Below are 67508 nucleotides of genomic sequence, written 5' to 3'. Positions count from 1 at the left end.
GGAAAGGGGGAACGTGTAGGTCAAGGAGTGGAAAAGGGGATCTCATACTCAAAGGTCCTGTGGCTATCATGCCCTTCATACCTCTGGCTTCAGGTCACGATTGAGCAAGTTTAATTCCTTTTTCAGTGAGCTTCTGAAGAAAGACTGTCTTTGGGGACTTGCCTTATTCCTGAAATGCCAGTATGTCTGAAACTTAAAGTGGGCGGGTGTAGGGGTGCCTAGGGGGCTCAGTCGGTTGAATGTTCTGACTCTTAAGGGTTTGGGCTCGGGCCACGATCTCAGGGTGGTGAGATCAAGCCTGGCATTGGGCTCCACACTCAGCAGGGAGAGGGGGTCTGCTTCTCTCTCTCCCTCTCCCTCTTCCCCTCTCCCTGTCCATGCACACATATCAATCAATCAATCAATCAATCATTCAATCTTTTAAAAAGAAGTGTGAGCTTGTAGGTCACAGAGACTCATGAAAAGAGAAAACGAGAGGCCAGCTTACTTGTCTATGGCGCACATATGGCCAAGAATCACCGGTTCTTCATCTTATTGTTATTTTTAACAAAATGCTTTCCCACTCCTCAGATCTAATGTTCACTCTTTTCAATAATCCATGTTTTATAGGCTTGGAGAGATGAAGTGGATTGCCCCATGGTCCTGGGAGGAAGGGCCAGGGTTTGTGCTGGCTGCCTCCTTCTTTATACAGGCCTGGCACTGGCCATCCGAGAATGGCTCAGGACCTGAGACCTGGGGTATCCGGGTCACCGAGACTTCTGACTTATGACCTTGACTTCTGCAGCTCTTTTAAAAAAATGGACATAATGACATTCGATGCCAATGTTGTTTTTTTTAAAGGAGTAACCCAAATAAATATACACCATACCATGCCTGATACTGCATTGATCTAGAACTCTCTGAAGGTGACAGTGGACAACCAGGCTATCTCCTGTTCCCACTGCTATTAACTGGAGGGGAGGGATTTAAGTGACAATAAGAGGCTATGGGATAGATCCAAGGGGGAGTTTCCTGATTGTAGGGGGTTGTAAGAGCCACCGAAGGGTGGAAGTGACTCCTCTCCAGTTCCTGAGCCTCCAGCACCTGTCAGTGTTTGCCAAATATCACCACCTCCCTCCTCTTGCTGGTGTCAATATTCATCCTTCCAGGGGCACCTGGGTGGCTCAGTGGGTTAAGCCTCTGTCTTCGGCTCAGGTCATGATCCCAGGGTGCTAGGATTGAGCCCCTCATCGGGCTCTCTGCTCAGCGGGGAACCTGCTTCTCCCTCTTTCTCTGCCTACCTCTCTGCCTACTTGTGATTTCTGTCAAGTAAATAAATAAAATATTTAAAAAAAAAAAATTCATCCTCTGGAGCCAGCTCAAATGCCCCCCCCCACGCCAGATTTCCCAGCATCCCCATGAAGAACTAGGATCTGTTCTTCCCTGCTCCGCAGTGTAACTCTGGTACTTCTATTTAGCACGCATGTTGTTTGCCGTCCACTGAAAGCCAACCCCTTGAACTCCTCCCCACCCTGAGTGCTTGGAGGGCAAGAATGTGTTGCCTTCATCCCGATGACCAATATCTTAGGCGGTGCCTGGCACACGGTCCTCCCCAAAGGAATGCCGGACTTCACTGTGAGTTGCCTGTCGGTGGTTTTTAATTTTTTAAAAACTTGGTTAAATTTGAAAACTCAATCCCCAATGCCAGCATGCACATAAAAATAAGGACTCTCATGCTCTCTTGGTAGGAATGTAAGCAGGTTTGATTTTTCTGGACAGTGATTTGAATTACTTTAAATGTATATGCCTTTTGACCATATAATTTTCTTCTATTTTCTCTTCCCTTCCCTCCCCGCCCCCCACCTACCGTCTTCCTAAGGGGTTGGTGAAGGCCTTTTCATAAAGATATTGTTTAAGTTCCTAGTGATTTTTTTAAGCAATAGCGAAAATGAGACCAGTGTTAATATGGATTTGGATAAATAATTGTGGTTTATACCTATGAGAGAATACTATGTAGCCACAGCGATCGATGGTACACGTGTGTGTATCAATCAAGTAAGCAAAGTGACAAAAACGCATCACAAAATGGGAAGCATGGTATGGTCCCAGTTTTGAAGAAAACATAAGGATTGGTCCATGGGGAAGTGTTTGGGAGGGTTTACATCCAACTGTCTTAGCCCTTTTTGGGGGTGGTGGGACTTTAGGGGATTTTAATTATCTTCTTTTTGTTTCTCTGAATTTTCCTTCGTTTCCAACAATGAATGTGGATTACCTTCAGCAACACACCCTCATGTGTCTTGAGTTGATCCTCTAAATAAACTCCTTGGTCCTCAAATTCTGAAAACCCCAGAAATGAAATCAAAATGTAGTTTGGGGGCGCTGTTGGAAGTTCTCTGGGCCCAGAGGTTAGCAGACTTGGTTACACGTTCGAGGTACCCAGGGAGCCTTCAAAACTCTGCAGCTTGGTCCACACCCCATGCCAACAAATCAGAATCTCCACTGGGTGGATCCGGGCACCAGAGCATGTTCCCTCTGCCCAGGTGATTTTCATGCGCAGCCAACTCTGACAACCACGGCGGCTGAGTTGCACAGTTCAACCCAGTCGCCACTACCCACGTGTAGCTATTTACATTTAATTAAAATTAAGTAAAACTAAATAAAAGTTAAAAATTAGTGCCCGAGTTACACTACATTTTAAGTGCTCAGTAGCCAACATGTGGTTAGTGGCTACCGTACTGGACAGTGTAGCTGGAGGGCTACCCCTTAATTTTCAGGGAGACCAGAAGGGCCTCCTTCTAGCAAGACCTGATGCTCATTAGAGAAGATTCCTATTCTTGCCTGCTCCACAGTTGCAGAACAGATCTGCCTGGGCCATCAATCATCATGTGCCTAGAAAGTTCCTTCTGCTTTCTTGTGTCTACCCCATCCTCCACCTCGAGCACTGGAAATTTTTATGCCACATGTTTATTTTCAAGGGCTCGACAGGCCCAGGCCCTTCTGATCTGTTCAGCCTGGTCAGGCCAGCAGCCAAGCTGTTTACCTGGAATCCAAGTGCTCAGCGGAGAGTAGAACAGGGCTGTGTTTTCCACGGCTGCTGAGAAAGGTGAGTGAGCCGAGGCAGAATAACAAAAAGCCACTTCAAAAACACATCAGAAAAAGTCAGAAAGCAGAGACAATCAGAGGTTTGAGAGACACACGCCCCCCCCAAAAACCCTGACAAAAAAAGCAAAAACAAGTCACAGGGGAGCCTGTCGGCCTGATGGTTTCGAGACTGTCGCGGTTGCTGACTTGAGAATGGGCCTGTCCCCGTGGTTCTGCGAGGGGCCGGGAGCTAAGGCTGTGGGGGCTCAGAAACTCTACCTGAGTTCTGAGAATCTTGCGGCCTTGGAGGTGGGACAGTCCCTGAGTGTTTGAGGCTCTGGGAAGACAGGGGCGTGTGGGAATGGCCAGGCTGGCTGGGGAAGAGTGTTTTAGCCCAGAGACTGGCCACCTGTTAGGAAGCAGAATCTCACCTGGTCCTGGGCTCTACAGACCTACTGCCCGAGAGGGAGAGGCCTGCATGGACATAGTTCATCATGGAATTCAGGGCCAAAGGCCACCCATGTCTAGGAGGCCCTCCTTCGGGACCCAAGGTGCTAAACACAGAGATGTCAAGCCAGAAAGGGAAACCTTAGTTGGTGCTCCCCTCCCCGCCCCATTTCCTGAAGTATATAGTGAAGAGAGCCTTGGAGTTGGAGAACTTGGGTTTCAGTCCCAGGCAATGTGACTCACTTCCTGTGTGATTTCAGGTGGGTCAGTTTACCTCTTGGTCCTTAGTTCATTGACCTATAAATTGTAGTGTTGGCATAGACCAATGGATCTCAAGCTGGGCTGCATATTGGAATAACCTGATGAGCTGTAAGAAGAAATGAGGTTCTGGGCTGCCTGGGTGGCTCACTTGGTTAAGCAACTGCCTTTGGCTCGGGTCATGATCCTGGAGTCCCAGGATCGAGTCCTGCGCTGGGTTCCCTACTCGGCGGGGAGTCTGCTTCTCCTTCTGACCTCTCCCTTCTCACACTCTCTCTCTTTCTCTCTCTCTCGAATAAATAAGTAAAATCTTTTACTTACTTATTTTTTTTAATAAATAAAAATATTTTATTTACTTACTCATTTCTTTAAAAAAGAAATGAGATTCTGTTCTGGCATATAGCCTGCCCTCAGGAATTTCTAGAGTTCCTTGGAGGATTCCAGCGTGTAGCCAAGGTTGAGAACCACTGGTCTATTCAGCACATCTCAAGTATAGCACAAGAGAATGTAGAGGAGAGTGTAGGAGCCATCTGGTTAAAATTCAGATCCTAATTCTATAGGCCTGGCATACGGTACGAGAGTCTGCATTTCTAACAAGCTCACACGGGATGCCCATGGGCCACACTTGGAGTAGTAGCAAGTCTATCTTTAATGTCCACTTCTCTCTGACTAGCTGCAACTCAGTCTGGGTTTTATTTTTGGAGCTGGCATGGGTAGCGCCTTTCCACCAATAGACACCATAGCTTCTAAGTTCTTTCTTTTCCCTCCTTACAAGAATCACTTAAATTCTCACTTGTCATTTGAATTCTGAGAGATTTGAGTCAAATTTCCCTTCAAGGGCAGAAAATGAAAGATAAAGCCAGACTTTGATGTGAGTTCCAGGTGGGGCTGGGACTGTTTTACTGGGGGGAGGGGTGGAAAGCTTCCACGCAGCTGATCATAACAGGTATTGTGCCCCCACTTCTGCTGGGCACTGTTCAAGTGCTTTATACAAGTGGTCTCATTTATGACTCACAACAACTTCATGATAAGTACTGATGATGCCCCTGTTTACACATGAGGAAGCCGCAGCTAAAAGAGAATCGGACTTTTCCAAGCAAGGAGCAGTCTGGGACTTGAACTCAGGTATCTGTGTTGACTACTAGTCCATGTAGGGCAGGGTAGTATCTGAGCTATATGCCTGGCCAGACCCAATCAGACCCAACCAGACCCAACCAGATCCAACTAGACCCAACCAGACTCCAATAGACCCAAGCAGGCCTGACCAGATCTGGCCAGACCTGACCAGAACTGACCAGATCTGGTCAGACCTGACCAGATCCACTAGACCCAACCAGACTCAACCAGACCTGACCAGATCCACCAGACCTGACCAGACCTGACCAGATCCACCAGACCCAGCCAGACTCAACCAGACTTGACCAGACCTGGCCAGACCTGACTAGATCTACCAGACCTAGCCAGACTCAACCAGACCTGATCAGACCTGACGAGACCTGGTCAGACCTGACCGGATCCAACCAGACCCAGCCTCTTGACACCAAGTTGTTGGCCAGGAGAAAGGTGGGATGAGGTTTGCCTGAGTTTAGTCTAGTCAAGCAACCTCTCCACTCACCAACCAGAAAAAGGGAAGGGGTAACAGCTTTCCACCCCCAGCTGCTGAGGCCAGGCCTGAGGGCTCTTACATGGAGTTTGGCTTGTGGATTCACACTCTTCTCCTCTTGGCTGCCTGTCTTTGCGAAAGTCTCTGCTGCCTGCATCTTTTTCTACTTGTATCATTTTCTTTTCCCCAGGGGAACAGGCGGTGTGTCCAGCTTTGAGACTGTTTTGTCTTCCTTTTGTAGGCTTGTCTAGCCTTGTCTAGGCTTGTCTACCTCATCTCCCAAATAGTGCCACACAGAAGCTCGTCCGAGGCTACCAAGATTGCTACAAACTCTAAACATCTCAGATTCTACTAGGTTCTTAGCCAAAATGATAGTCAACACTCTAACCCAATTGTTTTCCAACTTGACTCAACCCAGCTTGTCTTACTTCCTTATATAAGGGATGTGGGCTTGGAATGGGAGTAAGGGGGTAAGAAAGAAAGAATGAAGATGTTCTCATTCCCTTCCTAGATCTTGAGATCCTGGAGGCAAGGACTTTGCCTTTTCATTTTTGTATCCCTGGTACAGAATATGGTATTTGGCCGACAGACACATGTTTGTCAGATGAGTGAATGAAGGGGAATAGGGCACCTTTTCTTTATGCTTCAAATGACTGGCAGCACTGATAGCTTGTCCTGGTTGGCAGGAGAATCAGCACAGACTGAGCTTGCAAGGTCCCCGGAACCCTGTGGGCACCGGTACCGGGAAATCTTTCTCTTTCACCACATCTGTTTGGGTTCTGCAGCAGCTCAGGAAGGTGAGGTTTCCTTACAGAGCCCCAGCCTCTCGATAAGCTGGGTACGTTGTAGAATGCTAACATTGAGAGAGATCAGGAGAGACCTGGCTGGCATGACCTAGGCAGCCCCAGGACTATAGAATGTGGGAATGAGGGGACCCCTCTCTTCTTTACCTTCCAAGAAGGAGGGTCATCTTATTCTCAAGATCTGGTTTGGAGTATCTAACCTTGGAAGCTGGGATGAAAAATGTAGAGGGTTCAGTCCACATGGAAGAATTTTCCTCTGCAGATAGTTTCTCTCCCATTATGAAGGAAGGAAGGCAGGAAGGAAGAAAGAAATCAAATATATGCCTTACCTACACCTATGCCAGGGGCTTAATGTGCTTTAGAATCTAAAGTGACTGCATTGGTCATTTGGGTCCCAGTCAGGGAAATGTTCCCATTTCTTCAATTGGTGTAAGAAAATATTCTTGAGCTTACTCCTTAAGACTCTGTCTTGTGTCTTGAGTCTTAAAAGGAATAAGCCAGTGAGAAGTATGCTGCCACGGCTGAGGTCCTGTTCTGGTGAGATTGGGTTCAGCAAGAAGGGCACAAGTTAGGAGAGGCCCTCAAACAAGACCTCTGGATTCAGATGGGGGATACTCTTGGGGTCCCATGATTGCCACAGACCAGCTCTCTTCTCTGCCTTTTCCGGGGGCCTGGGAGATTAATGTACTTACACCACCTCCTCTGAAGGCAGCAGCTGGTCCAGGGAAATGAACACCAGTGATTGGTACTATTTCTATCCCCTCCTTCCATAAATAGCTGCTTTTCTTAATTTTAATTGCCGGGGTGAGAGCTTTTGATTGTGTGGAACCGTGAGATGGGTCCGGGAGAGTGGACTAATTAATCTTTCATTTAGCAAACATCTCTCCCGGAGTATTCATCGGCTCCATGACTTTTATCTATGTGCTGCTGACATTTAAACCTGTTTCTTTGTTTTGATCTCTCTCCTTAACAGGAGATGTACATTTCTAACAAAAGAAAAAAAAGAGAGAGAGAAAGAAAGAGACAAAGCATGGAAATTGCATGTAAATGATGGCTGTCAGCTTACGGAAGTCATTCTGTAATACACAGTCAGTGACTTCGTTTCCAGGCACAGAAGCTGAGGCCACAAGATGGGCTAGATTTGGCTAAAATCTCAACAGAAAATTCATGGCAGTGCCACCATCCTGAGAGTCACCTGTATCAGAAATAAACCAAGTATTCGAAAGGAAACAAACAAACAAAAAAAAACCCACAAAAAAACAAGCTATTGGAGTTGATGCTTGTCCTCTTGGGTTCCTCTTGTTAAGCACAGTCTGCCTTCACCAATGGAGCAAGGTCTTCTCCATTCTCATCTCCCAGCCCAGGGGATGGCACAGACCAGGGGCTCAAGAGGGATGGAGGCGGGGGTTTGAATCCAGTGATTCAAGCTGACTTGTGAAACTCTTGGTCGTAAACAGCATTAAGTGAGACCACCTGGTCCCTCCCATCCTCTCCACTCAACTATGTCCAAAAGGCTTGGCTCAGATCTCAGCATTTTCAAGAAGACTTTCCAGACGTATGCAGTCTCTGATATTTGAACAATTCCTATCTGTTCCCCTCATTCGGCACCCTCTCTCTCTACTAATTGATGTGTGCAAGGGGGCACCGTGGCATGTGGGTTGCAAGAGTGGGTGATGGATACGAACCCCATGTTTAAGCCCCACCTCCAGCATTCTCTAGCTGTGTGATCTCAGCAACTCCTCTGAGCCTCAGTTTCCTTATCCGTAAAGTAGGTCGAGTCATAACCCCTCTCTTAGAGGCTCGTCTTGGGGATCCGTTGGGACCAGCCCTGCAGAGTGTTTGGTGCGTTGCCAGGCACTCAAGACATTCTAGCAATTATTGTTGTGAGTTTTCACAACGGAATGTTTTGTTTCCCCACCTCTTGGAGAATGGTTACCTCACCTGAGAACCGGAGGAAATAATACGCAATCTTAGGGGATCGCCATGACAACGAACCCAGAGGATACATGTGAAAATGCTCTGCGAACCTTTTAGGTTTGGGTGTGAAGTGTGACTGCCAGCGAGATTACACAGCTGGGACGGAGCAGCGCCCTTGTGGAACGGCCACACCCGCCCCCAGCGCAGACACACACGGCCACACAGACACAAACAGGCACACCGCACCGCCGCCTCCCCGGGAGCCTCTGGGCTGTCTGACCCCTGCTGGTGTCCTCGGGAAGTGGTGCTTCCCTCCAGGCCATCTGAGCGGGTTCTCCAGGGCTGGGCAAGGAGGTGAGTGAGGCCTGGGCCTCGCCCTCAGGAGCTTCCAACCCAGCAGGGGAGAGGTGTGAACCAGACGTATTCTGTGTGAGGCCGGATGACAGGAACATGGAGGCACCAGGAAGACGAGGGAAGGAGGGCAAGTTTGGGAGTAAGAGGAGAATTCACGGCAGGGCAGGCTTTTGAGCAGGTCTCTGAGAGACGGGTCCTGTGTTAGGTTGCTTGGGCTGCCATTACGCACCACCACAGACCAGGTGGTTCACAACAGGACATGACACAACGCGACACAACACAACACAACACAACACAACACAACACAATTTTGTTTTCTCAAACAAAACTGAAGTCTGGACATCTGAGACCAAGGTGTTGGCAGCGTTGTTTGCCTCCTCGACCTCCCTCTTTGGCTCTTTGGCTCGCAGATGGCTGCCTTCTCCCTGTGTCCTCACACGGTCGTCCCTCTGTCTGTGTTGCCCATGTTCTGACTGCCTCATTGTGTCAGGATGCCAGTCATATCTTTGGATTTGGGCCTGCGTGACCCATGCGACCCAATCTGACCTCTGTAAAGGTCCTGTCCTCAGATACATTCTGAGGTACTACGGTTTGGGACTTAACCCATATTAATTTGGGGGCAGGGGAAACGTCAGCCTCTAGGAGTAGGATATTTTCTCCTTATATTTGTTCAGTTACAGAAGTAAAATGTTGTGAAGCGTTGAGAAGCACGGGAAGGAAATAAACCACTAAGGATGACCATATCTGTCCAATCTTTTTTCAAAAAGGAAAGAATGTAGCTTTCAAAATGCATATACGGCACCTGATGTTTTATGCCACTATTTTCACTTGACAAACACATTGTGAACTTTCCTTCTTGTAACTAACTCTCCTTCCACAACATCATTTTCAATGACTGTGTATGGCGGCGCCTGGGTGGCTCAGTCGGTTAAGCACCTGCCTTTGGCTCAGGTCATGGTCCTGGGGTCCTGGGTTGGAGCCCCGCGTCAGGCTCCCTGCTCAGCGAGGAGCCTGCTTTTCCCTCTCCCTCTGCTGCTCCCCCTGCTTGTGCTCTCTCCTTCTCTCCCTCTCTGTGTCAAATAAATAAAATCTTGAAAAAAATAAATGGCTGTATATGGGTTCATTCTAAGGATGGATTCGCTGTATTCAGTCAGTGGGTGGTAGGATTTTGATTAGCCAAGACTGGGGTAGAGAAGAAGATCTTTGGGAAGGAAGGATACAAGCTTCACGAACACAGTGCTGGTTACACTTCAGCAATCAGCCAGTAGAGTTCCCAGAATTAGGTAGATTACACTCACATGTATGTGTAATTTTTTTTTTTTCAGGGCTATACTGTGGATGTGACAGTGCCATTTCTTCTGAGAAGTCCTAATGGGTCCCAAGAACCGAGCCAGCTGTACATTTATGTCTGACTAATTGGGATCTCAGTGACACCCCACAGGCAACTGAAATTCAATATTTGACTCTACAGGGTGAGATGGAACTTAAACATGTGCTAGTTTTAATTGAGATGTTGCTTTTTTTTTTTTAATGGGTAGACATTTTGTGCTTGGTGACAATTGTTTTTCCCATCCCTCCTTCCCCTCTTTGTCTCCTAACAGTTCATCCCCGGTAAGAAGTCTGGTAACACAAAGCAAAGTGACTGGGACTTAACCATAAAGAAGACTGAAGAATCCTAAAGGGAAGTTCAGATTGGACTAGGAGGGCTTCCTGGGGAGAGAGGAGGCAGGGAGCATATCTCCAGGATGGTCTGCCCATGGTGGGTGTTGAACAACCCAAAGGGCCATTTAATAGAAAATGCTTACCCCCGTTAATTTCAGTAACTTAGCCTTTCAAATTAGGTTATAAAGCCCACAGAGTCTTAGGTTTCATTTGTTTTGTCATGCAAGCGGGAGAAGAGGAAATGGGAACAGCTTTGTATGTGATTTGATAGAGAAACCCACAGAATAGCATCAAAATACAGAGGTGTCAGTTTCTAGATAACAGCCCATTCTTAATGGAGAAATGGGTCAGAATTATAGGTGTCTTTGGGTTTGTTTTTTGTTTTGATTTGTCTTTTACAGAACATGGCAACCACTTCTATAGCCTTAAGAATCTTACCAGACCCTATTTAAAAAGAAAACAAAGATTTATTTATTTCTTTTAGAAAGAGAGAGCGTGTGTGCACATGCATGTGGGGAGGGGCAGAGAAAAGCCTTCAGGAGTCTCCGCTGCACATGACACTGGAGCCCACCACCCACGAGATGGTGACCTGACCTGAAACCAAGAGTTAGATGCTTAACGAACAGAGCCACCCAGGCGCCCCCTTACCAGACCATTTTGTGGAGTGAATGCTTGCAGGGATAGATTTAGTCTAACCAAGTCCAGCCAAGAACAGCGATGGATATTCACGGGTGTCCACACACTGCCCTGGAGAACAGGATTTATATTCTTGGAGAAATCTTCATCCTACCCCCTTATCAGATCTGATTCCTTGAACTGGTTTTCTGATGGAGATGCTTCTCTCCTTCCTCAGCTGCGGAGAGAGAGACCATCTTTGGCAGTTCTTTCTTGAGAACTTAGGTTCATGGTGATGGCTTGCATTTTGAGGGCATTAGAAGGAAATCCCATCAGTTGACATTAGAAGGAAAAAGCAGGCCTGCTGGGCTCAGTCAGTTTTACTAGCAGAAATGGGAAAAGAATGAAGAGGATTGACTTGCTAACTGTGAACTGGGGAGCAGAAATTGTTTTTGTTTGCGACATGTCCTTTGGATTCCCTTTAATGGTGGAAATTCTGACTTTAGGTGAGGGGATTAGGTTTACGCCTCTCTGGAGGCTGTGAGTATGATATGGGTTGTGTAAATGATGGCCTTCTTCGGCGCTATTTGCCCCTGGGCTTCAGGGAACACATAGGAAAAGGGACTCCGGAAGGATGCAGTTCACTTCAAACCTTGAACAAATCCACATCACGAGAACCCAATTAAGATGACTTGCTATAAAAAAGGATTTACCACTTTGCAGCAACTTCACCACGTGATTACTTTAAATAGTTCTTCTTCATTTTGTATCCTTTTTTTCCCCCCAAAATGAAATTTTTTTTTTTTTTTTTTGAGACTGCTCTGTGTGCCTAGATCTGCAGGAAAACCACACAGGCCAGATCTCTAAAACGAACGATGCCCCCTCATTCTGTGCAAGTGAATTTTGGGGTGTCTTGGAGCACCCCCTCCAGTGCCTGGTGAAACAGTCGTGCCATCCAGGAAAGCGGGAAATGCTTCCGAAGAACAGCACCCACATCCCAGCGGTCCTGTGGGGGGCTGGCCACCCCTCTCCAAATGCCGGCAAGATAACATGTGCAAGGGCTCATAGACCCCCTGCCGAAAGCCAGGCAGCCTGGGGAGCAAAGCTGGGAAGATGACGTGCCAATGGCCCAATGACGGCAAGGCGCCCAGGGCGAGGGCGGCCATGGGGACAGCTCTGCGTCACTCGATTATAATAGCTGGTTCTATTTAATTCACTTTAATTAAAATAGGAGGGCCAGTTTTACCCTAAGGCAGAAGACACCGTGGAGGCAGACAGAGAGTTGAGATCCAGGAAGCAAAGGTGTCGCCTCCCTTGCCTCTGTCCTGGAGGACTGACATGGCACTGTGTTACTCTTGTAGTCGCCCTTCCAGAGTCACCAGACTGTTCTCCAGTCTGAAGAATGCAGATTCTCCTACAAGGATGCAGGCATCTCTACTACCTTGAAGGGCTAAAGCCCAAGGTCTCGGATGAGCCAGGAGAAGGCATGAAGGGAAATGATGAGTATGTATGTGACACGGAAGACAGAGGTTTTTTGGGGTTTAGCTTTTTATTTGAGAGAGAGAGGGAGAGAGAGAAAGAGAGAGAGAGAGAGAGAGAAGGCATGCACATGGGCGGGCAGAGGGAGAGGGAGAGAGAATCTCAAGCAGGATCCCCAATGAGTGCAGAGCCTGATGCAGGGATCAATATCACCACCCTGAGATCACGACCTAAGCTGAAATCGAGTCGGGTGCTTAACCGACTGAGCCACCCAGGTGCCACCGGAAAACAGTTTGTCTCATTCCCTACTGAAAATAAACTCCTGAGGGCAGAAGTTCTTGTGTTTTGCTCATTGATGAATCCCCCAGCACCAAGGACCAAGTCTGGGGCATCGTAGGATCTCAGTAAATATTTATTCAGTGAGCGTTTCTGAAGTGTTGAATGAGGGAGTCCTTCCAATGAAGGGGCTGCTTCACCGTGAAGCCGTATGGGAACAAAAGTGGTGTGAGGCAGGGTGCCTGTCCTAAAGTCTGGCCATATGCTAGCCCGATAACAGTTGGCATTCATTCATTCATTCATTCAAGGAGTATTTACCCAACCTCCCTTGTGTAATATCCTACCCAACATGAGCCGGGCTCTGAGGTTACCATGGTGACACAGGTTGAGACCACAACTTTCCGGGGACATTCACCGGGCTGGGGTGGGGCTCAGGGGAGCAGTGGGGCAGCTCGTGTCAAAGCCTACAGTCCCACAAAGGCAAGCTGGGGCCACCTACCAGCCACACCCCATCACTCTGCACTTCTCCACTACAGAACACACTGAACATAACCTTCCCTCTGGCTAGTCCTTCATGGTTCTTCCTGGCTTTGTTCACCACAGGGCCCAGCACCATAGTAAATGTACAGCACAGATAGGGGTGCTGTTGATCCCGGCAAATGTAAGAACAGTTCTCAGTGCTTTGTGACTTTACTGGGGCTGATGTCACTGGTGGCTAGGGGATGGTGACTCCCATTTAGCTTCTGTTCCTTAGTCCGAAGCACCTGTTCCTTGGTGGAGCAGGCTGGGGAGGACTGGGCATTCCTGGGTTCTCTGCGTCATTGTAATACCACCTGGCCCCCACTGGGGACCAGCGGGTCACAGCGCCCATGGACTCTAGCATATCACAGAGACAATGTCTTCCACGGGACTGCCTGAAGATGGTAACAGTTGTCTGGTAACAGATAACTGGTAACAGTTATCCAGGTCCAGGCTGGAAGGGCTTTGACAGGGCAATATGGTGTTAGTATGTCGGGCCAGGGGGGCCTCACCACCCACACATTTGTTCTGATCTCATGATTCTTTCAGGCTTTGAATTTGGAACGTCAGAACCCAGTCACGTGGCTGCCACCAAAAGATACTGTTAAAATGCAACTAGAATTTTGTTTTGGTATTTTTTACACGTCACCTGCAAATCTTTGTAGGATTTTCCCCTTCCCAGGGTAAAGAGAGAGAAGAGGAAGTGAAAACAGGAGGGGAGAATTTTCTTATGGTGCCTCTTGCCCTGCAGATAACAACCAAAAACCCCCTTGGGGTTAAGCCTAGACTTGTACTTTTGCGTAGCTTGAGCCCATTCCCAGATGGCCTCATTGGGTTCTGAAAGCTCCCCTAGGTGGGAGGCGGAATTCTGAGCTGCCCCACTTTTCCTCTCATTTGCAGACAGGACTCACTCCTGGGGCTAGAGGCAAGGGCTGGGCACTGGCTATTTCGGGAAAGGAGGTAATTCTTCAGAGCTGTTCAGGAGAGGCGCTGGGGGTTTCTGAGTTTCCTCAGGACAGCACACACGCCAGGGCTGGAGGACGCTGCCCGGGTGGAGAAAGGTCTGCAGAAACAGGGATCCTCACCTCCTGTCCTCTGGGTGGAGCCCTTTGGCTGCAGAAGACAGAAGAGCTGTGCTCCCCCCACCAAGGCAACATCCGTTCATTGCTCCTAGCTGTGGGACTCTCCTGGATGCTGGGGATCTCCTACCCCAAAGCCCAGGGACTTTGAGTGCACCTGACTGTAGTATCGGCCTCCGAGAGAGGAGTGACCGGCAGAGTCTAGTAGACATGTCTCCAAACTTTCCTGTTGCTTTAGCAGGCTTCATGGACGACCTGGTATATGGACCAGTTTGGCGGGGAGGGTGGGAAGAACATGGAGGCCAGTGGATGACGCCCTGGTCTCCTGATGCAGACAGACACGGACACAAACATGACACAAGGGCTAAATAGAAGGGTTGGGGTCGGGGATGGAGGGAGTGCTAGAATCCGCTGAGGCAGCAGCCGACTATTGGAATCCCAATGGCAAGTGCCAGGGAGGAGTCTCCGGGCCCAGTGCCCTCTGCTCTGGGGACCATGTACTCTGCGCTGAAGATCAGGAGTGCACGATGCGGGCGAGGGACAAGTTCCAAGGTCGCTGGAGTGTTTGTTGTTCCAAAGGCACCTTTCCTGGGGCCCTTTGGGGAGACTCCATTGTGTGGCTTAGTTGAACTGAGAATGTTTGACAGATATCAAATGCAGGGCTACAGGGGACCCCTGCTGGGGGTACCAAAGTGCCCAATAGAGAAGTGGCAGGATGGTTGTGCAGGAAGGTTCCCCCCTGCCCCCCGAGGTTCTCAGTCTCCCTCTTCTGAGCTCCTCTGGCTCAGGGGACCAAGCAAGTGACCCCTGCTGGAGGCATTCAGTCCATCTCTCTCCTCTGTCTCCAAGGTTCCAGCTCCTTGGGCCTGTGCCTGGGCCCCCCTCATCTCGGATTATGCCCCATCACCTCGCTGTCGAGTAAGCTGTCAGGAAGTATGGAATGAACACGTGACAAAGATCCATCCCTCACTCCCTGGCCTCTGCCTACCATCTTCTTTTCTGGAGAAGAGGCAGCTTGCTTTTGTCTATGTCTGAGAAAGAGGCTAGGGACAGAGCTGGGAAGAAAATTTCACAGCAAATTCTCCCCAGATCTGGGAGAGCTGAAATCTTGTCAGGGTCAGGTCCAGGCTCCAGGGTCACCCAGCCAGGGCCACTGAGAATAACAGAGCCGTTTGCTGGTCTGAGACAGGAGGAAGAGGACAGAAATGTTTGCACACCGGGCCCCCGGCATTGTAGGAATTGGCCTGGCCTGTGGGCTTGGGCCTGGTCAGCTGGATTTCAGCTGAGGCCAGGAAGGTTCTATCCAGGAAGATTCCAGCTTCTTCTGTCTTCCTAGGGTACAGCGAATAGGATGAATGACAAGGAGCAAAGGTGCTGGGCATCCTCTCAGGGTGGCCACCTTGGACCGACCCCAGAACCGTGTTTGCAAATGGGTAAAACTCTGGTACAGAGCTGACTCAATAATGATTCAAATTTCCTACAAGCTAATACTTAGTTCCTAGTCCGCAATTCAGGCCAGGCCTTGGGGGTGGGGGTGGGGGAGGCCTTGGGTCCTGGGATAAGCGCTGGGTGGAGAACATAATGGGATGGAGCCTCACTGGTTTCCCTGGAGCCTTGAAACTGGGTGAACAGGACGCATCCTGTTTAAAACTTACACAAACAACCCTAAGCCTTTTCTGAAGTTCCATGGAGAGGGGGCTGGGCGGGGGGCAGGGAGCCTGGGGTGCGTGTGAGGGGCTGAGGAAGGGAGAGGCCGCTGGACGGCTGTCTCCCGTTGGCACTAGACCCACCTCTGAGCCCCAGAGCTGGCCCTCAGCAGCTGGGAACCTGTCCTGGTGGCCTCTGGGCCACCTTTGTCATCCGCACACACGCCAGGGCTGGAGGACGCCACTCGGCCCGGCCTGGCTGTTGAGTCAGACTCATGTCTTCATTTTGATGGCAGCTTGAATTTATTATCCTTCAAAGATCATCTGTTGGAAGGACACCCGCCTCTTGTTCCATCTCCTGGCCTGCCTGCGGGCAGCTCTGCAAAGCCAGTGTCTCTACCTGGGGCCTGGGTGTTCCGACGCCAGCTCTGGCACCGGCAGGTTGGGGAGATGAACAAAATAATTAAGCCCCATAAGTTGAAAGGAGAATTAATTCCCTTCTGCCAACGTTGGTCCCTTCTCTTCCTGGGTAACTTCAAATGTATTGATCTAGGACTGTCCTTTGTTTTGGAACAGGTCTCATTCATAGCCATCATGGAGGGGTTTTTTGCTTTATTTTTCAGTGGCGTGTGGCACATGAGAACTTTATATAAATACAAACTGAGTTTTGAAAAGAGAAGAATTGGAGGCGCCTGGGTGGCTCAGTGGGTTGAAGCCTCTGCCTTCAGTTCAGGTCATGATTCCACGGTCCTGGGATCAAGCCCTACATCAGGCTCTCTGCTCAGCATGGAACCTGCTTCCCTCTCTCTCTCTCTCTCTGCCTGCCTCTCTGCCTACTTGTAATCTCTGTATGTCAAATAAATAAATAAAATCTTTAAAAAAAATGTCCTTTGAAAAGAGAAGAATTAAAGAATCACCCCCTCATCTGACCACAAACTCCCTGGATCTAGTTTCTGTCTGGACCCAGTTTCCCTTCCAGTCCTCGTCCAGATGCATTTTTAATTATACATGATATGATCTCCAAAGACATTTGCTTTCTGAAACAACCTACTCAGCATATGCATATGTCCCATGTGGCTCCATCATTAGCCCCCCAAAAATACCTCTAGTCTCATTACTTACTTAATCAGCCTCCTGTGGTTGGAAATGTGATTGCTTCTTCTTTCATACTCTGAACCTAAGTGTTCACCTATCTTTTCTGGGCTCTGTCCATCCCTGGGGGCCAGGCAGATGAGGTGGTCTAGCTCCTGCCCCTCTCTCAGAATTCTGCTCTCTCCTCTCCGTTCTCTGATTTCAACCACAAAGTGATGATGGTCTAATAATGCAGGGTCTCAGGGCGCCTGGGTGGCTCAGTGGGTTAAGCAGTTGCCTTCAGCTCAGGTCATGATCGCAGGGTCCCAGGATCAAGCCCCAAGTTGGGCTCACTGCTCAGCAGGGAGTCTGCTTCTCCCTCTGCCTGCTTCTCCCCCTGATCATGTGCTCTCTCTCTCTCTCTCTCTCAAATAAATAAGATCTTTTTAAAAATTCAGGGTCCCCACTCCACCACCTACAACCAGCTTTAGATCCCCTTTTAGTCAACAGGGTGGCCAGCTTGTCTCAGCTTGCCCAGGACTTTCCCAGTTTTAGCACTGAAAGTCCCCACTCAGTCCCAGTGAAATCGGTCAACCAGAGGGTTTTGTCCCCCCAGCTCCCTGCGTCCGGTTCTTAACAGTGTCCTATAGAGGGCGCTGGAGGCACAGCCCGGGACAGGCGCCCAGGTGGAGGGAGCATTTGTTGGCCCTCTCGGGTGTGAGGCAATACCACAGGGACACCATCACACTAGCATTTTTGTCTCTGGCCAGAAGCAGTCAGAAATTGGCCCATCTCCTCCCCCTCCCGCAGGAAGCTGACACCTGTTGCAGAAGAGGGCGTGACCTCGTCAGACAAGCCTGGTGCTCGGAGCCCTCTCTGTTTCTTGGCCGCAAGAAGGCAAATCATGTATAAATATATTGCTCTTCATCTCGGGCTCTCAGACTACCCAGTGTGTTCTAGCCGATGACAGCTCCGATGACCCTGCCAGCCAGACACTCCAGCTGTGCTGACCTAGACTGTCTCGGGCCATAGCAGAACAAACCGGCTTGCTTCTTTCTAAGCATGTCTATCAAGAACTCACCTGTCCCTGGTTTACGGACCTACCTTGGGAAGTGGGAGATCATAAAACTCACGTTCACAAATGGGGGGCGCTAATGGGAAGATAATCTTGCTACAAGAGAGGAGACCCTTGCAGATCCTGCTCTGGCCGTTAGCCTGGCTGTGGCCAACAGCGAGTCAGCTATTTCGATAAGCACAGATTTCCTGGTGCTCCACGCTTTCGTGCGTGACCCTGACTGCTGAAGCATAGAGGTGCTCAGTGGGGTTGCAAAGCGCTTAGAAACAGATGCTATCGTGGTGGAGTCGTTACCTATTCTTGTATTTGCTCTCTCTTTGTTATGAAGCTTCGTATTTTGGTGATAATTCCTGTTCAACGGGTATTCCGTGAGATCTGTTTTGTAAGGAGGGCCTGGCTGAAAACACTAACATAATGGTGTAAAAACACGGAGCTTCCATTCGTGACTTGACATGTCGTCAGCGTGGGTCTTTCTACCTGCGCAAGTATCTGGGAACTGCCAATTAGGCTACGAGGCTTTGTTAATGCTCTTGAAAGAGAAGGTGTTGGTTTTTAAGCCCGCCTCCCTCATAAAAAAAATCATTTCAAGAACTGGGGGGTTTATGAGAAAGCAGTGGTACTTTGAAAGAGTTGCAGAAGAGAGAAGGCCAGGGTCAACGGGCAGTCTGAGTCCATATGTCACCGCTGGAGGTATCCATTCTCCCTAGCGCCGGACTCCCGTGGGTCTGGGATGGGAGAGGGAGGCATCCTGTCTCGACCAGGAATTGTGTGATCTTCGACAAGTTATTTCACTTCTCTGAACCTCAGTCTGTCCATCTTTAAAGCTGATCTCCTCGGGTTGTTATGAGGGTTAAATGAGATGGTGCCTGTGAAGCACTGAACTCTGAGCCTGGACCACCTGTGGGCCGGGGTTCCACAACACTTGGTTGAAGAATAGAGGGGCTCCCTTTACCGGCCCTCCAAGCTGACTGCCTACTGGTTCAATACTGCTCAATACTGCATCAGCTAGAATATGGCAGTTAAGTAAGGCTTTCTTTGTATTTTGATACACTTGTTTAGTGGGTTTGACTGTTTCCCATGCTTTCCCAGGCTGGTACTCGGTCACTCGGTCTTGAGACACTGTCATCGTCCTCAACCCCCCCAACGCACTGCGTGCGTCCCATGTACCAGACATCGGGCAAGGTACTTTCATCTGCCTCTCGTTTGCTTCTCCCAATCACCCCGGGAAGTTGATAGTGCAGGAACTTGTACCCCATTGTGCAGATGGTGTCCTGGCACATGAACCCAGAACTGCACTAAAGCCTGTGTTCTTGACCCCACTCTTCACTGCCTGTCTTCAAGGGGCGGATCTCACCCTTTACAGGTTGGATTTCACGGCTTTGGCTTTTGCAGAGTCCATCCAACTCTGCTGCTGGATACTGGTCACAACTGGTTTTGGGTGTCCAGGGACAACACAAGCGGCTGTCAGCTGCTTGGAGGATTTCATTGCAAGGAAAGTGATCCTGATCTAAATAAACTGGCATGGTGGGAAACATTCAAGAACGACATCAAACATTTGGCAAAGTTCAGTTTGGTTAGGCTGGAGCAGGGTTTTTTGTTAGTTTCTTTCTTAAGTAGGCTCCATGCCAACGTGGAGCTTGATGTGGAGCGTGAACTCACAACCCTGAGATCAAGACCTGAGCTGGGAGCAAGACTTGGAGGCTCAACCTACTGAGCCACCCAGGTACTCCTTGAGCAGGATTTTGAGGGTCTGATCTCCCCAGAAGAGGCTGTAAAAGAACAATTCTAGGACTGGATCCTACGGCTGGTTCCTAGATGAGTCACTCAGTTCTCTTCCTTGGACATCAGTTTCCCCTTTTGGAAAAGGAGGGGATTAAACCAAATTGGTGGTTCTCAAAGCTTTGATATCCTAGATTCCTGGGCTCCAATCAGTAGGGTTTGGTGGGGCCCTGGGCAGGCTCCCTGGGGAAATTCTGATGCTCATTAATTTCAGAATTGTCCGCCTGGACCATGACTGACATTTGATTTGAAAGCTGATGTTTCAGGATACGTGGAGTGTTTTTTGAGGAGGAGGAAGACCCATCCAGAGCGCACACACAGGAAGAAGTGGTGGGTAAAGTTTAGAGATGCCTGACAGCCATTTGATATTGGTACTTCCTGAAATTTCTGAGACTCAAGTCTCTCAAGTCTTGTAAAAGGTTCCCCAAAGCTCACAGACTGACAGGAAACCACAACAGGGGTAAAATGCAAACATAACACACCCTATCAGACATGCAGGCCGTTCTCCATGCAGCATGGTAACTAGTAGCATTGAGGTTTAGAAGTCATTTGTTTTAAATCTGTGCATTTTTCTTTTTTTTTTTTTTTGGTGGTATGGAGAACTCTGAAGGAAAGGAGATGAGGATTCAAAAGGGAATTAATTTTTACACATTTATCTCCCAGTATAAGAACACTGATCTCCAGGTAGTTTCTTTTGTCTTTAAGTCTTTCAGGTTATTGATCCACAGTGATGAAATTCTAGGACACATATGCAATCTCCATTTCATTTTATTCTCTTGGGCTACAGACTTTTTTTTTCCCCTCCAACAAACTGGTTTGTAGGGGTTGATTAACTCTGGCCCAAGATTACAAAGACAGATTTCACTGGTAAAGTGATCTACTCTAATATTAACTTTAGGAAATTAGAAAATAATACTCAGAGGTATGAAAAAACACATGGGTATATAGTAAGTGCTCAAAAAATGTTGGCCTTTAATATTAGGTCGTCACAGGATCAGCTTTCACTAATTTGACCTCGAGTTACAAACTGCTATTGACTCAGGGGTCATTTCTAAGGAGACAAAGGCTCCCGAACCTCCAGGTAGTAGGAAATATCCTTCCCTTCTAGTGCAGCTTTCTCCAAGGACCTTTATCCAAACTACTCTGCGAGATCCTTCGTATGATTTTGGATAATGTGCAGATCTTCTAAATAATGTTCTTTAGAATAGTACTTACTTAAGTATAAACATCATTAGTAAAATATCTGTATTCAAGGGTATTTTGTTTTTGGGGCTTCTTGGTGGCTCAGTAATCGTGTCTGTCTTCAGCTCTGGTCATGGCCTCAGGGGCCCAGGATGGAGCCCCGAGTCAGTCTCCTGGCTCAGTGCAGAGCCTGCTTCTCCTCTACATCTTTCCCCCTGGCCCCTGCTCATGTTCTCTCTCTTGCTCTCTCTCTCTAGCTCAAATAAATAAATAAAGTCCTTTTTTTTTTTTTTTAAAAAAAAAGAGTGTTTTCTTTTTATGAAAAAGACCATGGTTTCACATTTATGCTGATATAAAGTTTCCTTCTAAATTGAATGATTCAAGTGGAATAAGTAAGTTGATTCAGAGAAAGCTGTTAAGTAGTAATTGTACAGATGGTACCCAGAAATGGTAGAAATTGGGGCTGTCTGTGCAAATGACTGAGTTTTTAGAAGTAGTGTGTTAGTGAATTAAACCCATTTGCTCCCAGTTTTGCTCCATATGGAACTATTAATCAACACTCATTTTATGGAGTTTGCATCTGTACTATGTTTTTAAAAGATTTTATTTATTTATTTATTTGTCAGCTAGAGATAGAAAGTGAGTGCACAAACAGGCAGAGTGGCAGGCAGAGGCGGAGAGAGAAGCAGGCTCCCTGCTGAGCCAGGAGCCCGATGAGGGACTCGATCCCAGGACCCCGGAATCATGATCTGAGCTGAAGGCAGCAGCCCAACTGACTGAGCCACCCAGACATCCCTGCATCTGTACTATTATAAACATTTTGTGTTGGACAGGACCTTAAGGTCATCAAAGAACAACCCCTTCTTATTTTAGACAGGTGATTTCTGAGGTCTCGGGATGTTTCTTGACTAATGGCAGTACATGGTGAAGGAACTATGATTTTCCTCCATTAGAGAAAACATGAATGTTTTCTAGTAGTCCAGACCTCAAGGGTAGAAAAAGGCATAGTCTTTTACCCCCAGTTCATTAAGAGACACTGAAAGAGAGAAACTGTAGTATCTTATGGCAAGATCTCAAGGTGCGCTTGTCTTGAAATACCTGAAGGTCTTTTATTTGGGAGAGGATTACATTTATTCTATTTGATTTCAAGGTGTGGAAGAAGGACAAGGGGGTTGACAGGAAGATAGATTTTAGCTCAGTGAGAAGCACTTCAACTAAACAACAAATGAGCTGTGTTCAGAGAGGATGGGCTCCCCAAGACTAGAGGTGTTTATTTCAGCAGCGCATGACAACCCTAGGGGACACAGGGAAGGGGATGCTCTCTATCCAAGGACCTGATAGGACCTAAGGTCTTTGCCACTCTTCAATGTCAAGGAGTCTGAGGTAGCTTTTTCTTCCTTTCAGATGGCTTATCATAGGAAACCATTATCTGCAATTGTCTCAGTTTTGTGTAAAAAACAATTAAATCATTTGGGGATTTCCCCTCCCGACATAACACTTGATTTAAAAAATTATGCAAAAAAATTATTAGAACCTTTTTGGTGCTAAATGAGAAAACATGTGAACATAAGCCCGCTGGTTTAACTATTTCCTGCAATGTATTTTCAAAATCAGGTGGGGATTTGCATTTTAATCAGGACTTTGTTTAACAATATGCAGTAATTATTAGAGAGGTATGTAGATCAGTCTGGTAATCAAAAGTTCCATCATTTTATACTCAGAAAGTTGCCCTTAAGAGCTTATACTTGGACTGTAAAATGCAGAATTATTAGGTTGAATCAGGTGAACTCGTCATTTTGTAGACAAAAACCTACACTGGCAATCTCTTATAGTTCAACCTGATACTGAAGACATTTATAAAAACAGTTTTATAACTTTTGATGCATTTGGATATCGTTTTCTACTAAATTCAGAATTTTCCTTTGCATACTGATCAAAGAAACATTATCACAGTAAGCCGAATTATAATTCAGCATGATTTCTTCTAAAAAGGCTCTGAGTTCCTTTTGACTTGTTATTGCACAGCGGAGTTTTCATTTGCAAAGACGGTAAGCCCTCTAATGTGCAAACCATTAAGAAGCCAATTGTTCCAGCAAGGTTTGCCCAGTGGTGAGAAACAAGATAAAACTCTTGTGCGTGCTGAAACCAGGTGGAGAGCCTGTGTGTGGTAGTGCTTGGGGGTAGAGGAGATCTATTCATGAAATGAGGATTGAACAAAGCATAATCCCAGCATCCTTGCCTGTTCACATGAGAAACCAAAGCTTCAAATTTAACTGCAGGCGGTGGGAGTTTCACACTGTCAGCACCAACTGTCTGAAACTCCAAACTGGTATCTAAATGTGATGGATCAAAACTAAAAAATTTAGAGTGACTTAGTTAAATGTCAGATTCTCTTTTCAAATATACTGAACTGTTTTATCTTTTCCATAGGACGTTCATACTGTGTTAAAATGGGATAGCTCCTACTAACTTTCCCTCCAATTTCTGTTTTGTCAGAGTAATATCCACGTACTGCAGCAGAGCCATTTAAAAATACATGCTTGTTGACAGGGAAAGACAGGAAATTTGAAGCTCTGGTGAGAAAACTAGGGGGCTGTGGGGGATTTCCCCCTCCCATTTTATTGTTAAAAATTAATGAGAATAGAAGCCTTTAAATTCTATGCATTCGTATGCAAAATAAATGCACTCCAAGTCATGGTTTTTTGGAACAGTAAGGGCATGAGACAAAGCAGCTCCATCCATTTTGAAGTTGAAACAGGCTCTGAGTTTAAGTGACTTGCCCAATGCCTACAGGGATATGGGAAGAGGAAAAAAAAAAAAAAAAATCAAAGACCTCTATTATATCCCGCATTCTCAAAGAAACTAAGGAACATCTCCAACGTTGGTGATTTCTGCAAAGATTACTCTGACACAGGGGAATATTAATTCAATCTTCCTTGCCCTGTGGTTAAAAGCGGTCAAATCGTATCTGATTAAATTCATTCTCCAGCCGGTTGCCCTAGCATGCTTGTGGGCAGGCTGAGCAGATGTGCGTTCCCCAGTGCCCTCTCTGGCCTGGCAAAGGCGCTACTTCATCGTCTCAGGGACTTCAATACCGCAGAAAACAACCCGATCCTGCTCTGGTACTCTCTCCACACATGTACTCAACAACCTCTCTGCCCCATTTTGAGGGGGAATGCACCAACGGAGCTATCTAATCTGTTGGGTAGATGGCTAAATTCTCAGCCCTACAACATCCGACACCCAGAAGCTCATCTATTTGACTGGTTAGTTCTTCAACTCACAAACAAGAGAAAGATCCTCTGTGTTGTTTAGAAAAACAGAGATGGAGGGTTGTTTCCACCCAGTCTGAAGCTTCCTTTCCTCCTCTCATTCTCAAGGGGCTGAACAAGTGCAGTCAGCCATAGGCATTGGGTGCTGTGAGCTCAAGTTCAACAGTGGTGAATCTCAAAAGTCACTATAAATGAAGTCATGCCCTTGTGGTTTTCTGCATGTAAGCAGAGGGCTTACATTTGTTTATTTACCTACTTCTTAAAAGGTAATTTTAATGTAGAAACGTATTTCCTTTTACTTTTGGAGTTAAAGGCCAACCTTGATACGTGATGTGACTATAAGGAAACTGATTTTCCCGAATGTCTTGAACTTGAATGCTCCCTCCATCAGTTTATAGACGTTGTTGGGTGAGCCAAGGGCCCTACCTGAGGATGCAAATCTGTAATGGCTGTGGGAACCCGCTCCCTGCTGTCCCTGTGTTATAGTAACAAAATAAATACACTTGCTTTGCATAAAAATAGTGATAAAAACACAGAGACTTTTTTCCACTTATTTATTACATTTGGACCTTTAAGAAACATTTATCACCAGATACACCAATATTCAGTAAAAATCTATTCTAGGTTTTGAGAAGCATACGGGTCGCAAACTACCTTGCTTCTAATCTCCAAGACTTTACTAAGAGTTTATCAAAAAGGTAGGCTCTGATCTATGGGATGCTGAGCCTTGAGGTTTTGAGTTTCGATTATTGTAGAACAGTTTCAAAGGGACGAACTGAATTCCTGCTGCTTTCCATCTGGAATGGGCTAATAGTTTTGAAGTTGTCTAGTCCACTGCGAGAATATTCAACTCCTTATGCTTTGTGACCTATTCTGTCTTTGGAAAACTTGGTAAAAAAGTAATTCTTTTTTCCTGTACAGTAAGGATGAATTTATCACAACACACCCAATACAAATTATAACAAAGAGCAGTGTACATAATGTGTATACGCCATGTTCATTTTAATGACTACTTTGTAAGTTGGTAACTATTTGAACTAGAGTTGAACTATGGAGACTATCTCTGGATCAGTACGATCCAAGCTTAGTTGCAGTCAACTCCTTAACACAACTCTTGGTATGCGACACTGATTAAACATAAAAAAGGTAAGTGAACAAATACATACTCATACATGATTATGTTTTCAAGAAGCTACTCTTTGTGGAAGTATAGAGGAATGACGGGAACTGGGAGGTTTAAAGCTATGGCTCTGGTAAGCACCCCAGTGAGCTGTAGGAAGGCATTTGTAAGAGTAGATTGTGCAGCATCAAAGGATCACTCTCTAAAAGAGGTGGGCATTTTCTCAATTAATTTAAATTCTGAGGCTTTCAGTAGTTGAGGGCTAGAAATAAGACCCAAAGAAAAGAACCATCTTCACAATGGCTCAGGAAAGGAGACTGTGCCATTTGGCTTGTGATGCTAAATGGTCCAAAAGCCTTTGGTGGTGCGATATGGACAAGAAAAATATTAATACACAAACCACATAACACCATTAAAACTCAAAAAACATTTTTTTTTTCATTTAAAAAAGTATTTAGAACACATAAAACAAGGCAACATTTATTCTTTCTTCTCGTCTTCCGGGACGGGGTCTGTTGGCGGCTCCTCCACCGTGGCGCTGTTGCTCTCCGAGCCAGTGTTACTATCGCTGGTCCCTTCCTCAGCCATACTGTCCACCCCCTCCTGCCCGCTCTCCTTGTCCTCAGGAGTAGATGTGCCTTCTTCACCATTCTGTTGGCTTTCCGTCGCTTCTTCAAGGTGTGTCTCCTCTGTAATCACACAGGTGTCACTGTCAGTTCCAAGACAAAAGTTTATTCTTCTAATTATGCCGACAGTCTCGAGCTATGCTGTCTAATGTGGTTGCCACTCACCGCACATGATATTAAGCACCGGAACGAGCTAGGGGGACTGAGGAACTGTTAGCACCTTTGAAACAATTCAGGTTTGAAAATGTACTTCTCAGCTATAAATTTACAAAAGCTAAATACAGACCAAGTATTTCTGATGAAAATTTAGCTTCTAAATTTAGATGTGCTACAGGTAAAAAACACACATCAGATTTTGAAGATTTAGTATGAAAATGAATGGAAAAGTTAATCCTTAAAAATGTTGATTACATGTTGAGATATTGCTTAAGACATACTGGGTTAAATAAATATATTATTATTTTTTAAGATTTTATTTATTTGACTCATAGAGAGACAGGGGGAGTGGGAGAGAAGCAGGCTCTCTGCTGAGAAGGGAGCCTGATGTGGGGCTCGACCCCAGGGCCCTGGGACCATGACCTGAGCTGAAGGCAGACACTTAACTGACTGAGTCACCCAGGCGCTGCTAAATATATTATTATTAATTCATTTGTTCTCCTTTACTTTAAAAAATGTTAGAAATTTTACAATTACACAGGGACTTACATTTTCTTTCTATTGGACATAATGTTGTTCTGTGCTTTGGATTTAATTAGTGAGAAAGCAGGTATGGAAATGATATAAGGGCAATATTTTAGGTACATTGTTCAATGTTATGCTGGGTTGTTTTCTGTAAGAAATTAAGAACCTGAGGGTTTCTGCTCTAATAGTCTCAATTTTGCTTTTTCCTTTAGCTAAAAGGATAAAATCTGAGTGAAGACCCATAGGCATGCTCTACTCATAAATGACAGAACAGAGGCAAAGGACAGAGTGTTCTGTCTAGTTGCAAAATGAGCAAAGAATCATGCTTCATACCCTAATTCTCAAACTCCTGCTTTAACCACAAAAATATACTAATGCTCCAAATTTGTTAAGATAAAAATATGTTCACAAAAAAACCAGAAAAAGGCTCAGATAATGAAACTTAAAATCTGACTATGTGAAATGCTAATCTGCTGAATGAAATACTGTAGTAACATCTGGTAAAGTGACCTATATTCCATTAAATGTTTTCCTGATGTCAAACCGGAAGTTGTCAGTTGAATGTCAAGTATGACTACTGTCCCTCCCCTTGCTTGCAGTGATGGTCCAGGGAGCCTTTGGCTGTACTTCCTAGAATACTTTTAACTTACTCCTGCTTACACAGGGCACTGGGCATGGTCAAAATAGTGCCAGAAGGTGATGTAATCTCAAAATTTCAAATAATCGGTTTAATTGGTATTTTATGAAAGTTTTACATGTTATTTTGTGTCTTGAGAAATGCTTTTAACCAGGAAAATCAGTCTGCCTGGAAGTAAGAACTTCTCTTGGATGGTATCAACCAACCTTCCCCATAAAGGCTAGATAGTAAAGATTTTTTTTTTTTTTTTTTTTTTTTAAGATTTTGGGTTTTGTGGGCCAGGCATCTCTGCACCGACTCAACTACAATACGGTAGCCCCATAGTAGCCACAGATAATACGTAAACACACTGGTAAGGCTGTGTTCCAACCAAACTTTCTTTACGAAAGCAGGTGGCAGGACAGGATTTGGCCTGCAGGTTTTACTTGCCCAACCCTGTCCTAGGACACCAAAAATGCTTGATCCTAAAAGCAACAACCATATATTACATTTTAGCAATAAAGGTTAAAACACTGAGTGCCAATATCACGTGAAATCCAGTCCAAAGTGGTTTTATAAATCCAAAATCACATCCAAGTGATTTTATGTACATTTCCTCATTTTTCCTCTGGAACTCTCCGAGGCTGGTACTAGAGCACCTAAAAGTGAGGAAACAGATTAAGTAATTTATCTACTCCTCTGCTAGCAAGTTGTGAAAGAGTATTAGAGCCAGATATGACTGACTCCAGGGCCCATATTCTCAACCATTCCTATCACTATACTTTATACACCTAACCCGGAAAATGACATGACTCAACCTGGACAAATAACCAAGACCTCAAATAGCCAGACTAAAGACCAATGCCTCACTGCTGTTTGTACGGACATTAACATTTTACGTTAGGATTTGGAAGATGCGTAGATCAGATAGAGGATAGCCCTTGACACTGACTTTGCGGTCAGCGGGCAGGTTACCTGTCTCCATCGGGATGCTCTCGTCGTCCTTCTTCTCTTCGGTCTTACTCGCAGCTTGCTCTTCCTCAGGAACCATGCTGCTCTGACTGCGTTCAGCTTGCTCTGCTGCCTCTTTCTCTCTTTCCTCCTGCCTTTTTCGAGCCTGCTCCTCTGCCTGTGCAATTTCAGCAGCAATTTTTTCCATATCCACTTCTACTTTTAAACCGCACAACTAGTAGTCAGAAAGACAGAAAACTCTCTTAGTACTGTTCTTTTCTTACGACCTCTGAACCAGAGAAATTATTTCACGAGTGGGTTTTCTTGGTTATGGACTATATACATATATATGGGGTGGGGGGAGCGATTCTAGGTCTTCTCGTAAACTCCTGTGTCTACAGAAGAGAAAGTTGCTGTAGTGGCCATGTACCAGCAAGTGGCAGGAATGGTTGGTGAGGCAATGCTGAAAGCACTGGATTTACACAGAAAGCGTCCAGTTCCTATTCAAGCTACCAAACACAGGATCTACTTGTTTTAACACAAACTGTACACTATAAGCTACATTTAATGAATAAAATGAAACAACTCACGACTGCATGCATTTAAATTAAAACACCCAGGGATTCTAGGGACTACAGGCTAGTTAGTACATGTGTGGATACTATATGATATCTTAAACCTACTGAAATTTTGCCAGAAAATGGGAATAATTTCACAAAGCAAAGGCCTTACCATTAGAGCAAAGTTCACCCTATTTGAAAGTGAACAACATTCAATAAAAACACTATTTTGGAGAAAGGAACAAGAACTAAGGAACAAGAACAAAGTCACAGTGACAAGAAGTACAGTGAACACATTGAATTAATACCCTTTTAAGTTCATTGTTAAATGAATCTGTGCTTTCCAGGAATTTCCTCTTCTTTTCCTGGTGTCGCTCCTCTATTTGAAGAAGTTCAGCTTCTAGCTTTCGCTGAAAGACATATGATTAGGCTTTATTACTACTGAATTATTTTCTTGAAAGCAAAATATATTTTTTAAATGGGCATTTCTTAATGGTCCATGCTTTCTCACAGTGTGACAAAGGTTTTTGAATTTTTAAATTAAATCACTTATTGCACAATGTGTCTAGCTAAGATTTTAAAAACACAAAATGCAGCATAGAGGAGTGACTACAATTAACAAGTATATGTCAAAGAACACTCCTTCAGGCCTGAGCAATTTCTTCAGGAAAAAACATTTAGTTAAGCAATAAAGGTTGAGAAGAGATCTTAAAATTCTTAATGTGCAAACTTTCTATCACAAGAGTCTGTATTACAGTTTTAATTAAACTTATTAAATCTCCAGGAAACCTCTACTACTTCAAGCCTCTGCCCTGAATCAGGAACAGGTTAGACTGAACACAGAACTATTTAGCTCACAGGCTGATACACAGTATAGATGCATGCCACTGGGGCTCTGTGACATAGGCCCCAATTTATTATAACAAATGCTTTGTGATTTTACCTGATGAACCATTAAGGACTGGACCTGTCGTTTGAGGACCTGCATTCTAGCTGTTGTGACAACTGACCGAACATCCGGCACCACACTCTCACTGAGGATTTCACTGATGAGGCGGTGGTTTCTCTGGAAACGGGCGGTGGCTGTATGCTTCATTGAAAAGCCATCATCATAATCTGGCATAAACAAGATGTTTGGAAATGAAGTTGCCAGCAACCATAAACAGGAGACAGTGACAATGTTAACACCCGAACACCAAGGAGCCTTGGTCCTCACTGGTCTAATAAGCCAGCCCTTCCCTGCTCAGGGAGGAGTCTGCTTCTCCCTCTCCCTCTGTACCCCGCCAATGCTCTCTCTCAAAGAAATCAACCAACCAATCAATCAATCAACCAAATCTTTAAAACAAAAACAATCACAAGGGGGCCTTAAGGGCATCATGGGAGCACTGGGGAAATCATTTGATAAAAATCTCGAGGAGGACATAATGTGTTCATTGGCCAGGGTACTGGTTATTCTCATTCTGTCTGAGAAGGTCTTGAATGGAACACAAATGTGATAAAAACCATATATCTTCTGGCCTGGAAATCCATCAATGGGAAGACTGCATGTTACAGCAATACTGCAATGCTGCTGAAAGGTTCACTCTCTTGGTGGTAATTTAAGGCATTACACCTGATGACTACACAGGAACTGAGCAGTGTCTTTGTCACTGTATTACTTTAATACTAAAGTTATACAATAAAAATGCCCACTGTGGAGAAAACATTATCTCTAGCAATACTGTGTCCCAGACCACCACATACATTTTATTTGATTAAAAAGAAAACCCATTAAAGGGCGCCTGGGTGGCTCAGGGGGTTAAAGCCTCTGCCTTCGGCTCAGGTCGTGATCTCAGGGTCCTGGGATGGAGCCCCGCATTGGGCTCTCTGCTCGGCAGGGAGCCTGCTTCCTCCTCTCTCTCTGTCTGCCTCTCTGCCTACTTGTGATCTCTGTCAAATAAATAAATAAAATCTTCAAAAAGAAAGAAAAAAGTGTTGAACTTGTGATTAAGTCTAAAAAAAACCCCATTAAAGACCTAATGCAATTTTATAGAAAAAAAATATTTACTACCAAATTTTACTTTCAATTTTTGTCAATCTATACATGTACATAGTTTTCAGTGCATAAAGATACTATATTGTTTTCACTCCCCCAAGTTCATATACATACGGCATGGATGGTTTATATGCTTATTTTTATTTATTTTTTATTTTTTTATTATTATTATTTTTTTAAAAGATTTTATTTATTTGACAGACAGAGATCACAAGTAGGCAGAAAGGCAGGCAGGGGCAGGGGGTAACAGGCTTCCTGCTGAGCAGAGAGCCTGATGTGGGGCTCGATCCCAGGACCCTGAGATCATGACCTGAGCCGAAGGCAGAGGCTTTAACCCACTGAGCCACCCAGGAGCCCCTATATGCTTATTTTTAATAGCTATGCAATAGCATTTCCTTCATTTCAACCTCTGCTTTATCACCTCCACAGTTTTGGACATATCTGCTAAAAAGCCATACTATCATTTATTTAACACAGTCACTTAAATTAACTCACTTTTTAAATAAAGCTTCCTCTTAAACAATACACATTAAAATAAAAGTTCCTGGGTACCCAGGTGGCTCAGTCGTTAAGTGTCTGCGTTTGGCTTGGGTCATGATCCCAGGATCCTGGGATCAAGTCCCACATCAGGCTCCTTGCTCAGTGGGGAGCTCCTTCTCCCTCTCCCTCTGCTCCTCTGCCCCCACTGGTGTTCCCTCTCGCTTGCTCTCTCAAATAATAAAAAAATCTTTAAAAAATTAAAAAAAAAATTTTTTTTTTTTAAAGATTTTATTTATTCATTTGACAGAGAGAGAGATCACACAACTAGGCAGGAGGGCAGGCAGAGAGAGAAGAGGAAGCAGGCCCTCCGCGGAGCAGAGGGCCTGAAGCAGGGCTCGATCCGAAGACCCTGGGATCATGACCCACTCAGCCACTCAGGCGCCCTAAAAAATAAAAATTTTTAAAAATTTATAAAATTAAAAAAAGAAAAAGTTCCTCTCTGAACCACCTAATCATCTTAGTGTCCCACCAGAGGTGGAGGGACCACACTTTAGGAAACTTTGCTTGAGGCCCAAATTGTACTGCTGTGTCCCAGTTTAGCACCTTCCTTATTATTTGGTAATTACGTAGTTCCCAAAATGCTCATCATCATAAACACCACAGCTACAAACTGTTGTACAAACTACTTTTTGTCTCCTTTCAAGTAATTTCTTTAATGTACTTCTGAAATTAAAATTACTGGAATATAGGATACCATTAAAAAAAATTCTGGGGGGGGCGCCTGGGTGGCTCAGTGGGTTAAAGCCTCTGCCTTCAGCTCAGGTCATGATCCCAGGGTCCTGGGATCGAGCCCCGCATCGGGCTCTCTGCTCTGCAGAGAGCCTGCTTTCTCCTCTCTCTCTGCCTACTTGTGATCTGTGAAATAAATAAATAAAATCTTAAAAAAACAACAAAAAAAGGGCGCCCGGGTGGCTCAGTGGGTTGAGCCACTGCCTTCGGCTCAGGTCATGATCTCAGGGTCCTGGGATCGGGTCCCGCATCGGGCTCTCTGCTCAGCAGGGAGCCTGCTTCCTCCTCTCTCTCTGCCTACTTGTGATCTCTCTCTGTCAAATAAATGAATAAAATCTTTAAAAAAAAAAAAAAAATTCTGGGGGTGCCTGGGTGGCTCCAGCTCAGGTCATGATCTCAGGGTCCTAGGATTGAGCCCTATATTGGGCTCTCTGCTCAGCAGGGAGCCTGCTTCCTCCTCTCTCTCTGCCTGCCTCTTTGCCTACTTGTGATCTCTCTCTCTCTGTCAAACAAATACAATAATCTTTAATAAAAAAAAATTGTGACCTTATTTTTTTAAGTTTTTCATATTCACACTTAAGATTACATATGGTATATTCATGCTATCTCTATCTGAACTGTATATACTTTTTTGTTTTTTTGCTTTCTTCTTTCATTTATGTTTCCAGTGTTGAACTCTGGTAGGGGAAAAAAGTCTTAGCAATCTGGGTTTGTCTTTCCTTACCCTTAGAATTCTGACTTTTGGGGGGTAGGCTTCTATTTTCTAGTTATTTTCAAATTCACCAGCTCTTCATTTTACCTCATTTTCTAAAATGTCCTTTAAAAAAACCTTTCGTTGTCTTATGTGGAAGCTGCATAAGCCTTTTCTAGAATAGCAGCAGGCAGCCACTATGCTCACAGTCCTTCTCTTGGACTGATGCTAATTCCCCCCTCGCAAACTTCCTCTTCTGCTATTTCCGAGGCGTAAAGTCCAAGGTTTGAAGTCACTCTTATCCTGGCATCTTCATTTTCACCTGTCCTTTCTTACCAGCAGCTTTCAGTTCTTATCTTAAACTTTCTAAAACATAATGGGCTGAAGTCTGAGGAACAAATAGGATCTTTTTCTGAAAACTGTTCCTGAGTCAATCTCTGAAGTCCTGCTCAGTTCAATGTCCTCTCTCACCTAAAGAAAACTTTTAACTGCTTCTACTTGTGGCTTCCGTGTTGCTAATCTTTGTTGATACTCTTCTACTCATCTCTCATCCTTCCAGTTTTTCGTAGACTGGATCTTCTTTTTCTATTTGCTAGTTCTGTATGTTTTTCTTGCATTAATCATCCAATCTGAGTAATTCTGGCCTGTTTGCTAGCATGTCCTTAACACTCAGTATGGTTTCTAATTCATATTCTATTAGTATTTACATTATTCTATTCTCTTCTGTATTTATGAGAGTATTTGTCAATATCCTAGTCCATTCTTTTTAAAAATGTACCTCCCTCTCCTATGGGGTACATGTTTATTCATGTTTTTAGTGGCATTATTGCTTCCTTTCTCCACAGTATCTTTCAAGTTCTTACAAGCCTTCTCTTTATACCCCTACTCTGAAATGGGGTCTTATTTTCTTAATGTTTTGTTGCTTGTAGCTGGAGCCTCTAGCCTTTTCCACATCATAGCAGCACATGAGAAAATGTGATTTATACAGCAGGCGTGACTCGTAGAGGAGTATGGCCCCTGATGCAGGGGGCTAGTTCTGAGGCTCCTTGCAGCTTCAGACCCTGTCTGGCTGCAGAGACCAAGGATGTAATCCGTATACCTGCAAACGAGTCATGGAAAGCCAATCAGGAAGCTCTGCTGTTTGTGTGTACATTTATTTGTGTGTGTGTATAAAGTGTGCATGTGGAGAGCCTTTAATTCAAGAAGTTTAAAGAATCAATAGGAAAACAGGATGTAACCAGAAAGCATGAACTTTTTAAAAGCAGTTGAGCAAAATTCTGATTGTGACTCAAAAACCTTTCCTGCATTCTGAGCATAAAGATTCTGATAAACAATAAATAGGTTTTGCTATTTTCTACACCAACAAGGATGTATCTTTTTTTTAATGGAAACTTCACATGCAGATCTTAAGATTAAGTAATCAAAATATTGAAATGGCACTTATATGCTTTGTTTTCCATTTAGGGTAGGACATTAACTTGGTGATTGCCTGTATTTTAAGTTCTTGGAGAACGCATAAACCAAACCCCATTTTTGTTTTTTTTTTACCGTCTGGATCTTCAGCAGGCTGGATGCTCATGTATGGCTCTCCTTTCTCCATGCGAGACTGTCTCTGTCGACTTTCTTCCTCTAAAGCAGCTTCTGCACGACTTTTTGCATTTATGTAAGCAAGGTATGCGGGGGAGTTATGATAGGCCTTCATAGATTCATTGTACTCTATCTGAAATTCAAATATTTTTCGGTTTTGTAATTAACATATTACAGGTTATATGGATAGCTTTATCTCATTAGAATATCAAAAGGCAGAATTATCTCCTTTATACAGACAAAGAATCTGAAGCCTAGAGAAAGTGACTTGACCCAGCAGAGATAGTACAGCCTCAGCTGATTAGATCTTTTGTTTCTTTCACAAAGAACAAGTGAATGTTTATGCATTTTATATCGTCTCCACCCCACTGAGGTCCCCATTCTACCTTTTCTGCTTCGTATTCGTTTAAATATTCTTGTTTTTCTTCATCAGTGAGATCTCGCCACATGCCACCAATAATCTTGCCAATCTCCCACAACTTTAGGTCAGGGTTGGAAGCTTTTACTTGGTCCCAGACCTTAAAAATGAAACATGAAATTTCAGTATGGATGCCTAAAAATACAGAATTTTAAAAATACTTTTAATAGAGAAACTTTTAAACATAAACAAAGGCAGAAGGAATAGCATCAAATCCCCATGTTCTCATCAGCCCACTGCAACAATTATCAATAGCTGGCCAATCTCATTTCTTTTGCTGGATTAATCCATGGCAGATCTCAAGACATCTCCAATCACTGGGGGGTTAAGATGAGATAACCCAATAACACAGTCTCTGTCTCTCTAAAAGTTCACAGAATTTAGAAGGAAAGTGGTTAATCTGCATAACACAACAGACCATATCATCAAATACATGTATAATAAGTGTGATCCCAAATTTCTAAATAGTGGTGAAAACAGCTCAAAGCCCTTACTATTAATAAAGATATTGGCTCTCTTTGTTACTTTAAGAGAATATAGGTTCATCACCAAACCAAACCACAAGGGAAAATTCAAAAGTGTAAAGAAAATGAAAATCACCATGAGCTTACTCTGTAGAGATAACCACTGCTTTCTAGGCTTTTTTCTTCTTCAAACTAACACACTGTTTCTATTGTTTTTATACAAAATAAGATAATATATGTAGTTCTATATGCCTTTTTTCACTTCACATTTTTCTCATGTCACTGAATTTCTCCCAAGGGCTATGTAACACTGTCTAATGGACTTAAATGTTTTTTAAATCATGTTCTTCTTGCTGGATTTTAGCTTCAGAATTCTGAAATCAGAACCAAGTTCTTTAAAAACTGCAATTCCTCATCCTTTCCTCTGACTATACACAGAAACCCTGGCTATGCCATTATGAAATCTGATGTAAAGCAAAGCAGCAAAGAGAACAGTCCTTCCTCCCTCTGGCTCCTGGCACCTACCTTTCTGCTGTACCTCATGTAGGGCATCAGCGGCTTATCTGGTGGCTTTGGGGGTTTTGGAATCGTAATACCAGAGGATGCCTACAAAAGAGTTAAATACATTCATTATTCAACTGCAAGTACTTCACCAGCAAAACGAAAAGAGAGTCCCTTAAAAATTTCTAATGCGCCTTTCTTCTACTCGTCCATGGATACAAGATTCTTATATTTTCTCCACTGAAAATAGCTATCACTGCAAATTCAGAAATGTTCACATCAAAAGAAAATAAAGAAAATGACTTTAGGTACATTATTTTAAAATATTTTACTTGGCAGATTTTTGCTACTGCTTTGACAACCTGGCTGTAAGAACAAATAAAGTATTACATAATAATCCATGCACTGAAAATATATGGTTACATATCACATGTCCCATGTTTAGGACATAACCTAGCACCCTTTAATTGTGCTTAATTTACCATTACACATACAGTCAACACTTGATTATCTGCTGGAGTCTAGGCTCCTTCAGCACTTACCACTCTCACACTGTCTGCAGGGATTTGTATCTACTTGTACTACTCCAGGAATACACGACACCCCTACATAAACAACACCCCTACAAAAACTACCTTCTAGGTTCAAAACAGAAAACAAAATACCTTATTTCCTTTATCAGGACTAGAGATTTTATTTTTCTTAAGGTTCTAGGTCCGTTTCTAGTGGCTTTCTATAAAGGGGATCAAGAATTATAAACTGAAGTCATGCCTTTTCTTGTCCTCAGTCCTAATAATAAAGTGGGAGTGGATGAGTTTACCCAGGGGCAGAGAAATCGCAGACACAGGGCCCAACTGGGTTATTTTTGAGGCCTTATACTGATTAAAAATTTTGGTTTAGTGGGGAGAAAAAAAATGAAAACACAAGGAGGAGGGAAGACTAAAAATATTTTTTAAAAAGGTAAAGAAAAAAGTGGAATAGAGGGAAAACAAAGGCGAAGAAAAAGATGAGAGACCGGTTCTTTCTGTGGGTTAACAGCTAGGTAAAAGAGAGCAGGCAGCGTCTAGTGGGCGCCCCAGATAACTGCGATCCACAAGCGTCTATTTCTGAACTTAGTTTCAGCTTAACATATATGACTACTTTTGATCAAGGACCCAGAATAAATTCATCATGGCTGAATCACATTTATTTCCCCCCAGTTTCTAGGAGACAATGGATATTGATTCTTCTTGCCAGGCTAGAGGGAAGAGGTGCTGGCTTCGCTCTAATTATCAAAGGACAGGGACTGGCAAATCCTCATAAGGAGACTAAGAGATATTTGGATCCCCTGCCCTTCAGTTGCTGCTGTGGTAAAACTCTGGACAAACTCCTCCTTTCTGGGTTGGGACACCAATTATAACCTTATTTTTTAATCCACACTAATCTCTGAGATTAGTGTGTCTGCCCAATTCCACTGCTTTCAAACAATGCTTCCCCCTCCTAGGATGAGGGTCTTTCTCCATCCCTACATACTTTAACTCTGCTTCTTCTTACATGAGATTGTTAGAAAGCATATCACCTTTGAAGCAGTATTTCCTCTCGTCTTTCCACTCCTCCCATACATTCATGCCATACCTCATGCTGGTGCCCATGCAGACAGACCCTGTTTTTTTTTTTTTTTTAAGCCAGCATTGGGCAATGGCGTGAGGTAAGCCAGAAGGGATAGACACTGTCAACAGCAATCATATGAACCTCCAATAAGACAAGACAAGTTCGGTCTCCAGGTCTGTAGCTCTTTCAAGGAGGGGTAAGGGAACTCCTACGAGGCTAACTTTTCATCATGGGTTCAGAGCAAGATACACAAAGGTCTGATTTTTCATATGTAAAGCTACTAGAAAGCATTTCCAATTTATATCCAACACAAACCTTCAGAATTCCATGAAGTGGGTTACAAATAAAGTTGGAATTGTGCCAATAATTGAAGTTGGTATATCACCACTAACAAATTTTCTTTAAAGAGATAAAGAACTCTAAAATGTCTATGTTTTAAATATATTGACTTAAAACACTTCGAAAACAAATCATAGTAATATAAGCTCTACTTTTCAAAGAACCACATTTGGTAACATTAATAGATTTGCTTATTCTTTCTTCCAAAGGTAGGTACCCAAAATGTCTACATATTGAGGTTATATTTTCATTTGAATGAAACAAGGCTCTATTTCATTGATTAGGCAAGTTATAAATACAAACCAAACCAAACCAAACCCAAACATTAACCGCAAAGTTAAAATCTAGCTGGTTTTCAGGACACTAAAGATTTATATGACTAAACATTCCTAATTTTTTATCATCTCAGCAGACATCTTTCTACCATGTTTTAAACATTACTCTTTACAAAAAAAAAAAAAAAAAGGCAATTTGCCCTCAAGACACTTTAACCTTATTTTGATAAGAGTCCATCAGAAACAACCCCTGCTTTCCTGTACTCCTCTGACTTGAGGAGTGAGAGCTGCTGGGCCCCTGACTAAATGGCCACATGGTTACACCTTTGGAGGGAATGTTTCCTTTCTTAGCAGTTTCTTTCCTTGTTTCTATCAGGAAAGCTACCTCTAGCAGCAAATGTCCCTCTTTATAATTTTCTGCTTCTAACTGGCAATGAGTTGGGGGAACGTAAAAACTATGCTTAGCTAAGTTAAAACTGTGCTTATATAACAGTAATTCCTGGAATCGCCTATGCATAAAGATCATGATTCTGTGAAATTTATTTTGGCCACTCAAGAGATTTTGTTGTTGTTTCTTCTAATTCTTCCTTTTCTCTGGTAGAGTTTTCTTCTAGAATGGACTTTCCAATTAGCACAAAAATAAGCCATTTTTAACATCTCAAACTGTTTTCACACCTGTACTTAGGAGAATGTTAACCATCATCTGAAAGGACTAGGAATGAATTCCATCTCATGGCTATCACAGGCACTCCAAAAGTTTCAACACACTGTAAAGTCTCACAACTCTTCCAGTGTACTAGAGTCATGAGGGAAACCAGATGTTCTACAGAGCCTATCGGAAGCTACCAGATAGGGTTTCAGACTCATTCTTTCAAATCGCTGACTTAAGGCTATTTGCAAACAGTGATACCATATAGGAGCCTAAAAGAATAAAAAAAGGTAACACATTATCGGGGTCATCTTAAAATAAAATACTTCTATAATGGTCAAAATCATATCCATTCAGTCCTAACAAAGCTTCAGTTAGATATATTAAAAAAAAGTTGTGTAAAACTTTAGGCATAACTAATTTTCTTAGACAGCAATTCAGTGACCCAGAAGTTGAAGGGGCTGGGATTAAGAGAGGCTAAAAGCCTTCAGTTTCTAGGTCCCTTCAGGTTAAGTCTAAACAGCAGTTTGATTACACTTCAGTCTGGTGCTGAGGACAATAATACCAAAAAAACTAACACAAAGAACCCAAACGCCAAATATTCCATGCCCAACAACCCTCCTGTACTAATCCATCCCAAAACTAGAGCCAACTCCAAAAGCTAGATTCGAACATCCCCCAGAGGAAATGAGGAGGAACAGGTAATTGACTCTAGCCCTGAGACAGTGGATGACCTTTCCTTTTCCTACTGAATGATCTCTATTAACAGAGAATTCCCACAGATACATCCAAGTTAGGAACAAAATGCTTATACAAACGGAAACACAAATGATTCTAATAGTACAGTTATCACCATTTCTGTTCCATTCATGTAGATAATCAAGAGCTGACTGTATAGAGCTATTAAAATGTAATCATTCTCTTGTTCACTCCTCATGAATAATTTTCTACATTAACATGAATGATCCAAAATTGATTCTGCTCCTTGTTTAAATTAAAATGTTCTTTATCATTGGATAACCTTGCCCCCCATAACACTTGTGAAACACATTTAGGCCAGGGAAAACACATACCGATGTACATAAAAATTGTATGCATTGTGAAATGCATACATACACACAATTTGTCAAAATTCTTTTCAGATACCATGAAATATGCATGGCACATAAAACTTGATATGCTTATGAAGTACAAATTATGCAGAAACAATGAAAAATTTAGACAAACAAAACCTATCAAGCTAAGCAATATGCTTACCAAGATAGACATATAGTTTGATAGTTACAAGCTTTTTGCTCTAGCTTGACTACAGGGTGAGAGGGCTCTTTTGAAGTCACATTAATTATTTATGAATATAGCAAACAAAAACCAAGTATTAAAAAGTTTACAGCCATTCTGGGTTGTATAAATTCTCACCAATGCCACATTCCAACATATGTAGGTATTTGGCTTTTGGATTTATTTTTATTTACTTTTGGTAAATCATTTTTACATTTATTTCTTAGCTACTTAAGCTTCCTTGAATGCAGTTTAAGATGATTCTAAAATAAATATCTGAAATATATCACCCAATTTTGGGTGTCTTAGGTTGATCATTTAAATGAAACATCCTTAGTTTCAGAAATCATACCCCTCTCCTACAGATTATAAGTACACTTTTAGTTGTTGGTATCTAGTCTGACATGTCAAATTAATTTCATTCAACTTGCATTCTGCAATTCTTTGAAGTTACATTAAATCTCTTTTTAACTGGAGAGAAATGAATCTCAGGAAGTCAAATATTAAATCCAAAAGACAAATAATTATGTGTAGCAGTTCAAACTGGTAGGCCAGCCAAAGAAAGCCCAGGTCCGTAAGCCGGGCTTTTACTCAGAAACTAAGTTCTTGAGCCTGATGCCAATTACCTTAAATGAAAGATACTCTTTATCTCAAAAAGGGTATTTTAACCATAAGAAACTCTAGGTTTATCTACATATAGTATAAGCAGTAAGTGCTCAGGGCTTTAGCTCACCAACCACCAAACAGAATGGATTCTTCTTTTCTTCTACATACATATCCAGATTTCACTGTTCTTTTGTTTTTTGTTTTTGTTTTTTTTCCCCCAGTTTAAGATCGTACAATGAATGTTTAAAATAGTCAAAAAGCCAGGTTAAAAATTTTTTTTTTTAAATGGCTGTGCTGCTGATTCAAAAGGACCTAACTCTGGAGGCATTTCTGGTCAAATCCAGTTGTTTGCCGGATGCTGTAATAGTTGATTCTCCTACCGTGACCCGGCTGTTGGTGCCCGGGTTCCCTCCCAGCCTGTAGTTGTTGTAGGCGAGATGACTGTATGGATTGTATCCCACAAACCCTGGTGTGCTGGGCATTTGCTGATGGAAACAAATGAGACAAAAACACGAATGAGAAATGAGCTCAAACGAGGAAAACACAGAAATGAAAAATGATCTGCATATGGCATGCAAAAGCAACCTGAATTTAAACAAGCAATGATGTGTTGTAACTGTTCTTTATCTTTCATTGGGAAACCAGTCTGCAAGTGGTTTTTTGTTTTTTTTTTTTTTCCCTTTCTTCCCTTTCTTTCTCTTTGCAGGGGCAAGTCGTGTTTATCGTCAGCGTGAGTGTGTGTGGTTGTTTTTTCGGAATAAGCAATATACCGAAGTGTCTCAAACACTCCGGATTACTTTATGGTCAATAATATGATATAACAACTTAGCAACAGGTGTCTGAGATAGGAAGGCCTGACATGTGATAAACTAAAGTCTGAAACACTTTACATGCAAAACAAAATGTGATTTACTTGACAGTTATGCAGATGCTGCCAATGTATTTATCTACTAAGAACAAATAAAAACAAGAAATGGATCGTGTCAGAGACAATTTTAAATCCTTCTATATAATGTGAAAAATGAAAATGTACTCAAATCAGGAAGCCAGAGTAGTCAGTAGAAAAGAACATATGTGGGATTCAATGGGTGTCACATACATGATTTCAAAACAAAGACTTGTAAGAAATGCATGGATTTCATTCAGGGGTGCTATCTGATCTTTTAAACCCAGTCATTCTTTTTTTTTAGGCTTTCTCTTCCATCTCTTCTTTGATCCATCTTCCATAGGTCAATCATGAACACTTTCTGCCATTTAATTTTAATGTGAACTACTTTCCTAGTTTACAGACTTGAACTTCCTTTTTTCATCTAGTTTCAATACCTTTGATCCTTTCAAAACACAACTGCTCATTGCAGCAATGGAATTACTGGTTTCATGAATTATGTGTTGATGTAATCACAAATGGGCTCTTAATATAGCAGTGCCCTCATGGTTAATACAATGACATCCAATGTTCATGAGAATAAAGGTATAATGCATAAAAAGGATATAGCGAAGAGAAACCAAAAGTAGGGAATTTTATCTAATGAAACTCAACCAAAACAACTAATTTAATTTTAACATGCAGTTAACAATATGAGCCCTCAATTGTAGAATGTAAAATACACTTAACTTATCCCAACTAAGCTGTGGCTGTTATGAACACAATTTTCTACAACATGCCGCTGCACATATCCTTAGTGTCCAAAAGAAAGATACTCAAGCTGATATTACATTTGAAACTCTTTAGGAGAAGTGAACAACTGATCAATTCTAGTCTGTATAGTTATAAAAGACGCAAATTAGGCATATTTAAGTAGGCAAAACACAGATGAAGTATCAAAGCACAAGAGAAGTGTATATTACTTGCAGTGGTACATTGGGTGGTGGTGGTAGTGGTGGTAGTGGTGGTGGTGGTGGTGATGGGAGAATGGAAAAAAAAAAAAAGGAAGGAAGATAATTCATTTGATATCCATTCTGTTGGCTGTCCTAATCCCTAGTCTTCTTTATTTTATGTGTCAATGTGAAATTACAATAGTACAGAAATAGGACTAAAGAAAGGCCAAAAAAAAAAAAAAAATCCCTTTCTACATTTGAGAAGTCATAAGGGGACACTTGGTTTTTGAGCTATTTTTATTATCCCAAAAAATCAAGTTTGTCTTCCAGAGATTATACACTGTCAGAGGCAGTATATACGTCAAAATGACATCTTCAAAGGTTGCATAAAGAATGAAAATCACTGTTCAACATTATGAGGCAATAATGTAATAAAATTATGGGAATTAAAAAAAAATCAAAACTAAAACATTACAATTATACCATTTCCAAAATTGAAGTACATGGTTAGCTCTTTGAGGTCAGGAATCTCAACTGTTCAACTCCACCTGTATAGCCACTAGCAGAGGGCCAAGGAGATGGTCATTAAGAAATGTTCTTTAATTTAAGAAAGAAAACAAACCAAACACAGGACTTTAAGATCTACTGGAAGTAACTTTAAAAACTGTATGTTACTATGTTACATAAGTTGAAATGAGAACATGAGATACAGTATCTCTTTTAAGAAGTATCTTACTAAGAGAAACAAATTGTTGATAAAGGTAACTAAAGCATACATCTGAGGATTAGTAAGTAAGAGCAGTCATCTAGTGGAGAAAAAAAATTACACAAGGACCTAATTAGTAAGCTAGCCTGCAATTTTGGGGATAAGGGGTCAGGAAGGAGGGCTAACAGCTATTAAAGAACTGCTTTTGTAGGCCATGGTCAATGTTAACAGTGTTTTTTTAAAGACAAAAAAAAAGAAAACCCAAAAAAAAACAAGGAATCCGTTTCAGCAAGGCCTGAATAGTTCCTGTTATATCTGTTTTGTGGATTGGATGATTATTTTACATGCTGTCCAAGCTGGGCCAGAACTTGCTTGATGAAAAACCTAGTTCACAAGTATTATTTAGAAACTTGAAAACATATTCAATAGGCAGGATCTGACCCACAGATAATGAAATCCTTACTTAAACAGCTTGAAAAATAAAAATTTACAATGAGTGTTATTATGGTACTGGATGCTTTACTGTTTAATATGAAAATTATATATAAACAAGGAGAGAAAGTGTAACCAGTTGAAGGTTAGGTTTAAAAATAATAACAAATGCCAGATTGAGCATTCACTCAATATCAACTTTTAAGACTCTTATAGAGATTAACTAGAAAGAGATGTTAAGCTTATCATTTATTTCCCATTTAAAAAAGAGAACTGAGCAGAGGAGGTTGGAATTTCAGCAATATGTTTCTTTAAATGTTGGGGTCGGTTCAAGGTAAGATGCAGAGAGTTATTTTATTTAGTAGGAAGTGCTGTTTTTTGGCTGAATTTTTCATCCTGTTGCTGTGATGATTGAGTGACTGTCACTGGAAGACATCTGGGTTTTTGTATCAAGGCCAGACTTGGCTATTACATTAACAAGAAAATTAAAACTTACTGTTGCAGGAGCTGGGGTGGGAGGTGGGGCATAAGATGGTCTTTCTGTTTGAAAGAAAATAAATAACTTCTTGTAAACAACTGAGATATAATACTATGCAACAAAACTACCAATGGTCCTGTTTTGAAGAAAAAAAAATGAGAGTATTTTGGAATTCCCATTTGCTAGGGCATTAGTCTCTTATTAATAGATAAATATAAAAAATGAAACTTACTTGACATTTTGGAAGATTAAGTTCTCAGTTCCTTAAGAATGAATCTGAGACACTAAAATAAAAAAAAAGAAAAAAAAAAGAAAAAAAAAGAGAATCAAAACTCAGCAAGCATAAGAGATGTTTTCCTAAAGAATAGGGTAGTTTAATTGGTATTTCTTAGTAAAATTACACTATCTTCTAGTAATCAAATCCTTTGCATATTTTACTAAATCTTATAGGTCATTTGGTTCATCAGAATTAAATGACTAAAACAAATTACTGGGGATATTAAAAGTAATATTAGACGTGTAATTTCAAGTTTTTCTTGCCACCTCCTTCATGGAAAACATTCTGCTAATGCCATGTAAACATTTAAACTGATAAAAATATAATGACAATAGAATGTGATGTATTACCAGGGCCCACCCCAACAAGGCCTACCAGATACTAACAGCTCACTGATCAACAGCAGCTCTACCTTCCTCTTAGAGTAACAAGTTCTATTAAAACAAGCCAGCATTTTATTTCTGGAGGCAGTGCAAAAGGTAACTGGTTGATAAAGAGCTTCACATTCTCTTAAAGTGGTAAATAGCTTTGTATCTCCTGGGAATAACTTCTGAGCCTCTACCTGAAAAATTTATTAACCCTTCCCAGTCCATTTCAAAATATATATCTCAAGGGAGATTTCGTGATAAATTACTTGGGGAGAACAAATTGCTTCCTTCTCTGTACTCCTATCCAATTCACCTAAATCTATAATATTGTTCATTACATTGTATTATACCTGTTAATATGGCTAAACTGTAGAACAGAGGCCATCTCATTCATTATCGCAGTCCCAGCACCTAGCTCAATGCTTACATTTGGTCCTAGTATTACCAGCTCTGAACAAGAACATAAAAGCGTGAGCTTGTTTCTTACATCAATATACATCACACACAATGTGTACAAAGAGACAAACATTTTAGAAAAAAGAGCAAATAACTTCTATGACTACTGGAGTACTTTCATCAAACATTACGTGAAACAAGCATGATGCTTTTGCTTCTCTTCTACATTTTAAGGGAATTCCCTGGAATAAAAGGAATCAGAGGACTGTGTGGAAAGAAGTATTTTTTGAACGGCCCAACCTGGGTCTCTCCCTCTTTCGGTAAGAACCGGGCAGAAACCATGGACTCTGGTGATCTCCTTCCTGCTCAACATGGGGGTGGGGGTGGGGGTGTGCTGTCAACAACAAGTAGGCCTCGCTGTGGGGAGCGCTGATAATAACTGCCAAAGCTCCCCGGTACATCACACTATTGTTAATACTTCAAAATTACTGCTGTCGTCTGCTACGATAAAATTCTAAGGGTGGGCTTGTACATTTGTCTGCCACTGGACCCATCCCTGGCGCCTGGCATAAAATACTAGATACTTGTTGAAGACTTTCTACGGGGCGGGCTTATCACTTAATCTCGGTTCAGGGTCGCAACTACCCTTCGAGATTTGTATTGATATCCGTACTTTACACAAGAAAAATGGGAGCCTCAGCGGCGAGTTTAAGTTAACTTGTCTAAAGCCACACAGCCAGGAAGTGCCAGAGCTGGGTTTCAAACCCAGGCCAGACTGTTTCCGAGCTTTCGCTCTCCGCGCTCCACTCGTAGCCACACCGTGTGTCCTCGGTCGCTGCCGAACCAAAGGGAAACCACCTTCCTGGGGGGGAGGAGGGGGGGATGGACCACGGACTTGGCTTGCCCCAAGGGGTTCCCCTAAGGTCGCTTCCTTCAGATTGTTGTGCTGAATGCACTTCACTAACAACTCCACTAAAGAGGAATGCATGGGTGCCCTGACCCATTTCGCGGGGTTCGTGGAAGGGGCAAATCTTGCCGCCGGGGAGGGGCCCCGGACCGGACTCCCTCCCGAACCCCGCTCCGCTAGGCCTCACGGAGGCCGCAACCGGCCCCCAGCTCTGGGCCCGCGGCCCAGCCTGAACCCCAGCAGCCCCCGGGAACTCGAGGTCCAGTCAAGCCGGGACACCGCGACTCGCCACCCTCCCGACCCGCTCGGGCCCAGTCGGAAGCACTCACCCGCGGGCAGAAAAAGCGCCCGCAGCTCCGGCCTCGTTTCCCTTTGTCCCGCGCACGCCCCGCCCCTCGCGTCCGGAGCGTCCGCACTCGCACTTTCCACACTCTTCTTAATTGCTTTCCAGCCCTCCCCCGACTCTTTTTGAAAAAATAAAGCTCCAGGTGAGGATGCGGTGATGCTCCGTCCGCTCAGGGATTTTTTTCAGACCCCACACGTTCTACAAAACCCCACGAATGTGGGCACTCTCCAGGCCGAGCGCCGATTCGTCACGGCGGAGTGGGCGGAGGGGCCCGGCGGCGGGAGAGGCCCGAACGGCCGCCGCGCGGGGCCGGAGCGGCTGCAGGTGGCGTGGCGGCAGGCGCCGGCCTCGGCTTCCACGCGCCGGGCCGGAAGACGGCGGGGTCTCTCCGGGTGGAGGAGCTCGGAACCACTGCGGCCGCGGCGGCCCGGCCTCCGCTGCGCCGGCGGGTGGTGGTGGGTTTTTCCGGGTTCTTCCTTGCTCTTTCTGTCGGTGAGAGAGTATCTACTTCAGCAAGCGAAGGATGGAGGCGAGGGCGACCGTTTTCGCGCAGTTTCCGTTCCCACGCGCGCCTCGCGGGGCTTCCTGCCTTAACGGCCAGGCATGAACCCTTGACCAAAAGCAACACGGACCTTTTTAGTTTTTCCAAGCGCGCGTGTGTTGTAAGTGCCAGGTTTCTGAGCCGGGGCCCAGAGATGGAAATCCCCTCGGCCAAGGCTGTGCGCCCTTGCCGCGCGGGGAGTGCCACTCGTCTCTGCCCAGCGCTGCCCTGGCTCATCCCCACTTTCAGCTTCTCTGTCCTTCCGGATCCTGCTCAGATTCTCACAGTGGTGCCCTCCTGGAACTTCCCCCCATAGTCCTTCCTCTGAACTCCCACAGTTCTTCGGTAACTTCACTGTACTCTATACCTGATCTATTGTATTGAACTGCGTTTGTCATCTCCCGCGCATTACAGCGCATTACAGGACATTTCAAGACCCATTACAGTGGGTCTTGAAAGAAAGGGTTCAGTTAATCTGCATTGGCCATCTTTCTATTGCTTAGAAAGCAGTTCTACCTAGGGCTTGATTCATTGTCAGATGTTCAGTAAATGGGAACAGAGACAGGTTTCTAGTCTAGTCTAGTCTAGTCCAGGGTTCTTCCCACTAAATCATGAGTACATTGGTTTACCAGTACTACCCCTTTCCTTGGCTGTATAAACACCTGGCCTGTGCTGTGGGCCACTGTGAAGGGAGAAGGATCTGTAATTTTTTAAAAACACTGTTGACATTTGGTGACTGTTTGGATTCTTGGGCTGCTCTTAGGTGCTTTTCTGTGTGCCAGCAGGGACCAGGGCATCTCCAGAAGTCTGCATAGCCAGGCATAAGTGACATTTTATGTAATTCTGCTTCCAATATTTTTATACTCATAAGTAGGGGTTGGTGAAATTGAAGGGGAAGACTGAAAGAGAGGTCATCAAAGGGTAATAGGTAGTCTGAGTTGTACTTGAGTTAATATACAGTTGACCTTGAACGGGGGGAATAGGTGGGGTGGGTTGGGGACCTCCCCTGATTGAAAATCCAGCTGTAACTTTTGATGCCCCCCAAACTTACCTACTAATAGTCTACTTTTGATTGGAAGCCTTACTGATAACATAAGTGGTAGGTTAGCACATATTTGGTACCTTAGATGTATTATGTACTGTGTTCTTACAGTAATACCTAACTTTGTCTTAAAATTTCTTTGGCATTTCTAGGCTATACAGTTCCTCTGCATTTTCGAATTGTTGCAAATCTCCAAAAAAAATTTCCCAGTGTATTTATTGGGGAAAAAAAATCCATGTGCAAGTGGACCTGCACAGTTCAAACCCATGTTGTTCAAGGGTCAACTGTACTTGAAATTGCATTTTTAATATAAAAGCATCTGAGACCTATAAAAGACTAATGTAAGATACATGGAGCCTCAGCAAGGATCTCAGTACCTTCTTTCTCTGGTCTTGTCCAGCACCTCCCGCCTGGGTTCTTCCCTGCACTTGGGGTTATGGTGGGGGATTGGGCAAGTGCAATGCTGGGGCAGGTGCTCCATTGTGTCATCTCCAGGCAGTCCTCAGCAGGTGCTAGATGTTACACTGTAGTGAGAAAGGGATGGCACAAAAATGGTGGAAAAAGAAAGGAGGGGAGCTGAGTGTGACAGGGGCACTGATGCACTTTCCCACCTCCTCATCTTTACTTAAATGCCATCTTCTCAGTGGGTCTTCTCAAACCTTTTTAGAATTGCAGCTCACTTTCCAGCTCTCTCCATGGTCTTTGCTTCATTTTTCTCCTATAGCTCCTATCATCACCTAACATACTATATTTGTTATAGATTTTATTTTGTTGTCTTTTTCTTCTCATCAGAATAAAGGCTTCTTGAGGGTGGGGACTTTTCACATCTGGAAAAGTATCAGTATTTGCGGAATGAATCAATGGGTATCTCATTTTCTCTGCTTGGCTCTTTTCCCACTCCCAGAGAGTTGTAAAATTAAGAAAGGAAGGGTACAGACAAAATGTAATGGACTGTTCCCTAGTCCTGAAGAAATTAAGACTGAAGAGGAAAATATTCAGCAAGACAGACTCTGTTTACACTGAGTTGTGGTGTTGCGCCCCCCCCCCCCCCCGCAAGCAAACTCAGGTATGATCTTGTATGTACTGGGGTATTTATGGGAATGAGAGGACAGGCTTTTGGAATGGTGATTATTCCTAGAAAATATGAGATGCATCATTAATTATGACTAAAAAGCTATTATAACTATAGAGGTTGTTAGGAGCCCTCATAGAAGCCTAGACTTAGGCCCAAGTAGTTTAGTTTTCTTTCTGGCAGCAAGACCCAGAAACTTGGCCTGCTTTCCTCTCTGACACTTACCTGTACTTTTCTGAGGTTCTTCCTCCCCCCCAAACAGGGAAGCCAGAACTAGTGAGTGATTAAGTTGAATTTAAGCCCAGGTCTCTTTGATTTCTTTCCATAGTACTGTGGGAAAAAGCTGAGGAAGGAGACAGAATGTGGGGTAGAAAGAGAACTGTGGCTCAAAAGGAAGAAGGAAAAGGTGAAATGGGGGACAACGAGGAAAATCCTGCAGTCCTTGGATACTTAGGTAGTCCATGACTAGGCCCTAAAATTTTGTACAATTTTTTGTGCTTCTCCTGCTGCCTCCCTCCCCTGCAGCTAGATGATTAGTAGTTCAACAGATTTTTCAGAGATCTGTGACAGCAAAAGATTTTGAGCCAACCACTGAACCATGTAGTTTGTAGTATTTTTAATGAAGCTATTTTAAATGGATTTTTTTTCTTTTCTTTTTCTTTCTTTTTTAAAAATTTTTTATTTTTTAAGATTTGTTCATTTATTTGAGAGAGAGATATTGAGCAGGAGGAGCAGAGGGAGAAGAGAGAATTTCAAGCAGACTCTGTGCTAAGCACAGAGCTTGAGGCTGGGCTCCATCCCAGGACTCCGAGATCATGACCTGAGCTGAAATCAGATTTAAACACTTAGCTCACTGCACCAACTAAGTGCCCCTTAAATGGATTTTTTCCCCCTTAAAATAAGGAAAGGAATGAGAGCGTTCTCCCTGGGCCAAATAGCTTATAAAAGCCTGGTTATAGGCAAAAGGGTGAAATAGGTTAATTTTCTCAGCTGTATCTGTGAAAGCAGAAGTCCTGGGTATTCAGTTTCTATCGCTAGAAATATTTGTGAGACATTGAAACCCAGTAGATTTCCAGGATAGAGTAATTCACAGTGTTTTGTAGAATTTCACAAAGTATGGTTTGCTTTAATAAATTTCCGAGTTGCCTGCAAAATGCCTTGGGGATTTGGGACACGAGCTTTGACACATGGTGTGGGAAAGGATGAAAACACGATGGTCCTGGAGAATCTGGGGGTATGGTCTAGCATCTACAGACCTTATTTGAGGGTCTAGGGCAGGTATGAGCAACAACCTGGGATTGGAACTACTGCAGACCCAATCTGAGCTGCTTCCTGTTTTTATAATTAGGACACAACCATGCCTATGTGTTTCCATATTATTTATACTTGCTTTCAGCTACAAGGACAGAGTTGTATGGTTTTTACAGGGATCATATGTCCTGGAAAGCCTACAATATTTGCTATCTGGGCTTTTACAGAGCAAGTTTGCCAGTCTTGGCCTAGGGTCTAAGTGAATGAGGGAAACAGGAAAAGGCTTGTACTGATCACATGGATACCTTCCTTTAAAATCTGAATCTGTAGGGGCACCTGGGTGGCTCAGTCATTAAGCATCTATCTGCCTTTCAGCATTTTGGGATGGAGCCCTGCATGGGGCTCCCTGCTCGGCGGGAAGCCTGCTTTTCCCTCTCCCACTTCCCCTGCTTGTGTTCCTTCTCTTGGTCTGTCTCTCTCTGTCAAATAAATAAAATCTTTAAAAATATGTATATCTATAGTATGTCCATCTATTAACAATCTGTGGGTCCATGCTGGCTCTAATTTATAGACACAGAAGTAAATTCTCTGTGCACACACTTTGATTTTATGTGTACACACATTTGAATGATGTGTGTATACGTGTTATTTAACTAAAGTTTAATTTTAGCCCATGTCCCATAATACGTTTCCACTTGAAACTTTCAAATTAAATTTAAGCATTTTTTTTTTTTTTTAAGAGAACGTTTTTGTACTTTCAAAACTATTGTGGTAGGGACGCCTGGGTGGCGCAGTTGGTTGGACGACTGCCTTCGGCTCAGGGCGTGATCCTGGAGTCCCGGGATCGAGTCCCACATCAGGCTCCCAGCTCCATGGGGAGTCTGCTTCGCTCTCTGACCTTCTCCTCGCTCATGCTCTCTCTCACACTCTCTCTCTCAAATAAATAAATAAAATCTTTAAAAAAAAAAAAAAAAAAAACTATTGTGGTAGAACAGCTCCAATGAGGCAACTCCCTGGGAAAAGATAATTCGTCTGGCAGCAATGGAAGAATCTGAAAATTTTCTAATTTTCAAATTACTGTTGTGTTTTGAACTATTACTTAATCACCGTCAGCTATGATTGTTCTCTCAAATTCCCAATGACAATTTTCATTCAAATGGTGCCGTATATTTGAGTAGTGCTTTATCAAATATTTTCATGTGTATATTATTTCAAACAACTCTGTGATGTAGGTAGGGTAGAAATATTACCAAGCACCGCATTTCCTATTGTTTTCAAGTGTGAAATTGAGGCCAAGGGGGACTCCAGTGATTCCTTCCTGCTCACATGGGGAATTAGTTACAGCACCCGGGGTTAAGGATCCTATAAAATTGTTAGTAACTGGAATTACTCTTTGCCTTCGTATTTGTATGTTAACATACACAAAAATCAGAGTGAAGAATATTAATTTCTACTCAGCCATAAAATGAGGATAGAATCTTGTAGCCCAGCTGTCAGGATTAGAGAACATGTATGAGCTTGCTCAGGAAAGTGCCAGGAGCAGAATAAACACTTAGCAAATTATGGCTATTATACTTTTCCCAGGGTGATGCGATTGTTTTGATTCTCTTAATTAGAATATATCATTTATTAAACTGTACCATTCTTAACTTTTCTTTTGCAAAAAAAGTATAAACTATTTTCTGTCTATGGTTGCAGTTTTATTCCCCAAGGGAACTAACAATATTGGAACAATTAAACACAATACAATGTATCAAACTCAAATAAAATGCAGCTTTGGAGTTCATGTTTCAGGTTTTTTTTTTTTTATTGTAGTGGTATCATTTACTTTGGTAAATTCATATCCCGATTTAAAATGCCCCAAAACAAATAATTTTTTTAAATAAATTCAAGTACTGTATTTTAAAATGTACATGTTATACACACAAGAGATGCATAGCGGAATTACTATAACAAGCAATTATGATGCCCAGTACTGTTCTGAACACTGCATGTAGATTATACTAGATATTGTTTTATTATGATTACTGTTGCTTAGTACAGTAACTTTAGTACAATACTTTATATGATTGCATTTTTCAAAGCATTAATGAAATTAGTAGTAGCATAGCATTTAACTAATATTGAATGAAAACACTGTATAAGATGTATTTTAGGACAGATGCTTACACAAGAATAAGCATTTAACATGCTATTGTATCCTTGACAAAACAAAATCATCCCTTTTGCTAAATAGAATAAGAGAGGCTGAAAGGAATCTAAAGGTAATGAAAAAGAAAATTTTAAAATTTTATATCCCTGCATTATGTTAAAGATGATTTAACATAATTTTCTCCTGGTTAAAATATATATTTTGTTCTGAGTGAAATGAGAGAGAGATTGCAAAGACTGGTAATGAAAATGCTAACTGAGCTATAGCCCTTTGATGATACTTTAGCTGGGAAAAAGTATGGTAAGTTGTACTCAACATTTTTTTTTTTTTTTTGCTTAGAAAAAAAGTGATAGCCTATAAATTTCTAATGTTTTAAAACAGGTATTTATTATTTAAGGTCTTAAAATAAATAAATATGCCTGTATTAAACAAATTAAGTTGTTTAAAAAACTTTGCAACAATACTTGGCTTATTCACAAATAGGTTTTCTGTCCGTATTTATTACAGTTTGAACAATTTAAAAATGGAAATCCTGCAAATACTCATCACTTAGATAACAATATTGTTCTCTTAACTAACATAAATGATTGCAAGAAATATTTATAATACTTTTACCTAGTATCTTACCTAATGCTCACATTGAATATTCAAATTAGTCACATTTAATTTTACAGAAGGAAAAATTGGGATGGTGAGATTAGAGAACTCTATTCTAGTAATGGTAGCAACAAGATTTTCATCTTTTATTTGTGCCATTGGTCTTCTGGTTTTTTGTGGGGGAGGACACAACCTTAAAGTTCCTTGAATAAAGTAACTCTTCGGAAATCAGATCATATTACAAAAAGCTTTTGGATGAAGATTTATTTAATCATCAGATTAGCCAGGGGTGTGTTCTATAGTTTGTTTGGAAGTGCTTGTGGAAAGTAACTCTGTTATTTTTCTAAGTATGCAAATGATTGTCTCAAAATTTAAAAAAAAAGTTTTTTTTGATATGTGACTAGTGAGTCCTCTTTAAAAGTTTGTTTACAATTGCTTTCTTTTTTAAGTAGAAAAATCTTTTTAGCTATAACCAGTCATGGAATAACGATGAATAAGTCAGTGTGATTCTTAATATAATACAATCATACTTAAACAAATTGTTCCTTTTCCTTAGAATACTCAGCCACTGAGTGAAATTTCAAAGACTTTTAACCAAGCCACCTTAATGCTTATAGTCTCTGATAAAATTTCAAGAGGAAAAGAACACTATTTGGAGTAAATGAAATAGAAACCATACTGAATTTCTGATTTTATTTTGAAGCTCCTCCTCTTCAAAGAATGCATCCATAATTAGATTCAGAGAAATTGTGTCCCTTCCTGTTTGTTTTCTGAAGAGAATCACACATTAATCATTGCATACATACTTAATAACTTACATTTTGGGACAGAAAGCAGTCAGCATGGCCCACCTTGGTCCACCCTAATGTCATTTTCAAATCAAGTCAAGTACTGTCGTTGGATTAATTAGCTGCTGATGGAGGTTTGATAGAGGGGATACTGCATGATCTTCTCATGATAAGCCTGACTTCTATATCTGGTAGATTATCCTGCTTAGTCTGTAAACACCCTTCATCAGTGGCTGCTAAATGAAGATCAAATCGAAGAGAAACCGATTTTTTCCTTAATCGAGGGTTATCTTTAAAGAAGGAGCCTTCCCATTCTTTAATAACTTCATCCACCTTCTCTGTCCTGAAATGATACAATAAACCTTTCCATATGAAGAAGTATGGATCTATTAAAAATATGTAATATGGATTCCACATCAAAAAGAAATCAAGAAATTTATGTAATTCATAATTGACACATTTTGAATTATAACTCACAATTTACATTGTGGAGTTTATACTTTACATACTTTAAAAATCACACTGGTATAATTTCCAAGGACTTCTATGGAATTTTCATGTTTTGATTATATTTTTGGAAAAATGGCGAATTAAGGATTGAGTACTCCTATATCTGAGTTTTGTTTAAATATATTTACTCATGTCAGAGTTTAAAAAATAGCATATTAAAATTATGTTTGAAAACATGCAAAGATTACTGAAGTTTGCAAGTGTTTATTAGTGAAAGTTATTTTACTTACTGAATAGTGCCACGAGCCTCAGTGCTCTCCTTCACAATATTTCCATTTAGTATTGCCTGTTTGGTCACTGTTTCCACTTTTTCATTCTCATACTTTTGTGGGAGTTTCGTTGAAAAAGATATTTCATTTATAATGGCTGTGAAAATGTTATCGTGAAATGTTAAACCACAGTGTTGGAGTACTAGTCACAGTTGATTCATATGTCAAACTTCTTTCAAATATTGCTTGTTTTTGCTACTTTATAGTATTTAGTTATAATCCTTATAAATGCCACTTTATTTTTTAGGTTTGTTTACTTCTATCAGAAACTCACCTGAAGGTAAAACAAAACCAACTCTACTTGTCGAAGGTTTTTGTTCTTTTTTCTCACCTTGAATACAACCATAATATCTGAAATTGGAAAGAATTATATTATAGAAGCAACACTGTATTAGCATATAATTGAAACAAATGCTCACCAGTAAGAAAATGGATAAAATGTGGTGTATTCATATAATGGAAATTCTATTTAACAATGAAAATAAATGAACTAAGGGTACACTGTTTCTTTATGATGAATCTTCTAGTATAACACTGAGTGGGAAAATTGAAAGGTAATTTGTAGCTAATTTTATAAAGGTTAAAATAATAGGCAAAACAATTTCATATTTTGTTCAGGGATATATCATATTATTAGAAAGGAATGTTTAAGGTGAATAAGCATCAGATTCAGGAGCCAGGTTAGACTAAGAAAGAGAATGGGGGTATGGGATAGGGTTAGGTGCCTGGAGTGGGGGTGGAGAGACTTCAGCAACACCACAAATATTTCACTTCTCAAGCTGGGGGAAGTGTGTACATGAAGTTCATGACATTCTTGATATTTTCTTGTATATCTTAAATATAGCATAGTGAACGTTTTAAAAATTGTATTAAAGGAATATTAAAGACCACTTTTCAACATCTTCAATGATTAGGCATTAAATAAAATCCAAAACCACTTATTTTATTTAACAAGAAATTATATGTATGTGTGTATTAACATACCTCTGTTTTAAGCACTTTACAAACAATCTATTCAATGCTCACAGGAATCCTTTGAGGTGGGTAGTATCATTCCCATTTTATGGATGAAAAAACCGAGGCACAGAGAGGTTTGGTAACTTGCCTGGTGTTACTCAGCTAGTAAGTGGTAGATTTTGAATTCAATCCATGTTTTTCAAAACTTTAGTAAATGTCAAAACTTATTATAGGTTAAAGCAGTTTCATCTAATTTTGTAGAAGACTCAGAATGCTGGAGCAAGCAAGAATAAAGTTTTCTTTCTATGGGAACATGGAAAATTGGAGGATGTCCTGTGCTCAAAGCCATGTGATCTTTTAAGTGATTGTTGATTATGAAACTGAATTAGTAAGAATTTCTCTTTTGTGATATTTTGATACTTTTGTTATCAAGAAATCTGGAAGTCTTTTAAATCATGTATTCAGAACTAAATTATTAATTTTGGCTTTTGATCTGTGGTGGGAGTGGGCCCTGAGTGGGGGAATGTGGTAATATGTGCATTTTCCAAGCTTTCTTTGTGGGTGGTCCATAGAAGGCACTAACTAATTCTAAAAGAGATGAATGACAAGGAAAATGAGAAAGTCCAGAAAGGTCATTCATGTAGTGATTGAGAATTATTTACATTTCCCTACAGGCATGAAGGGCTCTTTGTTGTAGCTACTGTCCCTGACTTTGGCCATTCTGTTCATAATTTTGGGAGGCTGGAACTAGTTCTTCCATATATTCTTCACAATGTCTACTAATTCTATTTTGTGTAGGAGCCCAGGGAGCATGCCATGCTGATCATGGCTTTTTATTATTATTATTTTTTAAGATTTTATTTATTTGACAGACAGAGATCACAGTAGGCAGAGAGACAGGCAGAGAGAGAGAAGGAAGCAGGCTCCCTGCTGAGCAGAGAGCCGGATGCGGGGCCCCGATCCCAGGACCCCAGGATCATGACCTGAGCCAAAGGCAGAGGCTTTAACCCACTGAGCCACCCACGCGCCCCTGATGATGGCTTTTTAGATGTAATTTCTCTACCTCAACAAAGACAGAAGCTCTGTATTTCTGGTCAAGTGACCATTAATGACTGCATATGGAACTAGGTACCTGATTTCTTCCTTTTCTAGGAGGCGGCGATAAGTGGCGATTTCTTGTTCTAGCCTCATCTTCGTGTTGAGAAGCATCTCGTGCTCTTGAAGCTGCTTTTCAATGCCCCGCCTTACTTCCTGCAGCTCTTTTTCTAGTCCTTCAATCACGGCCTCTAGATCTTGCAGCTGCATCTGGTAATGTTGCTCACTGGCGTGTAGGGAGTTTTCAAGGCCTCTTTCCTGTTTTATATAGACTTTCATCAGTGAAATCAGTGAAACAAAATGTGCTGCTGAGATTGGATTTACAATGTCTCCATTCTATCGTGTTCTTTCAAAGTTTGCCATAATGGTATGTCACTTATGCAAAAGATGCTTCCTTACAACTGTGTGGAGGACTCAAATGAAAAAAAAAATTGTATCTAGATAGCTAGAGAGCTTACTATTTCAAAGGAATCCTGTGATAATTCTTATGGCCAAAAAAAAAAAAAAAAAATCTGCAGTGTGACTGACTTATTATCATTCTGATTTATTTGGCCTTTTAAAAATTGGAAATATAGAATATTGAATGTTAAAGCAGAGCAGGCTGCTTAGAAAAGGCATTTTAGGAAGGTATTTAAATATTTTTTACTATTAGAAATTTTAGGCATGGAGATAGAAGACCCCCTCCCTGCCCCCCCGCCCCCTCCCCCACCAAGGCTATATTCTCCCATTGCAGCAATTAGAGAACCCTAGGATGATAAGAAAGGATTACTTCCTTTTTATAGCCATGAACTAGACCTTGAACGAACTGAGAATAGCAATGGCCATGATGGGGGTGGGGGTTAGTTGAACTAGGACCAGGGATAGAATTCTGTGGCCTTGCTTTTCAAGTTTCTCTCTGTAAGGTAATGGGTATTATTGCTTTCTCTCTTTCTCTTTTAATCAACAAATGTCTGGGGACTCAGTGGGCCAGTCTCTTTTGAGCTCATTCTCACCACCGCCTGGAGAGACTCAATTTCCACTTGCAGGTGGTGCCACTGGCGTCGTGCTTCCTTGAGTTCTGCTCGAGCTGCCTTTAAAGCCTCTTCATCTTTGTCCATTTTTTTGCTCATATCTTCTTCTAGCTTTAAGTAAGCCACCAGCCACAAGAATAACAGAAACAAAGAGCGCTCTTGAAAATGAGACCTTTAAAACTCATCCTAGAAACACAGCATAGGCGCCTCATCAGTTTTTCTTTAAACTGGTACATTTCAAAAGTGCGTCCCAGGGCTTAGTTACTCATTAGTCAGATATGGGAGCAAGTGAATTGCTTCAGTGTTCTGAGACATAAAATGAACCTCAGGCATTTCTTCCTAATATGATAATCTATGAAATGCAGAGAAAAATACTTCTATTAAATGAAAAGTACCATTTTGGAGAATCTAAGTTTGAGGCCTCTGATTCTTAACTTTCTATTATTTATGACCTTATGAGGAAGATGGGTTGAAACTTAGCTATTATTTCCCCCTGTATTTTCTTGTAGGCTGCTTTGTAAAAGCAGATAAAGTTATGTATCTGAAACCGATCAATTCTGGAACTGGGCATATGGACAGATTAAATACTGCTGGGAAGTTATATTATGAATAATTTAGAGAATTAGGTTATCATAGGCATTAGAGGCTCTAAAATGACTTCCGTAGAAGAAGAACCCCCAGTCAATTTACCTTATTTAACCGATCTTTTTGGAAAGCATGTTAATCTTGGGTATCTGGGGAAGTAGCCAAAATTACATCTTTAAAGATTGTTTTCTAAATGTCATCATATTAAATAACAAGTGGAATATGTTATATTTGGCTTTGAATGTTCTTATGCTGATCTTCAAATCAAATGAAAGTATCCTTTGACAGAATTCTCAACATTTGGTCCCAAGAGCAGCAGGGGCAACGTATGGAATTGATTGTAGTATTTTGTAGCAAAAATTACAACTTACTAATGCTTTTATAAAAATGCACTTTGCAATAACAAATTTTAATTTGATGGTACAATAGATTTTTTTTTTTTAAAGAAAGCACTGCAGTAAATGAAAGTTCACAAAGTTTAGGGCAAGGCATTAAAAAACAAAATTCATACATCTCTTTTGGTTTGTTGTATCACTTTTTCTTAGTGTTAAGTTGGCAAAGTTAAGCAGCAACACTTAGCAGAGCAACTACAAAAGAGAATGTCAAGAATGTAGGAAATAGGAGAGCATAAGAATGCTTGTATCTGCTGGTCTTTTGGATTTTGTGTATGAAACCAGCAGCTAGATGTGGTAGCTAGATGTTGAAGATGGTCCCCAATGACCCATACCTCCCCAAATTCATGTCCTTGTGTGGTCCCCTTCCGTACCAAATCTGGGTGGACCTTCTGTCTTGCTTTAGCCAGCAGAATGTGGCAGAAGTGCCAGCTATAGCCCTAAACCTCAGGAAGCCCTGACAGCTTGCACTCCTGTGCTTTTGGGGAGCCTTGGGCCAACATGTTAAGAAGTTTGGATATCCGGCTGAAGAGATTGCAGAGAGGCCAGATGGAGAGAGACCCTGAGGGGACCCAGAGAGAGAGAAACAGACCCAATTGTGTCAGCTGAGCTGGCCTTCCAAAAATCCCCTGCCAAGGCGCCAGACACGGGAGTGAGCCACCTTGGATGTCCCAGCCCAGCTGTGCCCCAAGATGATTACAGTCTCAGCCAATGTCATGCACAGCGGAAGAATCACCCCCACTGAACCTAGTCAACCCACAAAATCATGAGAGAGAATGTCATGGTTGTTTTAATCCACTAAATTTGGGGGTAGTTTGTTCTACAATAATAAATCACAAAAAGCTTATGTTTCTTTATTTTATAATAATGAATCAGGCTTCCCTGAATTTATTCTGACATTCCGAATTCTTTGGGGAGAAAAAAAAAAAAAACGACTTCTAAAGTAAATATACGTTAAACAGACCCTAAACAAAACTTACTGTAGCCTTGCCTTTTCCCTTTAATTTGCTAATTTTGGCATTGTGACTTACAAACTAAATAACTTGTATTGGTACCATGGCCAAATAAAATGTTTATTTGGTTTATAATTTTCAGAAATTATCATCTAATTTTTCCTTTCTCTTTACAAAAGGTGAGTGAACTATTCCAATACTTAAATATCCCAGTGACTTTGCTTGATCTAGGATATTGATCATTCTTTGTGAAGAATGAAAATATTACCTAGAGGTAGAATTTATATTGTCACCAAAAATGAATTGTTAATGAAATAAAGTCCTATGATTTCCTAGAAATATTTTTTCACTTCTGGTGATTCTTCTTAAGTTCACTCTTTGCTGTATTTGGGTGCCTGGAATAGAATTCGAACTTAGATACATTAGGTAAAACAACCCCCAAACCCAAAAACCAACACTGAATTTTTAAATCTTCTTTCTAAAATATTTGTTTGTGCATTTAATTTAAATGTTTGAGATCTTAATTAATTGCTAAATGCATTGTCACTTTAAAACAAAGTAAGTCTATGAAATTAGGATTTAGCCTTTATTCAACTGGGTTCTCCCTCTTTTTAATACTTAAATATTTCATGACTTGTACTGGAAATAAACATTTCTCATCTTGAAGTACAAAAAGCAAAAATCTGTAAGTGGAGAGTCAGTATCAATTTGGGGGATTTTGATTTTCCCAGTTTATATCACTGTTTCGGAATGCCACCTTCACATACTTAGATAATTTCTATTTATAACAATCTGGTATAAAACTGATGACAGAAACCTTTCAGAAATATTTTACTTCGTTTTATCTCTATGAAGTGAGCAAGCTAATACATGTTACCATAAAGCTTGCCATTTTAAAGACGTTATTGAAACATTCTCTATAAATAACTCTGTAATATCTTCGAAGGGTATTTGAAATGCCCCCTTCCTGAAGGATGGCTAAAAGAGGTTAGAGTGCCCCATTTTATTGCATGTTGGCCCCATGTTTTGTTAATGATAGGAACCTCACCACTGATGTAAAAATCATCAATTGACATGAATCAAATGGCCACATAACAGTATAATCCCAGCGTTTCCCCGTGGTCCCAGTCACATCGCAGTAAAACCTAAATTCCTTCCCCAGTAGACGCTGCATTGAAAAGGAAATACTGTACCTCAGAGAGGCCGGGACAGGAATTGGATAGACAGGGATTGTCTCCTTATCCTGGAAGGTGCCTGTCTGTATGAAATCATTACCTGGATCCTTGTTGAGAGCACGGTCTCTATCTGATTTCTCGTGAGGAGCTTTTCATAGTTTGCCCTGATCTCATTGAGTAGCTGGGACAGCTCCATTCTTTTCCCATCCTCCACCTTGGCTAAGTGAACCTTATCGATAGGATGAGTCGCTGCGGCAGAGCTGGTCTGTCTGCGTCGAGCAGAAACCGAGCTCCACGGAGCCTTAAAGACGCAGAGCTCCCTTTTTCCAGAAGCACCGAAATTCCCCGTGCTTCCAATCAGTTATGCAAATAGGCAGATCCTTTTCTCCTGCTGTCCTTGGTAGAGTAGAAGCCTCAGACTCTCCGTAAAGGAACAGGAAAAGGAAAACCTCCTCAGCATTTCTGAATTGGTTCTCCATAAAATTGAGCGTTTGAGGGGTGGGGGTGGGGGTGTCCACTTACCTTGGGTGTGAAGAAAATTGTTTTTTGTTTTCCCCCAAGATTCTGCATGGCAATTAATGAGGGCTGAAAACATGATAGCTAAAATTTTCTTTTATCGTTTTTCTTGCCATTTGGATTATTTAAACAGAGACGTTGTGGTGGGGCATTAGAAGATGTCATAAATCTCGAATATTCGGACAGGAATTGGGAAAAACTACCATCAGATGAAGCTGACAGTTGTCATTAGCCATGGGACTGACTGTATTTCTCTCAAATGCATACTGTGTGGCTCATGGCCCACTGCTGGTCCCATGGCACGGTTTGATGTCTTGAGGTGGATTCCTGAAGGCATACCCAGAGGAAGCGGCAGCTGGAGGTAAGCGCTAATAAGCCGTGAGAGCTGAGAGTTAATATTTCCAATACTTTAACAAAGTTGAAGAAATACAACCAGATGGTCTGTGTTCAGGGGGTCTTCACTGGGGGAAGACTCACTGTAGGGGTTACTCCTTTGTTAGTAAACATACAGTAAATGACAACTCATATAACATTTGCACAGCCCTCCTAACTTTAAAAAGCATCTTTATGTCTATCATTCCATCTAAACTTCACAATCCTTGTCACTTTGTAGTCTGAAAAGGTGACAAGCCTGAGGCTGGAGGGGTTGAGCGTCTTGCTCAAGGTCCTAGGGCTATGTCATGGCATCTTTGGGACTAGAACAGTGACTGCCTCTCTGTATCCATATATTGCCCCATCGGCCTCTGCATTCTCTCTCTCCCCACCTAAATTCCTTGTTTACTCTGGCCAGCTGGCTATTGGAAGTGACTGAAATATTTTGGAGAATAGATCTATCGTCATTTTTATTTGTAGAGTGGCTTGGCTGGAATTGTATCCAAAGAGTAGTTCAGGAAATAATCAATCCTTGGCTCTAGTGCTCACAGGACCTTTGAATGTGCATTGTGTTCTTTTAATTTCTGAATTAATTCACTGCTGGCCAGGCCAGTCTGTGCTGGAGATTCCTACAGACCCCTGTAAACAAAGCTGGCCATCCATTGACCCTCCAGAGAGGAGAGGTTCTGGTCATTCTTGTCCTTTGTTTAACCTGATCCATGCCTCCTCCACCCTCCCCATCAGCCACAAATGATTGGTCTAGAGATGAACACTTGACTGAAGGATAGCCAATCCATGAGGCAGAGACCTATGTGGTAGCCTGGTACAAAAGCTCTGACTAGGGGCACCTGGGTGGCTCAGTGGGTTAAAGCCTCTACCTTCCGCCCAGGTCATGATCCCAGAATCCTGGGATCAAGCCCCCATATTGGGCTCTCTGCTCTGTGGGGAGTCTGCTTCTTCCTCTCTCTCTCTCTCTGCCTGCCTCTGCCTACTTGTGATCTCTGTCAAATAAATAAATAAAATCTTTAAAAAAAAAACAGAGATGTTGTGGTGGGACATTAGAAGAGGGTCACTTATGATTATCAAGATCAAACTGATCCCCTTTCTTGGTTACTGCAACAGAGAAATACGAAGAGAATCAGGCACTTGGTAGTGGGAAGAGAAGCAAGATAGTAAAGAATTACAGTCACTATGTAGCTCCTGCTCATCTCTGTGGTAAGTACAGAAATTGAACTAGATTCCACAGGCTGGTCCTGTCAATCCACATTTTAAGCAGGACTCCCAGATATTTCCTATGTACTCTACAGCAGTACTTTCCAATAAAAATGTAAGGCAAGCCACAAACGCAATTCGCATACTAGAATTTTAAACTTTCTAGTAGCGAAATAAAGAGAGAGAAACAAAAACAAATGAAATGAATTTTAGTATTATACTTTTCTTTAACCTGATATAGCCAAGATATAATTATTTCAACTTGGAATCAAACTAAAATATTACTGAGCTATTTTACGCTCTTTATTTTTGATAGTCTCTTTGAAAGCCACGTGGTGGGGAGACAAGATGAAGAAGGCATTATAGAGGAAGCAGTTAAAAAGAAAAGTGGTCGGGGTCAGATGGTGGAAAAGCAGGTGATGAAGATGGGGTTTTATTTGGCAAGTGATGGGAGTCATTGCCGGTTTATGGAAGGGGAAGTCCCATGGTTGGATTAATTTGGAAATAGTGCCAAAGATTTCAGAGTAGGGACACCTATGAGAGAAGCCGTATTAATGAAAAAGAAGGGAAGTTATTTTAGAAGTTCGAGGTAACTGGAATCTGGAAGCTGAATCCGAGTAACACTGTAGGAATGGAGCAGAGGGGAGAGGAAATGACCTCTTAGAGCTTTAGCAAGTGACCACTATTTACAAGGAAGGGGAGGGAGGGACAGAGGTGACTCAGGTTTGCACTCTCTGCACCTAGAACCTCAGGGATCCTGATATCAGAAACAGGGAAGACAGGAAGATAATGAGACCATTCAATCCAGACCCTTAAAGCAGCAGGATATGGTGGGAAAAGACCAATGGTTCAGTCCCTTCCTGCCGGTTACTAACAAGGTGAGCTTGGGTAAAGTCCTGATGGTTGTTGAACTCTAAGGTCCTCATCTGTGAAGTGAGATGAATGATACACTTCTCATGCTACTTCTACGGCTTCTAACATTGTAGATATTGTTGTCGTCATCCTCAGTTTACAGATAAAGACACTGAAGTCCAGTCGACAGCAGAGGCAAGACTCAAGGCCAGGCAGTCCGACTCCCCAGTCTACCCTTCACAGCACAGCTGCTAACTTCTTAATAATCACAAGTAAAACCCTGGCACAAAATAGAGGTCTTTAAATCCTTGCTACTTAGGGTGGGAGCTGGTTAGAAAGGTAAGGCTCCCAGGCTACTTCCCAACCTCCCAGATAAGAATCTTTGTATTATCAAGATACTTAGTTGATTTGTGTGCACACTGAAGTTTGAGAAGTACCGTTTTAAAATCACTGGTTCTCAAATTTTCTGTGCAATGAACTCACTTGGGGGAACTTTAAGAAATAGTGATGCTCCAACCTCTTGCCAGAGATTTGAAGTTATTAGCTTAGGATATTTTGCCTGGGAATCAGCACTTTTAAAATTCCGCAGCTGGGTCTAATAAGTAGCAAAGTTTGACAATTATAGCTATACGTGTTACAAATGTTTCCTTCTACTCGTTCTCCATCCTGCTTCACCCAAAGGAAATGGGTCCTTAGTACAGGTATAGTAAGACTAGTCATTAAACCAGCAATGGCTGGTTTATTCATGCTGTGACTGGTACAGATCTGAGTCAGGTAGATGCGACATTATGCCTTGTTTATTTTTCTGTAACAAATTAATCTTTACTTTGAGCTCCCATTCTGTAGAGGAGGAGTACTTGAATCTCCTCAATTGGGTTTCCTGCCTTTTCTCCAGAATGTTGCATCTAAATTTCAGGGAAGTTCGGTAGGTGGGATCAGGGCTGGTCAGGATGGTCCTTGATGTCATCCTGTCCGTCCAAGTCTGTGTTCACTAAGTCAATGACTGTTCTTTCCATTTGTACTGTTCACATTGTTGGGGGAAACAATTAAAAACAGTAACTCCCAACCCAGAAAACCTCTCTGCAAAGGGAGAAGAGAATGAAAACACTTTTATTATTGGATAAACATTAAATCAGAATGGGAGGCACAGTACAGGTAATCCACCGAGATTGCAAAAAAACCAGAAAGAAATCTCACCGTTTTGTGTACTTACAACCCATGCATCCCCGTTCTCAAGATAAACAATAGCTAGTCCTCAAGTAGGAGGACTGGATGTAGCAGCTGCTTTTAGGCAACAGGCTTGAACAATGGAAATTAGAAAGGGCCCATGGTAACCACCCATCACTGAGCTGAATACAGACAGGCCCTTCAGACGACCCACCGTAAAAGATCAGTAGGCCCTAACCTACCAATGGACTACTTACAACCAGGCACGGTTACCAACAAGCAGGGAAAATTTCATAGCCCCCATACCTCCTCACCTTCCCCTCTAAATACAGCTCCCACCCACTGCCTCATTGCAGACCCCCTTTCCTTTGCTGCCCTGCCTGCTGCTCCCTTGTAGTGTAGTCAATAAACTATCTCCTTTGTTCTGCCTCAGGTGAATCCTGGCACTGGCCACACCCCCAGCCCCCACGCTCTTGATTGTTGGCTCACCTCTGGGGGCCCCCATCCGATCGATGGGGGAGAGACACCACACTTGACAGCACCATTAGTCACACATAATTCATCCAGTAATTTGGTGACTTTCCCTGGTTATGGGGTGACCATCTGTGTTCACTAAGAAGCTTCACATAAGGGAAAAATACACTTTATAACAGGATGTAGTTTGGAGAGAGGCTCCTACTTCCCCATGGAAACAGATAGGACTGTTTTGTTCCCAGGTCCTTGAGGAAGACCTTCCAGGTGGTAAATGGGTCAAGGGCTTATTTCGCTTTTAAAAAGATTTACTTACATTTCAAAGAGACCGAGAAAGTATTTGCAATTACACGGTTTCTGAAGTAAATGTTCTCAGAGAGGAGGAGTTTGTGTTGTGCGTCTTCCCTTATTTTCTACCTGGAGCAGTAGGCCTCTCCTTTCTAATTTGCATTTGCCCTCACTGCCTCCAGGGGCCTGCCCTCTTGCAGACTCCCTTCTGGGAGGAGAGCCTGGGAACCATTCTGCTGCTTCCAGGTGCCATGGCAGGGAAATAGCAGGTAGATTGTGGCCTCATCTGCCCAGACACACTGCTCAACCCAAACCTATTTGGCCCTCGTCCTTTTCCCAGGGCCACAATCCAAGAAGCAGTCCTGTCCCCAACTTCCCTCCTGTTTTGCTGCTTTGCAGGGGCTCGGACTCAGAAGCAAGGCCTGGGGCTCCCGTCCCAGGGATCCACCTGTCTCCTTTCTCCTCTCTCTCCCTCTGGTCCAGAGAAGCTTTTCTCTTCTTGAGGGTTCTAGTCTAGGATGGTTCCAAGACCTGTCTGGTCCTGAGTCCTGTGTGCCTGGCACTGAGACAGCCGGCAGAAAATGTGTGTGGAAGGAATGATGTTTCTTCTGTACCTTTACTCAGTCCTGAGTCCTCTTCAGTCGAAGACTAGAAATGGCTTTATTCACTCTCCCCAAAGGCAATGAACAGAGTCACTTATTCGTTCCAAGGAGGTGGGAACCCGGCTAGTGAGGAACTAGCAGGAGACAGGTAAGCAGTTCAAGAACATTACACACCTCACGTTTTGGTGTTTTTAAATCCAAGGGTCAGGCATGCACCCATCTACCATCTTGGTGGATTTTTGCTGGGTGATATGAAGAGATTTGCATTAACCTTTGTGGGAAATAACATCTCCCCTGACCCGTTTCTACTTAAGATTGGATTTTTGCTTTAAGGAGGAAAAAAAATACATGGAAAAGAAAATAATGGGCAAATTTATTTTTATGCATTGCCCTTGGGCACATACATATGCACTTTTAATGCAAGGCACTTGGGCCTCCTTTAAAGTACTTAATTTTGGGTGCCTGGGTGGCTCAGTGGGTCAAAGCCTCTGCCTTCAGCTCAGGTCGCCCAGCACCCTGGGATCAAGCCCCATTGGGTTCTCTGCTCAGCAGGGAGCCTGCTCCCAACCCTCCCCTGCCCCCCTCACCTGCCTCTCTGCCTACTCGTGATCTCTGTCAAATAAATAAATAAATAATCTTAAAAAAAGAAGTACTTAATTTTGCTGTATACAAGAGCCACAAATCTTAGTCCATTTAATGTTTTATCCTACGCATCGATGTGATCAGGTTTTATTCTAACAAGCATGCCAGATAGAACTGACGGCCACACGTGTTTATATTAAATGGATTTCTTCTCCAGGCAGTTGTAAATAAGAACCTCTTTTCTTTAGACAAGACATATCAGTCCAATTGATCTTTTAATTTGGGTGAGAATCCCATAGAGGTGGAGTATTATTTTATTTATTAAGTGTAATTTCTTCAGTAGCTAAAGATCCTGTTTTTTTTAATCAATCATGCCTTTTAATAAGATTATAGATGCATAATTAGTCAGCAGATAAAGATATATTTTTGTTGTTGTTGTTGTACTTGTGAAAAATCATGTTATGTGACAGGCCTTTACTTTCCTGGTTTATCCCCTTTTTGTTATATTGTTGCTTTTCCTGCTCATAGGAGCATGCCTCCACATGATGTGGTTTCATCTTGTTTCATGTGTCAGTTAGTAATATAATTAGACAAAGATTTGTGTTGGAATATATCTGTCAGCATTTTCTCAGCATGCTTCAAGGTACATGTGCAACGGATATGTACGTACAATATGCCTTGCACACGCATTTCGTACAGAGTAAGTGAACAGGCTACGGTACACACACAGGCCTGCCCTTGGCGGCTACTGACTTCATTCTTTGCTGCTGCAACCCACGGATGAAAAGCCAGACCATTTCCCCAGTCGAGGACTCTGCCTTTGGATCCTGTCTCCTCTCGTATCTTCCTACAGTCCTTCCTCTTCCTACTTTGTTCACTGCAGCAAATAGTGCTGGTATGCAGACGTTTCATGCTCAAAAATGAGCGCCACAAGGGGGTGAGGGAAATTGAAGATCCCCGTTACATCCAGTTTCAA

The 67508-nt window shown here is 42.3% G+C and overlaps 2 protein-coding genes across 5 annotated transcripts; both read right to left on the bottom strand.

Moving 5' to 3' along the window:
* Window positions 1-25635: 25635 nt before the first annotated feature.
* SMARCE1 (SWI/SNF related, matrix associated, actin dependent regulator of chromatin, subfamily e, member 1) lies at window positions 25636-46211 on the bottom strand. Of its 2 annotated transcripts, XM_044248023.1 has the most exons (11): window positions 46065-46211; window positions 44020-44071; window positions 43806-43849; window positions 40734-40838; window positions 35641-35721; window positions 34620-34751; window positions 34195-34366; window positions 29595-29767; window positions 28960-29061; window positions 28116-28326; window positions 25636-25906 (listed from the first exon to the last, which is right to left on the bottom strand). In XM_044248023.1, exons 2-11 carry the CDS (start codon window positions 44024-44026, stop codon window positions 25698-25700), a joined length of 1236 nt encoding a protein of 411 aa, XP_044103958.1. In that variant the 5' UTR covers window positions 44027-44071; window positions 46065-46211; the 3' UTR covers window positions 25636-25697. The 2 variants fall into 2 exon arrangements, with proteins under 2 accessions (XP_044103958.1, XP_044103959.1); XM_044248024.1 differs by lacking the exons at window positions 40734-40838; window positions 43806-43849 and having other exon boundaries at window positions 46065-46202.
* Window positions 46212-52988: 6777 nt separating this feature from the next.
* KRT222 (keratin 222) lies at window positions 52989-60814 on the bottom strand. Of its 3 annotated transcripts, none has more exons than XM_044248020.1 (6): window positions 60571-60814; window positions 57348-57476; window positions 56393-56613; window positions 54578-54654; window positions 54265-54400; window positions 52989-53867 (listed from the first exon to the last, which is right to left on the bottom strand). In XM_044248020.1, the coding sequence occupies exons 1-6, from the start codon at window positions 60664-60666 to the stop codon at window positions 53639-53641; spliced, it is 888 nt and encodes a 295-aa protein (XP_044103955.1). In that variant the 5' UTR covers window positions 60667-60814; the 3' UTR covers window positions 52989-53638. The 3 variants fall into 3 exon arrangements, with proteins under 3 accessions (XP_044103955.1, XP_044103957.1, XP_044103956.1); XM_044248022.1 differs by having other exon boundaries at window positions 57348-57472; window positions 60571-60654; XM_044248021.1 differs by having other exon boundaries at window positions 60489-60576.
* Window positions 60815-67508: the final 6694 nt, after the last annotated feature.

This window comes from Neovison vison, chromosome 5, assembly GCF_020171115.1.
Source record: "Neovison vison isolate M4711 chromosome 5, ASM_NN_V1, whole genome shotgun sequence".
Taxonomy (NCBI): Eukaryota; Metazoa; Chordata; class Mammalia; order Carnivora; family Mustelidae; genus Neogale; species Neogale vison.
The sequence above is the reverse complement of the archived record's forward strand: the minus strand, read 5'-3'. Positions and strand labels throughout refer to the sequence as shown.

What these genes read in the sequence shown, in the direction of transcription:
- SMARCE1 (XM_044248023.1), bottom strand. An exon ending in GCACCAACAGCCGGGTCACG is followed by an intron (nt 35,722 to 40,733) that starts GTAGGAGAATCA and finishes ACTCTTTTGTAG; the next exon opens with GCATCCTCTGGTATTACGAT. An exon ending in ACGAATACGAAGCAGAAAAG is followed by an intron (nt 34,367 to 34,619) that starts GTAGAATGGGGA and finishes TTTGAATTTCAG; the next exon opens with ATAGAGTACAATGAATCTAT.
- KRT222 (XM_044248020.1), bottom strand. Translation starts at nt 60,666, where the DNA reads ATGGAGCTGTCCCAGCTACTCAATGAGATCAGGGCAAACTATGAAAAG. An exon ending in TTGAGTCTCTCCAGGCGGTG is followed by an intron (nt 56,614 to 57,347) that starts GTGAGAATGAGC and finishes TATATAAAACAG; the next exon opens with GAAAGAGGCCTTGAAAACTC. An exon ending in CTAGAAAAGGAAGAAATCAG is followed by an intron (nt 54,655 to 56,392) that starts GTACCTAGTTCC and finishes TTCCAATTTCAG; the next exon opens with ATATTATGGTTGTATTCAAG.